Source organism: Quercus robur, chromosome 7 (genome assembly GCF_932294415.1).
Source record: "Quercus robur chromosome 7, dhQueRobu3.1, whole genome shotgun sequence".
Lineage (NCBI taxonomy): Eukaryota > Viridiplantae > Streptophyta > Magnoliopsida > Fagales > Fagaceae > Quercus > Quercus robur.
The window spans coordinates 24,019,482-24,080,429 of NC_065540.1; the positions used below are offsets into that span (position 1 = coordinate 24,019,482).

Here is a 60,948-nt window from a genome sequence, read left to right on the forward strand (position 1 = left end):
TGGGAGTTATAGGATATATCTCGATGGTGATAGTCCCCATCAAACAGTTATGATTGTGTGTGAGTTAAAGTGATTTTCTCATATCTCAAATCATCATAGCATGTATACACTTATGCAATCTTGCGATGTTTTTCACACATAACATGCAATATTCTTTGCTACTCCTGATACATGTGCAGGTACAATGTGATTTGGGCATCACAAGGTTTACATGTGTTAATATATACTCACTAAACTGTCTTAATTTGTTTTTGAAATATAAAATTGGTTAGACTTGTTTAGTATGTGTGTGTGTGTTTTAGGATCTTTGTACTTAAAATTTTTGGTTGAGAGATGTTTTTGAGAATTCAAAATGTTGTTTGGATCCTTGGTTGTGTTGCATGCTTGATTGCATTCATATCTGTGTTTTTCCCTTCTTGAAAAACTGTTTTTAAGCAATCTCGACACCTCTCAACACTTGGCTTTTCTGTCGAGATCTTAAGCTATTTCTTATCCTAATCTTGATAGCTATCTCGATAGCTGGTGAATCGATTGAGAAAGTTCCTAGACCCTCGATAGCTTCTCGACAGCTGGTGGATCGATCGAGCTTCTTTTTATCTTTTGTTGAATTGTCCCTTGACAACTTCTCGATAGCTTCATTTGTCGACGCATTTTTTCCTCGATACCTGTCTCAACACCTATCTCGATACCTCTCGACACCTAATCTGTCGAGAATTATTGAGGATCTATATAGGTTCTGTGCGATCCAGACTTCATTTTCTCGATCTCTCTCGATCTGTCCGTGATTGTTCATCTCCCAAACACTCTCTTCTCTCCCTTAAACCTCTTCCTCAAGCATTTTTCGAGATTAATCAAGTTTTTCTTCATTTGGTAAGTCTCTAATCCCTCATTTTTCATGCATTTCATTCTTTAAAACCTAAGTTTTTGGGATTTTTACAAAATTTGGGGGTTTTTCAAAATCAAAGAGGTTTTTGTGAAATTTTTGGTATGGGTTTTGAAGATTTAATCTTAAAAACTTTATGCATTGTATTACATATGCATTATAATTATATTTTCATGCATTTAGTTGTGTGTTATACATGTTGAATTGTTTGTGTGCTTGTAGGTTTGGATTGGGCTAAGCCCATGATGCTTTTTACTTTGCACATCACATGCTCATGCATTTTCATGCATAAGTTCCTTACATTTAGTATATTTCTATATATTTGAACTGTTTGGAGCTTTTCTAATTGTCTCTTTCTTCCCCCCCCCCTCTCTTGTTTACATTAGTGCATCAATGGCACCAAAACGTAAGTCTGCTCCGTCCCAAAACCCTTTGCTTTCTAGGGCTTCCACTTCATCTTCTAATCCTACCCCTTCTTCTATTCGGTTTCGTGATGAGGATGCCCAAAAGGACTTCTTAGAGAACTTTTCTCGACAAGGTGTTCATTCGGAAAGCCAAGTCATTTTGGCCGACTTCGCCGACACTAACCTACCTAATGTCATTCACAGTCGGGGTTGGGAGTCACTGTGTGACGTCCCGGTCACATGTCCCTCCGTGCTGATCCAGGGGTTTTACTCCAACATGCATGGAATTGATTCTTCGGTACCTCTCTTTCATACTCGCGTTCGAGGTAAGTGCATTGTTGTCACACCGGAGTTGGTATCTGATGTGCTACGTGTCCTGAGGGTAGAGCATCCTGACTACCCTGGATGTAAGCGTCTGAGGATTGTGTCCAAAGATGAGATGATTTCTGGTTTCTATGAGCACCCTTCTGATTGGGGTGATCGTTAGTTTACACCATGTAAGGCCTTTGCTAAAGGTCCTAGATTCTTGAACATGGTGATGACTTTTGTTTTGCACCCACTCTCTCACTATAGCTTTATCATAGAGCCTCGTGCTCGATTTTTGCTTTTGTGTTAGAGCACTTTACTATGGATTTTCTTACACATTTCATTTTTTCTATTATAGATGTGTATAGGGATACGACTACCCGTGATAAGCTCATTTTCCTTTTAGCTATCATGCGGATTTTATGCTATTTTTCTGTTCCTTTTCCCTTTTCTGACCACTTCCCTGTTATGTGTGCCATTGACTATGCTATAGTTAAATGGAGCGAGGTGTAGTTTCCATCGAGGCGGTCCGGTACGACAGCTTCTCCCATTCCTTCTACTCCATCCATATCCGCTCCCTCCTCTTCTATAAGCGGAGTGACTTTAGAGGACATCATGGCGCAGTTTCAGTGCATGGATGCTTGCCTTGACACTTTCAGTGATGAGTTGTGTTAGGTGAACACTCGTGTTGGACACATTGCTCGACGCCAGGTTGAGATAGGTGGTTATACTATGCCTTCCACTCCTGTGGCTCCTACGGATGAGAGTGATGCTGCTGCTGATGATGATGTTGATTCTGATAATGAGGATGATGGTGATGCTAGTTCACCCAGTAATGACGAGATGTCTACTTGACACTTTTACCCTTTGTCACTCGTGATAAAAAGGGGGAGTAGTTTTGGTTATGAGAGTAGTCATACTTAGGGGGAGGTTTAGCATAGGAGATTTTCGTTAGGGGGAGAGTGTACATTGAGGGATGTAGTGAGGATTACTTCTATATTTTTATTTTCTCTATTTTAGATACATTTATTCTTGCACATGGGTCTTGTGACCATTGTTGACATACATTGTACTTATTTTCTTTATATGTTGATGTATGTTTCTTTCACCTATCCTTGCATGTGTTATTTCTTTTCTTTCTTTATACACATGGTTCTTATTACATGTATGCAATCTATTCTTTCTATTTCTCACAAAGATGCCTTGATGAGTTTTGTTTAAAGTGTTTCAGAAATACAGGTTGTCAAAGTCTTCTTGTCATAAACTCCCTTCTTGCAAAGTTTTTCAAGAGTTTGTGTTAGGATAAATTTTATTGTATTCAACAAGTTAATATGAGTTGAGTGTTTTATGACTTCTCTCATATCTCATTTGTTTGTTGTGCTTTTGTCACAGATTGCCAAAGGGGGAGATTGTTAGGACATATGTGATTTACTTGTTAGGAACATATGTCACTATTTTATGTAATTGACTAATCCTTTGACAAAACGTACTTTACTTGTATTTGGGTAGATCTAGGATGTGTTTAATACTTCAAGAAATTTTGTTTCAAGATCAAGTGTTGAAGTCATGCAAGTCTGTCCATGATTCAAGCTGAAAAGTGCCTGTCATTAAAGCTCAATAGCTAGCCATCTATCGAGTTTAAAGAGCTGTTTAGCCCCGTGGCTTGACAACAGCTCGACAAATAGGGTATATGTCGAGATTTATGAAAAACAGATTTTCAGTTCTGTTTTGACTCTAATTCGTGTTTATGTGTTTGGGCTTTCGTTTCTTACAACCTTAAACATATAAAAGGATTATTTTAAGGGCCGTCAAAGAGTACAAAAGTTGCATAAGTGTTGAGCAAAATTTGTTCAAGCAATTTATGACCGGAGACACAGTTTTGCCCTAGTTCATCATTCTTGTGAAGAAGTTGCTGTATTTGTGCATCGTAGGGTTTTGTGACTAAGCATCTTCTTGATGTTAATTGTTGGGATGAATTGAAGGACTTTGCAGCCAACAAACTTCTTTAATTGGTGATTGAAGTTGCGTACTGGGATCCGCGTAATTGGTTAGTCACGTACTGGGAGCCATGCATCAAAATGAGAAATTGTCACTATAGAACAAGTTTAATTAGGTATTGGGGTAAGAGTTCAACTGTAGGTTGGTATAAGGTACTGAGATTCCTTTACTTGTAACTGGTTGTTGTGATAATAGTGAAATTTTGGGAGTGGTGACCTTAAAATCACCCGGTGGCGTTTTTGCCGTGTAAGTTTTCCCCATTCATAAACAAATCACCGTGTCAATTTATTTTCCGCTGCATACTTAGTTTATTGGTGATTTGTTTGTGCTATCACGCATTTGCATGTTAATTAACTTAATTAATTCACTTGGCTAAATTAATTGGTTAATTTATCACAATAGGTCAATTTGTTTTTGGCCTATCAATAGAAAACACAAAATTCATTACTTAAAAAAAAAAAACACTTGCCCTTCGTTTGTGTGGTAAACAGTTATATAAAACAAAAAATGAAATTCTCTTACGAGAAGTTATAGATTATTAATCCTAATATATAATTTTATGATTTCTTTTTAAAATAAATTATATATTACATTTCATTACAAAATAATCAGATATTCTCTCACGATGCACAGGGTTGCGACTAGTGTTTTTAAAAATGAGTAATTTTTCAAAAAGTATTTTTTTATAATTTTTTTTTTAATGTTTGATAACAACTTTAAATGAGTTGAAAAATAATCTCTTAACTTCCCTTATTTATTTAACTTATTAGTGGAAAACAATTTCTAAAAATAAGCCATATTTTTCCTGTTGACCAAAATAGTTTTCTTTTAACTCATTTTTTCTAATGTTACTAAATATTTGAAAACGTTGAAAACTATTTTTGTACAAGGTTGTTAGGTTCTAAAGTGTAGGACTTTATGTATTTAGAACTCTAATTTGTATTGTTGGCAAACCATGATCAAAACAATGTGTTTAGAAGTGTTTAAAGCTAGCTCAAAGTTGTATGTCAATGTAAAGTTGGAATCGAGTGTAAAGCAGAAAGTACTGTGGCTTTCGGCCTGGCTCGATCAATCGAAGCTTAGGCTCGACCGATCGAAGCTCGGGCAGATTGCTTTTCTGCAGAATTTTCCAACTCAGCCCTAGTTGTTTTAAAACGTTTTTAGGGTTTCTTATTTGTCATAAGTATAAAAGGCAAACCCTAGCCACGTTTTAGTGTTGCTCATATTGCGGTTTGTGTAAATCTCTTGTGAGATCTAGAGGAGCTTTCCTTTACACAAACTTAGGGCTTTCAAGGAGGAGATATTCTCTACACCTTGATGATCAAAACAGTTGCTGCCATAAAAGCTTAAAGAATACACAAGCGGGGGTGCTTGTAGCTGGTGGGAATCCAAGAAAGAAGGAGTTCGTGGATTCGGAGCTTGCACGTGGTCGTGTCAGTAAGTTCTACTGGTTGGTAGCATTAGGAAGTCAAGCGGGGATGCTTGTAAGTCCTTTTATATGAACTTCAATTCTTTCTGATAGTGGATTCAAGTTTACCTTGAGGATAGCTAGGTCAAATCCTCCCCAGGTTTTTACCGGTTTGGTTACCTGGGTGATCATATCATTGTCTTATTTATTTTCCGCTGCTATGCATGATATGATTGTTTGATTGTGATAACCTAGACTTGTAATTGGACTAAGTAACAACTTGGCTAATTAATTAGGTTTAATCAATTGTTTAAGGGGTCTAAAAAACTGTCAAGTGGTATCAGAGCGGGTAGCTCTTTTGTTTTTGATCCTTTGATCTCTGAGCTGATCCTTGACCCCTGTTGTCATGGAACACGAACACTCTCTAGTTATTCCTCCTCACTTTGATGGGAATAATTACGCTTATTGGAAAGTAAGGATGAAAGCCTTCCTGAAATCCATTGATGAGAGAGTATGGAACTCCGTTGAATACGGATGGAAGAAGCCCACTACTCCTGTTAGTGAGTGGCAAACTTCTCAGAAAGAAGCAGCTTCATTTAATAGCAAGGCTATGAATGCGATTTTTAATGCTGTTTCTATGGAGGAATTTAAGAGAATCTCGAATGTTGAGATAGCTCATATTGCTTGGAATATCCTCCAGATTGTGCATGAAGGCACAAAGGCTGTCAAAATAAATAAATTGCAGCAATTGACTTCTAAATTTGAAAGTATTAGGATGTCTGATGATGAATCTTTTGATGAATTCTATGCTAAACTGAATGATATTGTTAATTCTGCTTTTAACTTGGGTGAAATCTATGATCAACCTAAAATTGTTAGGAAGATTCTTAGATCTTTGACTGAAGACTTTAGACCCAAGGTGACTGCCATTATTGAAAGCAAGGATGTGGACTCCATCCCTGTTGATGAGCTTGTAGGATCTCTTCAATCCTATGAGTTGGGTCTACCCAAAACTACCAAATCCAAATCAATGGCTCTTAAGTCAGTTGATGATGTTGATAGTGGTGGATTTGATGATGAGCTCTCTGCTACAGAGATTGCCTATCTTGCCAAGAACTTTAGAAACTTTCTTAGGAATAACAATAGAAAGGCAAGAGGCACAAACACTGCTGAACCTAGAAATTTTAGGAAGCATGATCCTACTAAGGTTAATAACAATGATAAACCTAGAGAAAGAGTAGGTCAATCTTCCAATAATTCTTTGGGCTCTCAATGTTTTGGATGTCAAGGGTATGGACACTTGAAATCTGAATGTCCAACCTATTTGAAGTCTATGGGTAAGGCTATGGCTGTAACCCTTAGTGATGGTGAAGTTTCTGATCATGATTCTGATTGTGATGAGGATGGAAACTTCATTGCTTTCACTGCTACTGCTGTAGTTGATGAGAGCATATCTGTTGAAGAGAACCCTTCTGATGGGGAACTCTCTGAAGATGCAGATCTTCAAGAGGCCTATAACAAACTTTGCAAAGTTGCTGCAAAGGATGCTATGAATGTTGAACTTGGCCTAAAGAAAATTGAATCTCTTGAGTTTGAAAAGAAAAATTTGCTTGTTAAATTGCTTGATGCTAATGATCTTTTGAACAATGTGAAAACTGAAAACATGCTTTTGCTTGATAAAGTTAAATCTTTGGAACTTGATTTATCTGTTGCTAGATCTGCTAGTTCTAAACTTGATCAAATGCTGAGTGTTCAAAAGTTATCTTCTGACAAAACTGGTTTAGGTTATGTTAATAGCATCTGTGTGTCCGGTCCCCATTCCACTAAGTTTGTTCCTTCATCTTCTTCTTCTGAATCTTCAGTGAGTGAGATAGTGAGCGAAACTGTCAAACCTCCTGTGAGTGAGGTTGCTAAACCCTTAGAAGGTTCATCATCTAGGAAGATTAGGGTTGATCTGAAAGAATCTAAGCCTAAGAAGCCTACCCTATCTAAGGACAAGACACATGATAAACCTGCATGGGTTTGTCACTTTTGTGGAAAGACAGGACACATACGTCCAAATTGCTACAAGCTGCAAGCTGCAAAGAGAGCAAACAAACCAAAAGTACCTGTGCCTCAAGCACTTGATCCTATGGTACTTATTGGTGATTTGGTAAAGGCTTTAAACCTTTATTCCAATCCTGGAGTTGGTAATCATTCTCAAGTGAATAAGAACTCCAATGCTCGTGGTGCATCTAAAAAGTTTTGGATGCAAAAGACTCGACCTAACTGAGTCTTTTTGACATGGTCCTTGTGCTTCATTGCTCTACCCTTTGTGACCATTGTTCTTTGGTTGTTTTTTTTGCCTCTAGGATTTGCATTACATAACATTGATGCATTTCATTCTAGGTGTTTATTATTTTTATAAAAAAAAAAAAAAGGGAAAAGGAAGCACATTTTGTTTTTGCATTATTCTTCTTGGTTTTTGAGAACAAGGTTGGTCAATTTATTTTCACATAACATATTTTTTGTACCTTGTTTAGCTTTGATGAGCTTATTTATTGCACTCTACTAGTTGAAGATTTATAGTGCATGTTGTGTGGGAAAGATGTGTATGGTTTTTGATTACTATGTCTTAATCTTGAAGTCACTTGTTTTTAAATGTTGGACTTGAACTTTTAGAGAAAGGCATAAATAACCATCTCACCACTGTTCACTAGCCAATCATGAACACCTTAGTGCATATCATAAGATTTTGTGCTCGAGAAAGTGTAACACATGCACAAAAAGAACATAAGGTGAAGTCTCGGTAAAAGTGCTTAATTCTTAAAATCTAATTGGTGTGTACTATTAGGCTTGATGCCAAACTCACATAAACTTAAAATTGGAATGTATATTATGAGGCATAAATACAAGAAACTTACATGATTGCAAGCTTATGATCTAGGAGATGTGGGAGTTATATGATGTAACTCTTTAGGTGATAGTCTCTTTTAAATTCTTTGTGATGAATTTTGTAGACTTTGTGATTGATTGCTATTCACATATCACCTCACATGTATCTCATGTCTTTGCTAGTCGCACACACTACATGAGTTACTCGTTGCTAAACATTGTACATGTTATTGTGTGTGTTTTTGGTCTGACCAACCAAGTTTTTGCAATCACTTTGAATTATGTGCAAACTAAATTTGTTGCTTGAAAATTTGTGGAGAATGCAAAATTTTGTTTTTGGGAATATTGGGCTTAAAATTCTTGTTTGGAAAATCATATCATCTCATACTCATGCATTTTTGGTCTTAAATTTTAATGCTTTGAGTCAAATCAACTTGTTTTTCAAAAATTGTGTTTTTCCTGAAAAATATGGTGAGCCTCTGCCTGTTTCGATCGGTCCATTCTGTTTTTCGACCAATCGAAATTTTTAAAATTTTAAAATTTTTAAGAGAGGGAGCCTCTGTCTGTTTCGACCGGTCGAGACTGATTTTCGACCGATCGAAACTCGTGTATCGGGTTTTTAAAAAAGCAGATTTGGACTTTTTCAAAGTCATTATTCAAACTTTTTCTTGCTTTTCTCTCTCTCCGCGTTGGCTCAAGGCTCCACCATCAAATTTTTGTCGTTTTCCTTCAAGTTTTTTGCAAGGTTTTTCTCCTTAGAAGCTGGTAAGACCCTTTTGCCCTTCTTTTTCAAGTTTCTTTCTTGTTTTCATGCATTTTTCATGCATTCTCATGGCTATTTTCGGCATCTTCAAAATTTTTGGGGTTTTTGATGATTCAAGCCAATTCTTGTGTAATTGATCAATGGGTTTTTGTGCCATGATGTTATATTGATGTTCCCTATAGTTTAATTTGATCAATTTTGTGGTTTTAGAAAAATTGGAAATTCTAGGGTTTTGAATTTGATCCGATTTGGGGATTTTGTCAAATTGGCTTAAATTGATGAAATTGGCTTCTCCAATTGATGTAATTGGTCATTATTGTTGTTATTATATAATGTATTATGATCAATTCGTCAATTTTTTTAAATTGATCAAGTGGTTTCTATATTTTGGGGTTTTTGTGTTAAAAACCTTTATGTGCAAGCCGATTTTGTAATTTGAATCTTTTTGACTTAATTCACTGCATTAGCACATGCATCATGACATTTAAACTTGTTCATGCATCATATAGATTTTGATTCTATTTTTTGTTTTTGTGCTAACTTGCAGTCTGCCATTGGTTTTTGTTTTGTGGTTTTGTTCTTTCGCTCTGTGTTTTGATCCTTATCTTAGCACCATGCCTAGGAAAACTAGAGCTCATAGGACCACTTCCACTTCTTCTGAGTCTCCACCTAGAGTAGAGCTGTTTAAGAATGATAAGTGTAGAGAAGTCTATGACACCTTGAACTGTAGGCGTAAGATCTGGTCTGAGCGAGCTGTTGTGTTAGATGCGCTTGATCCGGCCATTAGGGCCAATTTTGAGTCTAGGGGTTGGTTGCCTCTCGTACAGATAGATCATCCACCTCCGACCGCCCTAATTAGAGAGTTCTACTCGAACCTCTCTTGTCACGTCTATGATTCCAACACCCTTGTTAGGAGTTGGATACGAGGTGTAGAATTTACCATTACCCCTCGGGTGGTGGCTGAGGCTCTTGGGGTGCTGGTTGTTTGGGATGCTGTCTATCCCTATGATGAGTCACCCTCTTTAGATGTTTTCATGTCTTACATCACTGGGTCATCTATCCAGTGGGGTTCTGATCCTCGGATCACGTCCGCTGAGCTTACCGAGACTGCCTATCTCTTATTTAGGATTGCGTGTCATTCCTTGTGGCCTATCTTTCACTTCCACACCATCCCTTTAGAGCGATGTGTGTTTTTGTACGCCTTTGCTTCTGGAGCGTCTATCAGTTTTCCTCACTTGTTCCTTCGTTCTTTGAACGAGGTTCATAGGAGTTCTGCCGTAGGGCATGCGCTGATTCATCCTATTTTCATTCATAGGATTCTGCTCTATTGAGGTATAGATGGTTTTCCGTCAGGTGAGCCTGTTCATGTGATAGCTCCTATAAGTGCCACCTTTCTTCGTCAGAGGGCTGCTTAGTTGAGGGTCCCTCCTTCTCGTCCTAGAGGTGCGTCATCTAGTAGTGTTCCCCCTCCTCCCTCTTCTACAGGTACAGCTGCTGCTGAGCCTTCAGGTGCTGCTGCTGATGCTGATGCTGCTGTTCCTCCACCGACTGCTACGGATGATTCAGACATTCGTCGCACGTTGGATCATGTCTTGACCGTTCAGTCGGCTCAAGGACAGATTTTGGTGAACGTAGTTGATGAGATCCGTGCTTTACGTGCGGAGTTGGCGCAGTTTAGACCACCTCCCTTTTGATGATGGATATCTTGTTTGCCCTTTGGCATTCCGTCACAAAAAGGGGGAGTACTTGTAGGTTTTTGTTTTTAGGGGGAGACTTTTTGATTTTGGTTGGAGCTTGTGGAGTTTTAGATTGTATCTAGGTGCTTCACTGTGTACTTAACATTTTCAAGCTCTTACCTTGTTTTTTATGGGATATTCATGTTAGGGGGAGTTTTATGTTTTTGTTGGTACTTTATTTGTTTCTTGTTTCAAACTGCTTATTGATTTATATTTATGAGTTATTCATTGATATATGTCTTTATTTGTGTGTTGTTTGAAATCAAGAAGTTATTTTGTTTACTTGTATTATTTCCACACATGCGGTTATGCATTTTGTTTAGTGTTTCAGGAAATATACAGGTTGATTCAATTGAGCTGCTGTCTACACTTGCAACTGATGGATAGCAGTTAGGATTGAATTTGGTTTATGAGCATTATTTTGTAAAGGGCTTTTCAATTTGTAAACTTTGAGCTTCTAAGTTGTGTTTTGTCACGGATTGCCAAAGGGGGAGTTTGTTAGGTTCTAAAGTGTAGGACTTTATGTATTTAGAACTCTAATTTGTATTGTTGGCAAACCATGATCAAAACAATGTGTTTAGAAGTGTTTAAAGCTAGCTCAAAGTTGTATGTCAATGTAAAGTTGGAATCGAGTGTAAAGCAGAAAGCACTGTGGCTTTCGGCCTGGCTTGATCGATCGAAGCTTAGGCTCAACCGATCGAAGCTCGGGCAGATTGCTTTTTTGCAGAATTTTCCAACTCAGCCCTAGTTGTTTTAAAACGTTTTTAGGGTTTCTTATTTGTCCTAAGTATAAAAGGCAAACCCTAGCCACGTTTTAGTGTTGCTCATATTGCGGTTTGTGTAAATCTCTTGTGAGATCTAGAGGAGCTTTCCTTTACACAAACTTAGGGTTTTCAAGGAGGAGATATTCTCTACACCTTGATGATCAAAACAGTTGCTGCCATAAAAGCTTAAAGAATACACAAGCGGGGGTGCTTGTAGTTGGTGGGGATCCAAGAAAGAAGGAGTCCGTGGATTCAGAGCTTGCACGTGGTCGTGTCAGTAAGTTCTACTGGTTGGTAGCATTAGGAAGTCAAGCGGGGATGCTTGTAAGTCCTTTTGTATGAACTTCAATTCTTTCTGATAGTGGATTCAAGTTTACCTTGAGGATAGCTAGGTCAAATCCTCCCCAGGTTTTTACCGGGTTGGTTTCCTGGGTGATCATATCATTGTCTTATTTATTTTCCGCTGCTATGTATGATATGATTGTTTGATTGTGATAACCTAGACTTGTAATTGGACTAAGTAACAACTTGGCTAATTAATTAGGTTTAATAAATTGTTTAAGGGGTCTAAAAAACTGTCAAAGGTTTTCGATCGAAACAAATAGAGTGTAAGGTTTCATTTTTGTTTTTCGTATAACTGTACTTTTATTTAATTTTCTCTATATATTAATAAATTAATGCAAATAAGTTCTCCCAGAGTAAAACACAGCCTGTTATTTATTTATCACTACGCCATTCTAACAAAAAAGAAAGTTTTGATACAACTTTTATCATAAATATAAAAAACTGTACTGTTTTTTTTAAAGTATTTCTTAAACCAAAGTGATCAAGATATTCATTAACTTTTTCCACAGATAAATTAAAAAAAAAAAAAAAAAAGCCATTGGTCATAACTCATAAGTCATAGCACAAGCATTGACTAAAAGGAAAAATATCAGAAAAGCAAATATTGCTTCACATAGACCTCTTGGTAAATTGAAGTGGCTAATGATATAGCATCAATCCTAGAGAGGAAGAGATCAGTGGTATAGAGGGAGAGAAAGAGCATGGAATTCTTATCATCCATCTGCTGCTGATTTTATCTTCCTTCTCGTGTGTCCAGTGATGGAGGAGGTGCCCTGAATCAGCCTCTGAAGACTAATTTCATTAAAACAGAAGTTCATACCACAATTCTGGTTCCACACTTCCCTGTCAATTCAAAGCTTTCTCGTTATTAATTTTCAGTATAAGGAAACTCTTGTGAGCTTTTTCGCTGTCTTTCTACTTCTAGTACAAAATAAAAAGAGAAGAGTTCTGAAGTTTCCCTATATATCTGCTTATCAAGAAATTGTAGTATGATTCTTTTTACCATCTTTTATGTGGCCAAAATATACTTTGGATGATGCGTCTATGAAGAAGTTAGTTTCATGTCAAAATACTCTTTCTAAAATATGATCAGTTAATGTATTTGCTTTCTCTTTCTAGTCAGTCATGTATTAGGTTGAATTACTATAGAATTTGTAATTTTGATTGATGCATCATGCGTTCATGGAGATATTGGAAAGAATTCATCAATGTTCATAAATTGCAAACAATGGTCAGATGATTAAGAACATGTAAATTTTATCAAATAGATACAATTTTCACTGTGATTGACTTTCTTTCTCTTGCGGTGTCTTTGTTTGGAGCACCGTCTGTTACGAGTTACGACTTACGACAATGGCTGGAGGCATGGCAAGTGGCAACAGAGTTGACAATTGTGGAAGTTGAACCGGTGATTATGGAATTGGGGTTTTGGCCGTAAAGGTTGGAATTGTTTTGATTTTGTTTTTGTTTTTTTGTTTTTGTTTTTGTTTTTTTATTTTTTATTTTATTTTTGTTTTTTGTTTTATTTATTTTTTATTTATATAACGGATTATAAAGGCTCTCTACTATTAAATCACCTCCGGAGGAGGTGTTTTATAATTTATCATGCAATTGCAGAAGTGAGAAGTCTCATACTTTTTAGGACAAAACGAGATACTAACAGTAGTGAATGGGCCGGTGCGGTGTAGATGCGGTTCCTTGAGTAGCAGCCACATAGTCATGGCCGCCATTATAGAAAAACGAGAGATAAATTAAAATGAGCCCATTTTTCCTGCTGTACTTGTCACTGTCTTTCACAGTCAATTGTCATATTCTTGGTGAGCGGGGTAGTCGGTAGAAGGCACTAATTTGAGTGCATGTTGCCCTACGCTCATTCAGCTCCTTGGATTATTCATTACTGGTCCACATAAAAAATTTCAGAAAGAAAAAATTGATGTAATGAGATTTTTTTCCCTATATTTGGGGTATTTTTATTTTAGTTCTTGTATTCTCAAAGGTTTTGTTATGGTTTTTTGTGTTTTGAACAATGTTTCATTTTGATTTTTTTTTTTCCCGATCTCAGTGACGATAAATATTAATGTGATTAACAGAATGCTCACCCTTAGAAATAAGGTAGCTAAGAGTTAACAAAATAATAATAAAAACATTTAGTTGATAACTTGATATTGGATACTTAAAAAAGCCACATCTGCATGAGCGTCTTAATAAAAATTCTACATAAAAAAGTAAAAGCATAAAATATGTTAGGTTCTAAGGAATTAGAAACTAATGTATTAGAACTTCAATATGTAATATTTGCAAACCATGATCAAAACGTTTTAGTCTTGTTTTAGACTTGCTCAAAGTGTGTTAATATGTAAAGTTGGAATCGAGTGTTTTGCAGGATTTACTATGTAAATCTGCCTGGCTCGATCGATCGAAAATTAGACTCAATCGATCGAAACTCGTGCAGATTGTTTTTCTGCAGAATTTTCCAACTCAACCCAAGCTCGGTTTGACGTGTAGGGTTTTATGTTTTTTCTTAAGCATAAAAGGGAAAACCCTAGCCACATTTGGATATGGCTTTTTATGCTATGTTTGTGAATCTTTTGTGAGATCTAGAGGAGTTTGCCTTCACATACACTTAGGGTTTCTAATCTTAAGATTGATGTCGAAAGCTTGGTGATCAATTCAGTTGCAGATTCAAGAGCTTAAACATATACAAGCCGGAGTGCTTATACTTGCTGATAATCCAAGAAAGAAGTAGTCCATGGACTCGAAGCTGTCACGTGGTCGTGGTAGTAAGTTTCCTACTCAAGGTAGCAATAGGATATTAGTGGTCTAAGTCGTTATTGTGTAAACTTCAATTCTTTCATAGTGGATTTGGTTTATCTTAAGTATAGCTAGGTTAAATCCTCCTCAGGTTTTTACCGGTTTGGTTTTTCTGGGTTATCATATTGTTGTGTTCTTTATTTTCCGCACTCTATAATGATATGATATATTTGTGTTAACCTAGATTTGATAATTTGACTAAGTAATCACTTGGCTAATTAACTAGGTTAATCTGGTTGTGTTTTAAGGGGTCTAAAAACGAACAAATGGTATTAGAGCAGGTTAGCTCTTGTGTTTTTAGATCTTTTGATCTAAGAGTTGATCCTTGACCCCTGTTGTCATGGATTCTTGAAAGATCTTATTGCTAATATGCCAACTTGTCTACTTGTTGTTTTTGTCTCTTGTTACTTTTGTTAAATCTTTCCTTGAGCATCTTAGTATAATTACTTGTGATGATAATTATTTGTATTATACTGCTTTAACCGCTTTAAAGGCACGTGATTCTTGTCTTTGGTATTTGGATAGTGGTTGTTCCAGGCATATGACAAGAAATAAAGCTTTGTTCAAGAAACTCTTTGAAGGAAAGATTGTGACAGTCACGTTTGGAGATGGAAGCAAATCTGTGATCAGAGGCATTAGAACTGTGTACATTCTAGGGTTGCCGGTTTTTGAAGATGTCTAGTATGTTGATGGGTTGAAGGCTAACTTACTCAGCATTAGTCAGATTTGTGATAATGGATTGAATGTTCTCTTCACCAAGTATGAATGTGAGGTACTTGATGGAGGAGGTGACTATATGTGTATTGGTGTAAGGACAGCTGACAGTTGTTATGGTATAACACCGAGTATAAGCAACAAGTGTTTTAGTGCAAAGATCAATCAAGTTGACTTATGGCATCAACAGTTGGGACATGCAAGTCACAAGCAATTAGAGAAGATTTCCAAGTGTGATGCAGTTATTGATTTGATCAAATTTGAGAAGATAGAAAAGTGCATATGTAGAGCATGTTAGATGGCTAAACAAGTGAAGTCCAAGCATCCGTCTATAACTGAAGTTCAAACTTCCAGACCTCTTGAGTTCTTGCACATTGATCTCATGAGTCCTGCTAGAGTTCAGAGTTTAGGTGGAAAGATGTATATTCTAATTGTTGTAGATGATTTTACTAGATATACATGGGTTGTGCTTTTGAGAGACAAAGCTGAGGCTCCTGAGAAGATGATACATTTGTGCAAGAAATTGCAAGTTGAGAAAGGTACTGTGATAACCAGAATCAGAAGTGATCATGGAAGAGAATTTGAAAACACAAAACTGGCTATCTTCTGCAATGATCAAGGCACACATCAAGAGTTCTCATCACCCAAGACACCACAATAGAATGGAATAGTGGAACAGAAGAATAGGGTTGTTCAAGAGATGACATGTGTCATGCTACATAATAAAAAGATGCCCAAATCCTTCTAGGGGGAAGCAGTTAACACTGCTTACCATACACTTAACCGAGTGTATTTCAAACTTGATTCCAAGCAAACTCCCTATGAACTCCGGAGAGGAAAGAAGCCTGTTGTCAAATATTTCCGGATATTTGGCAATAACTGTTACATTCTACGTGATAGAGAGAACCTAGAAAAGTTTGATGTAAAGAATGACAAGGGATACTTTCTAGGATACTCCTCCACTAGTAGAGCATATAGAGTGTACAATCTAAGAACCAAAATAGTCATGAAGTCTTCCAATGTTATGATCAATGATGAATTAAGTTTTGAAAGTCTTTAGAAAATAGTTCTCTAGTTTAAGAAAAGATTATGGAAGTTGATGATTCACTTCCTAATGATTATGTGGGGAAGCATAGTGAGGAAGAGCTGCTGTTGTTGAATGATACAGTTTCAGTACCATCAAGTTCAAAACCATCAACGCCGGTTCATGAAACTTAACAAGAACAAAGTGAGCTTAGTCCTCCGTCAGAACAGAAAGGTACCTCCACATCTCTAGTCAAAGGTCCATCTTCTAGAGTTAAGTTGAATCACCGTGCCACAAATATATTGGGTAGTCTAAATGATAACATGAGATTGAGATCCAAAACCTTGAATGTAATTACTCACTTATGCTATCTATCCTAATTTGAACCGAAAAAGGTGGATGAAGCACTTCAAGATGCTGATTGGGTTAATTCCATGTATGAAAAACTTCATCAATTTGTTCGGAATGATATGTGGGAATTAGTTCCTAGACCAAAGGGAGTAAATATGATTGGAACTAAGTAGATTTTTAAGAGCAAGTCAGATGAACATGGTACAGTTATTAGAAATAAATCAAGACTTATTGCTCAAGGGTACACATAAGTGGATGAGATTGATTTTGATGAGACTTTTGCACTGGTAGCAAGACTGGAATCCATTAGGATACTTTTGGCCATAGCAAGTCATCTGAATTTCAAGTTGTATCAAATGGATGTCAAGAGTGCTTTCTTGAATGAAATGTTGCAAGAAGAGGTATATGTTGAACAACCAAAGGGTTTTGTTGATCCTCACAGACTAGATGATGTCTACAAGTTGAAGAGAGCCCTCTATGATTTGAAGCAAGCTCCCAGGGCTTGGTATGATGGATAGACTGCATATCTCACTGAGCATGGATTCAAAAAGGGATTTGTAGATACTACTCTCTCCATACGAAAAGATAAGAATTATTTTGTTGTAGCTCAAATTTATGTTGATGATATTATTTTTGGTGCTACTAATGATTCTCTTGCTTAATATTTTGCAAATGAAATGAAGGCAATGTTCGAAATGAGTATGGTTGGTGAACTAACTTATTTTTTTGGGATTACAGGTGAAGCAAACGAATTCTGGATTCTACATCAACCAAGCAAAGTATGCTAGAAATCTAGTCAAGAGATTTGGACTTGACAAGTCTGCATATGCTAGAACACCAATGGCTACAAATGCAAAATTAACCAATGACTCGTCGGGTGAGTCTGTTAATGTTACATTATATAGAAGCATGATTGGTTGTCTTTTGTATTTAACTACAAGTCGGCCTGGTATTGCATTTAGTGTTGGTGTATGTTCTAGGTTTCAATCTAATCCTAAGGTTTCACATTTGAATGCTGTTAAAAGAATCATAAAATATTTTCGTGGAACTTCTGATTATGGATTGTTTTATAGCAAAGAGTCAAATTTGTCTCTTGCTGGATTTTCTGATTCTGATTGGGCTGGCAATGTCGATGATAGAAAAAGTACCACTGGTGGGTGTTTTTATGTAGGAGCCAATCTTGTTGCTTGGATGAGTAAAAAGCAAAATTTTGTGTCTTTGTCTACTGCAAAGGCAGAATATATTGCTGCTGGAAGTTGTTGTTCACAGCTTCTTTGGATGAAAAAGCTGTTGAGTGATTATAAGATATCATAAGATACCATGGTTATTTATTGTGATAATTCTAGTGCTATTGATATCTCTAAGAACCTTGTTCAACACTCTAAGACTAAACATATAGAGATTAGATATCACTTTATTAGGGATCTTGTTGAAAGAAATATTGTGGCTCTTGAGTATATCCTTACTAAACGTCAAAATGTTGACATCTTCACCAAACCTCTTGATAGAAGTAAGTTTGAGACACTTCGTCAAGTAATTGGTGTGATTTTGTGTCCCTAATCTTCTTTGACTTGTTTAGTCCTTGTGCTTCATCGCTCTACTCTTTGTGACCATTCTTATTTGTTGCTTTTGTTTTCTTTGTTTTTCTAGGATTTGCATTGCATAACATTCATACATTTCATTCTAGATTGTTTTTGTTATTTCTTTTCAAAAAAAAAAAAAAAAGAAAAAAGAAAAAAAAGAAAAGGAAGCAAAATGTGTTTACATTAATTGTCTTGGATTTGAAATCAAGGTTGACCAATTTATTTTTATATAACATGTGTATGTACCTTATTTAGCTTTGATGAGCTTATTTATTGCACTTTACTAGTTTGAGTTTTGTAGTGCATGTTGTGTGGGAAGATGTTTATAGTTTTTGATCACTTTGTCTTGATCTTGACGTCACATGCCTTTGATTGTAGGACTTGATCTTATTGAGAAAAGCATAATAATCATCTCGCCACTGTTTACTAGCCAATCATGAATACCTTAGTGTATATTATAAGATTTTGTGCTCAAGAAAGTGTAGCATATGCACAAAAAGAATATAAGGTGTAGCCTCATTTTAAATGCCAAAATTGGTGTGTACATTGTTGGTCGATAATAAATTCAATCAATTAAAATTGGTGTGTACATTATCTTGGCTATTTCAATAAGTTTCTAATCAAATAAAATTGGTATGTACATTATGAGGCAAAACAAGAAACTTACATGATTGCAAGCTTGTTTTCTAGGAGATATGGGAGTTATATGATGTGACTTTTTAGGTGATAGTCTCTCTCAAATTTATGTGATGAATTTTGTAGAAATTGTGATTGCTTACTATTCACATATTATCTCACATGTATCTCAAGTTTTTGCTAGTTGCACACACTACACAAGTTACTTTTTGCTAAACTTTGTACAAGTTATTTTGTGTGATTCTGTTTTGGCCATCCAAGATTGAAAATTCCTTGTTTTTAATGCAAAATGTATTTGAAGTTTGAGAATTTAAGAATAATTGATTGAAAATCTTATTTTTGGGAAATCTGGTCTCAATACAAGTGTTTTTGAAGAGCATTTCATCTCATACTCATGCAATTTATTCATAAAATATTATGCTTTGAGGAGTTTTTGCATAAACTTGCTTTGTTTTTCAAAAAATTGTGTTTTCCAGATTTTCGATTGATCAAATTTGTTTCTCGATTGATCGAAAATGCGATTAAAATTTTGGTTTGAATTTGCCCATTTCAATCACTGCTCGATTGGTTCTGGATCAATCAAAGGCATTTTCGATCGATTGAATCTAATTTTCAATCAATTGAAAATGGCATGGAGAGTTTTTGTAAAAACCTTTAGCTTTTCATGTGTTCAAACACTTTTTCAAACTTTCAAAGCTATTTCTCTCTCTACTCGATCGATCTAAGATTCAAAGCTCAATTTTTGTCCTTTTCCCTCAAAAATGTTGCAAGGTTTTTGTCTTCTAAGGCCGGTAAGACCTTTTTGCCCCTCCTTATTCATTTATTTTCATGTTTCATGCATTTTGGGGATAATTTCGAACCTATGAAATTTTGGGATTTTTGTTGATTTAAGCCTTTTCTTTGGAAATTGATCAATGGGTTTTTGTTGTGGTACAATATAAAATTGATCTTTGTGGATTAATTTGATCAATTTGATGATTTTGGAAAAATTGGATTTTCTAGGGCTTGAAACTACCCGATTTGGGGATTTTGTTCATTTGAGCTTAATTTGATGAAATTGGCTTGAAAGATTGTTTGCTTTGATCATTATTTTATGTTTTCTATCTTGTGTAATGATCAATTTGGTCAATTTATTGGATTTTTGAAAGTGGGTTATCAAATTTGGGATTTTTTTATTTAAACTCTATGCTCAAGCCAATTTTGTGACTTTAAAGTGCAATTAAACTTATTCTCACTGCATTAGAGCATGTATCATGTGTTGATTTTGTTCATGCATCATATAGAATTATTATTGTGGGGTTAGAGATTTTGTAACCCTGGCTCGCTTTACATTAGGGCCCAAGGCCTAAGCCGAGGAGAACTATTGCCGAGGACGCATAATGAAAGTCCAAAAAAGGCCTAAGGATATGGCTGAGGACGATCTTATGCTCGGCACCCCACAAAACGCCTAAATGAAAGGACGACCTCAGTGCAGGGGCAGGACAAGTGAAAAAGTTGCCAATACTGTAATAAAGAACTCTGCGTCTGACAGGTCTATGCTCTTCACCATGCTATTTAGTTTTTACAACCACCCCCAACCACTCTAGGTATGGGCTGATAGGACAAGTCTCCACCCCAGAAAGTGGAACTTACATGTGGACTTTGGAAGGAGAGTAAATGCTAGTATAAAAGGGAAAGAGAACCAATTGAGAGGGGGACTGGTCTCCCAGACCAAGAAGTCCCAAAAAAGGAGAATGAGAAGAACACTAAGCTCCTCGGATGAGGTCTAAGGACCAGAATCACTCAGGCCGCACTAGAAGAAGGTTTTGCTAGACACGCCAGGTTCACCCTCGTATAAATTTCCATATAAACCACGACTAACCGCTGTCTAGTGACCAAGGCCTAGCCTTTTCAAGCCCACGCTCTACAAATTATATTGTTTGGGCCCTTAAAGTGCGAGCCCAACATTATTTTGTGGGTCGTTACAAATTGTGTTCTTACAATTGGCGTCGTCTGTGGGAAGGCTTGTGCGGTGGCACAGACGGTGGGTTGAGCTCCTGTCAACCCAGGGCCTGCGAAAGCCCCTCCATTACTTCCAGCGGCCTGGTGTTGTTGCCCTAGTATAAAGTTTACTATGGGTTATGCATCGAAGCACTAGTGAAAAGGACAGTTCTAGGGGCTTCTAAGTTTTGGACAGAACCAAGGCATTGTATGGTCCTCGAACTCAAGCCTATGGGGAAACCAACTATTTAAATGAAAAATAATAAGTTTTGGACAGAACCAAGGTATTGTATGGTCCTTGGACTCAAGCCTATGGGGAAACCAACTACTTAAATGAAAAATAATAAGTTTTGGATAGAACCAAGGCATTGTATGGTCCTCAGACTCAAGCCTATGGGGAAAACAACTACTTAAATGAAAAATAATAAGTTTTGGACAGAACTAAGGCATTGTATGGTCCTCGGACTCTGACCCATGGAGAGGTTACCCATTAAAAATTGGGTTAAGTCCTAGACCGAATGGAAGTCCCGGTTTATCCTCGGATCCTCAATTCTAAGGGAACTAATGCAAATGAGTGTTTAGGCCCGGTATAGCCATACCTCGGTCCTCGGATTAGATGCCAAAAAGGATTAAGGCCATATATTACCAAGAACGTGGCCAAAGCTCCCTAGTACTCAGCAACCCTCTCGGATGGTTTATTTTGGGTTACTCATTCTCGGATGACTACCTTACGTGCAATACAGAGCATTCAACTGTTAACTCAGTTAGTCTCGTATGTTTAATCTATTATAGGTTGGTATTATTATGCTTGATAGTCTCAATAAGTTCAAAATAATAGCTTTTTGTCACAAGGGTTTTTGCCCTAAGTATTGTTCAAAAAATACACATGAAATACATCCATTCACAAATTAATTACTGCAAAAAAAAGAAAAAGAAAGAGTATGTAGAATAAAACAGAATCATCTTTTATTAAGACAAAGAAATAGTACAGCGTACAATGAAGGGCTTAATTAAGCCTATACCAAAAGCTAACTACAGAAGCAAAAAGAAAAAGATACAAGGAAGAGATAAATCCTTCAAAAACTCTGCTCTAGTAGAGATTATACATGAAGGGATGGCCCTGCTGATGGAAGAGAAGAAGAAGTAGAAGAAGAAGTAGAAACACCACGATGGCCCCGGTGATGGGAAAGAAGAAGAAGTAGAGGCAGAAAGAGGCATCAGTGAAGGAAGAGAGGAGGAAGTATGGATGCTTAATCCCTGCATCAGCTCTGACTCCTAACACGAAGGTGCCATATTAGCAGAGCTCGAGATAGAGCAGATGGTGCTGATGACGAGAAATCCCATTGCTGTTGCACCAAAAATTTGACGTGACCAGCACCTGCTTCGGATTTTGATTGAAAGAGGTGGAGGCATCGCTCCCACCTTGTGAAAGCAAAGAGCTGTCTTGAGTCTCTGTCTCCCCTGCCCTGACCGTGCCATCTTGAGTCTCAGAAGGACCCAGTGCTTCTGGAGCGGGTGTGGTTCCTTCACCCCCATTCGTGCCTCAAACATATCACTTTCTAAGGTTTAATTGCACTGGCAATGAAAACCTTAAGCACAGCTGAAGGATTAGGAATTTGAAAGGGCTGAAGGGTTTGTACGTAAAGGGAATAACCTCCTACCTTGCTTCTTATATAGAGGGCAAGTTGGCGGCATTTAATCTACGCGGATTTCTAAGAAGTGCTATAGAAGAGACAGTTTTTACTCAACTCCCAACACCGTCTGCAACCATAGGATTTGGGTAGCCTCGTAAAGAGGACATATTAAAGACACACCTCGAGCAATGAAACGACGAAGACATAGTGTGAGTAAACCTAAAAGGAATGTCTCATAATCAGGCGCAACTCCCAGGCAAATGAAGAGACACCGATATTAATGAAGGGTAAAGCTGGGCAAGCCATAATGTAGGCCCGACATCACCAAAACCCTCCTCCCCAACCAAGAGGTCGGGCAGTAGGATTTTGAGGGGCTATTGTGGGGCCAAAGAATTTGCAACCCTGGCCCGCTTTACATTAAGGCCCAAGGCTTAAGCCGAGGAGAACTATTGCCGAGGACGCATAATGAAAGTCCAAAAAAAGCCTAAGGATAAGGCCGAGGACGATTTTATGCTCGGCACCCCACAGAACGTCTAAATGAAAGGACGAGCTCAGTGCAGGGGCAGGACAAGTGAAAAAGCTGCCAATATTGTAATAAAGAACTCTGCGTCTGACAGGTCCATACTCTTCACCATACTATTTAGCTTTTACAACCACCCCCAACCATTCTAGGTGTAGGCTGATAGGACAAGTCTCCACCCCAGAAAGTGGAACTTACACGTGGACATTGGAAGGAGGGTAAATGCTAGTATAAAAGGGAAAGAGAACCAATTGAGAGGGGGACTAGTCTCCCAGACCAAGAAGTCCCAAAAAAAGGAGAATGAGAAGAACATTAAGCTCCTCGGACGAGGTCTTAAGACCAGAATCACTCAGGCCGCACCAGAAGAAGGTTTTGCTAGACATGCCAGGTTCACCCTTGTATAAATTTCCATATAAACCACGACTAACCGCTGTCTGGTGACCAAGGCCTAACCTTTTCAAGCCCACGCTCTACAAATTATATTGTTTGGGCCCCTAATGTGTGAACCCAACATTATTTTGTGGATCGTTACAAATTGTGTCCTTACAATTATTTCTATATATTTCTGTACTAACTTGCAGTCTGCCCTTGGTTTTTCTGTTTTTTTTTTTTTTTTTTTTTTTTTTTTTTCAATCTCTTTTGTTTCTGTCCTTTTGATCCTTAGTATAATGGTTAGGAAGGCTACAGCCCATAGGACCTCCACCTCTACTTCTTCCCCTACCTTTGATAATGAGAGGTTCTTGAGTGAGAAAAACCAGGAAGCATATGAGAAGCTGAACCTTCGTAGGAATGTTTGGGCTAAGAGGAAGGTTTTGTTAGACGAGTTAGATGGTGAGATTAGGAGAAACTTTGACCGTAGGGGCTTTTTACCTTTGTTGGATGTTGATCTTCCTCCTTCGACTACCTTGATCAGAGAGTTCTACTCAAACCTCTCTGTCCATTCCTATGATTCCAACACTCTTGTGAGAAGTTGGATACGGGGTGATGTGTACACCATTACTCCTCCAGTAGTAGTTGATGCTTTTAGGGTGCCATTGGTCCAGCATCCTGTTTATTCGTACGATGATTCTCCATCCCTTGATGACATCATGTCATCACTGGTACTTCTATGCAGTGGGGTTCTGATCCTCGGATCACTTCTCATGAGTTGACCGAGATTGACTATCTTTTCTTTTGGATTTCTTGCCATTCGATCTGGCCTATCTCTCATCCGCATACCATTCCTTCGGAGAGATGTGTATTTTTGTATGCCCTTGTCACAGTTGCTTCTATGAGTTTTCCTCATCTTTTTATTCGTTCTTTGATTGAGGTTCATAGGAGTAGTTTTATTGCTCATGCTCTTTTCTTTCCAGTTTTCATTCATTGGATTCTTTTGCATTTAGGATTAGAGTAGTTTCCTGCATTTGAGCCCATTCATATCATAGCTCCTATCAGTGCCACCTTTCTTAGGCAGAGGGCTGCTCAGATAAGAGCAAGCTCTAAACACCCTAGGGTTGAGTCTTCTGGTGTTGCACCTCTTCCTTCTTCCTTTACAGGTGATACTTCTGTTGAGGCATCTGTCGATCCTCTTGTTGCTGCTACTGCTGTTCCCCCACCTTCTACTTCGGATGATTCAGACATTCCTCATACATTGGAGACTGTCATGACTGTCAGGCGGCTCATGGTCAACTTTTGGTAGACATGCTTGATGAGCTTCGTGCCTTGCGAGTAGATTTGGAGTGGTTTGGACAGTCGCCTCCACCACCTTTTTTTGATGATGAGTGAGTGCCCTTTGGCAATTCGTCACAAAAAGGGGGAGTCCATATGTAGGGCAGATTTTGTTGTTAGGGGAGATTTTTGATGTTCTGGAGCTATAGAGCTTTTAGATTGTATTTAGGTGCTTCATTCTGTATTTCCATTTTTGGCTCATGATGTATTTTTGTGTTTGATTAGGTTGTCCATGATAGGGGGAGATACTATGATGTATTTATATATGTTTCTTGTTTCACATTGTGCTACATTGATTATTGATTTATATTTATGAGGTTATTCATGATATATGTCTTATAGTTTATGTTATGTGAAATCAAGAATTTATTTTGTTTTACTTGTATTTTCCACACATGTATTTATGTGTTTGTTAAGTGTTATAGGAATATACAGGTTGATTCAGTTATGCTGCTGTCTACACTTGCAATTGATATATAGTAGTTAGGTTAAATTTTTTTTATTGGGCAAAGTTTTATATTGGGCTATTTTTTTAAAACTTTGAGCACTTTGTTTAGTTTGTATTTTGTCACGGATTGCCAAAGGGGAAGTTTGTTAGGTTTTAAGGAATTAGGAACTAATGCATTAGAACTTTAATTTGTAATGTTAGCAAACCATGATCAAAACATTTTAATCTTGTTTTAGACTTGCTCAAATTGTGTTAATATGTAAAGTTGGAATCGAGTGTTCTGTAGGATTTACTGTGTAAATCTTCCTAGCTCGATCGATTGAAAATTAGACTCGATTGATTGAAACTCGTGCAGATAGATTTTCTGCAGAGTTTTCCAACTCAGCCCAAGCCCGATTTGACGTGTAGGGTTTTATGTTTTGTCTTAAAGTATAAAAGGGAGAACCCTAGCCACATTTAGATATGGGTTTATATGCTGTGTTTGTGAATCTTTTGTGAGATCTAGAGGTGTTTGACTTCACATACACTTAGGGTTTCCAATCTCAAGATTGATGTCGAGAGCTTGGTGATCAATTCAGTTGTAGATTCAAGAGCTTAAAGATATACAAGCAGGAGTGCTTGTACTTGCTTGGAATCCAAGAAAGAAGTAGTTTATGGACTCAGAGCTGTTATGTGGTCGTGGTAATAAGTTTCTTACTCGAGGTAGCAATAGGATATTAGTGGTCTAAGTCGCTATTGTGTAAACTTCAATTATTTCATAGTGGATTCGGTTTACCTTGAGGATACCTAGGTTAAATCCTCCCTAGATTTTTACCAGTTTGGTTTTCCTAGGTTATCATATTGTTGTGTTCTTTATTTTCCACACTTTACAATGATATGATATATTTGTGTTAATCTAGATTTGATAATTTGACTAAGTAATCACTTGGCTAATTAATTAGGTTAATCTGGTTGTGTTTTAAGGGGTCTAAAAACAGAAAAAGTAAATTTTAAAAAGAAATCTATCCAAATTTCTTTTCTTTTCATTTAGTATTTTTTTGGCAACCCAACACACACATATATGAACATAAAAAATTACAAATTGATAAATTTTGATCCCCAAGTTGATTTGATATTGATCGAGTATGTGTTATGTGGGTGTGTGCTAGGTTGATCATATTAGTTAATCCAAATTTTATTAATAACTACAAAGAACCACAATTGTTACTAGGTTAGTCCTAGTAGGTATAATGTAGGTGTGACTATTTTTTTTTCATTCTTCCTTGTAGATCCTATCCAAACAAACTCGTTTCTCTCGCAATAAACCATTTTTTTTAAAATGAAAATACATATTAGTACCAGTCACAATTCTCTGAAGCTCCACGCTACTTTCCTTAAAGGCAATTGAATTGGCGGCAACTAGGTGAGTGGAGACTGCAATAGTGGTCTAGTAATCGTCTTTGTTAGAGCAAAGAGAAAAGAAATAGAAAAAGAAAAAAAATAAACGTTTGACTGCTAAGTGGGGGAGGGGGGTGTTAAGGTTTGGACACAAAACATTGCCAAGTGGGTTCGACCTAAGGAGAAGGAAGGCCAAGCTCCTCATCAATTATAGCCCAGTTCATTGATAAAAGTCCAGGTATTGAAATTGAAGAAGCCGATTGCCGGAGAAGCCCAAGTAGTCTTGAAAGGATTTAGATAGGCCACCTGAACCAAAAGACAAAATACCGAGGAAGAAAGTAGAGATGTGCAAGTAAGGGAGAGGGGAAGTTTCCAGGCAAAGTACCCATCATCTCCATATTCAATGTACTACACCAACTTAGCTAGCCGCATTAATGGCAGAATGACCCCTAAATAGTTCCCTCACAGCTTACAACACATTTTACCACCTCTAGCGAAGCCCTGATAGGACAAGCATCCAAATAAAGATCAGTGGTTGTACAAGTGGAGGGTTAGCATACACTCCAAATTTCCTAAGGAGAGGGGGACAGAAAAATTTAGAGAATAACCCGTATCTTGTAAGAGCAAACCTTGTAACCGAAACTCAAGGAATATATGAACCATTGAACCTTGGACTAACCCAAGGAAGAACTAAATCAGAAACTTTCTTCTTTCTTTCTAGAAACTACTCGTAATCTTATTAATTTTATTCAAACCAGTAAGGCTTGAATAGGTTGACTTCAATAACCCATCTCTATAAATTACTTGTATTGGGCTGTCATATATTAACCTTCCATCCAACGTGGCTTGGGTTAGCTGATTATCTCTCACCCACAATAGTAATGACCAAAACGAAACATTATTAAACATGCAATGATCAAAATGAAGCTTATATTTCTATAAAATTAAAATTAAAATTATAAATTATAAAAATAGAAGGGCTGAGATGAAAATGCCTCCAAAATATAGGGATTAAAATAGAAATTTTTTCCTTAATTTTAAGAGGCCTTAGTCTTGGTGGGAGTAGAGTTTGTATAATTTAAATTTTATTATGGCTACACTAGAAAGAAAGTATAGAGCTGCCACTATATCCGGATTTCGGGTATATTCCCTTCAATTACTAGTTGAAAAGTGTATGAAGATTGCTCAAATTAATTAATAAAACTATAAATCAATTTCAATAGTATATCAATATAGTAAAACAAGAATTTGCTTAAATTAACTTAACAAAATCAACAAGTGTAATAGCATACAAAATTCAGTACTAAGCAGACCAAAAGATGGTTCAATACATAAATAAACTGTAGAATTTAAAGAAGAAATTTATGGATTTTTTGAACTAAGGCACATAACTGAATTCACAGTCCTTAAGAAGCGATTTTGCCCCCATTAGATTGACTTTGTTAGTGTAGATGGTTCAGGCGATTGCTCTTTAGGATACAATAACAACTTTATTAGTGTGCACTTACCAATAGAGTTTTGAACTCATCTTAGATGCCTAAAGAGAAAGTTATAAGTATAAGATAGAGAGTGAAAGAAAAATAGAGTATTGTATATTTGATCTTCGAAAGCTAATATTATATAGAACAAAGTAGTGTACATCTAGTAGGAAAATAGCTAGACTTACGCCACAACAAGCTTGATGTAGGACGTGCTTTACATGAAAATTATCTCTAGATGAGTAAATCCCCAAATTCAAAAACGATGACAACTTTGAAGGTTTGAAAGTTTTTATCTTTCTAAGAGGGAAGAGAATATATATTAAAACACATTAAAGTGTGATTGATGTCTTAAGTAAGAGTGTGGAGGGAAAATTTCATTTAAGTTGATGTCACAAATCACAATCTATAAGGGTCTGTTTAGATTGAGGGGGGAGGGAGGGGGAGTGAAGGGGAGTAAAATAGAGTTGGCTAAAAATAGGTTAATTTTGGGACAATTCTACTCTACTTTCCCTCAATCCAAACAGACCATAAGAAACCGGTATATTTTTGAAGAGACTGGTATATTATTGAAGGAAAGAGAAAGAGAGGGCTTATGGGATTTTAGTGCCACCAACCCAACCCAACATACCAGGCTTTTTAGATTAGGTTTGTGGGCTTGGGCTTTGTAAAGTTATTAAAGAAAGTGGGCCTTCAATTTATAAAATTTTTATAATATATCTGACAATCCCCTATACATGTTATAAAATTTTATATTAGAAAGAATTGAGCAATCACAAGGTATCTTAGTGTTGATGTCTTGTGTACTTAAATCTACACTTTGGTGTTCATGATCTAGAGTTCACAAAATCTTGAACCAATTTCATTAATCACAAGAATATAAATGTGCTTTCTTGTGAATCCTTTGACGTGTTCTTGATTCTCACATTAAAATTCTATAAATATTTTTATCAATTTTAAAGATTTTTTTTTCACTTGAGAAAAATATTGTTTTAATGATTTTTTTGATTATTAAAGAAATTAGAAGTCAATTGAATGAAAGCAAAGTTAGAGTACTGAAATTAATATCAGTCAAACTTAGAGGATGCAATTTGTGTTAAGAATGTATGAGCTAAAGTTTATATACTTTTTTTTTTAATGTAAATCTATATCTATATATTTATCTTTATATATTTAAAAGCTGAAACATAACATTTATTATTACTACGCTCCCGTTGAGTCACATCATCATTTATGTCATTATCTTTTTTCTTTCCAATTTTCCTATAATTGTTTTTAAAATTTATATTTTTAATATTTATACTTCTCTAACTTTTCTCCCTCCCTTACCATTTCATCTTCCCGCGACTTCTTTAACCTTTCTCTCTCCCTGACCTTTTAATCTCCCCACTATTCTCTATATTAATATCAATCTTTTTCTTTCCCTTCATCTTCTTTTATTTTTGTCTCTTTTTATTTAAACTTTCTTACCATATATCTGTCACTATTTCTTCCATTCTATGCATGGTTTTCCCTCATAAAAAAAGGCTCATTCTCTCTCTCTCTCTCTCTCAATTTTTTGGTGGATTTTTTTTTTTCCTGCGTCTTTGCTTTAGGTTGATAATTTTTTATATTCTTTAAAACTCTACTTTGGGTGAATGCAATTTAATTTTGTTTTTCATTTTGTTTTTGTTCTTTTTACTGTTAAATGTTATCCTATTGCATTATAAATAATTAAATATAGCATATAAAAATATAATATTATTCTGTTACATAGCATAATTTGGATAATTTGATATTTATTCTATTACAAGACATGATTTTTTATAAAGCTCAATTTAGATGTTAAACTATGAGACTTTACTAATTTTTATTTATTTATTTATTTATTTTTTAATCTTTTGTGGTGGACAAAGAATTTTTAATAGTTGTATTAGAAGTATTCTATAATGCCATTTAGTTAGAGAAAAGCAAATGTTTGCCAAATGAAATATATTGGATGGGTGACAAATTTTAGCTTTTGCAATTTATTTTAATTATTATTATTATTTTATAACAATGCATATATAGAAATTTAATTCATAAATTTTGCTAATAATTTTTTCTTTGATAATATGTTTTTGGTGGATGAAATTACAATTTCAACAAAGATAATAACCTTAATAGATTATCAACAAAAAATTGTTTTCCTAATTTGTCCAATTAATCATTGTTAAGTTTTGTTAATTTTTTTACTTACGTTTTTCAGTGTTTTGGATTGTAAGTAGAAAAAAATAAGGTTTGAGAAAGTTTAATAAACTAAAAGAATAATTTCCAAATTTTATATTTTTTTAATGATTCACAAAATGTTATAAATAAATTTTATTAAATAATGAATATTTTCGTTAACTTGCCTTTTGAATTTTTGAGAAAAATTGTATTGTTTTCATTTTGGTACGACAAAATTTATATTTATGATTTATTATTGTTCTTATAATAAATAAAAATATGATTACGAAATACATTCCTCCTTATTAATTAGTCTAATTTTTTTTAAAAAAATTAATAAAACCAGCATAAAAATAATTATCGCAGGCAACGTGCAGGTTCACGACTAGTTTATATTGAAAAGGTAAAGCGTAGAATTTAATGTTGCTACTCTCTTATTATGCCACATCATCCACCTATTTTTAGCTTTTACTCTCTCATTTTTAACTCTTCTTCTCTTTATTAATTTCCCACTTTCTCCAACATTTCATCCTATCTTTTAGCTTTTGATTTTCCCAACAAATCACCAAAAATACTAAGTGTAACGGAAAATAAATTGAACACAGTGATTTGTTAACAAATGGAGAAAACCTTGCAAGGCAAAAACCCCTCGGGTGATTTTAAGGTCACCACTCCCAAGAGTCCACTAATCAATAATCAAGTAGTTACAAGTATAAGGAATCTTACCAACTACCCCTATCTTGAAATACCAACTTACAGTTGAATCTTTACTCCAATGCCTAATTGGACATGATCTTGTAGTAGCATTCTTTCCTTTGATGCACAAACCTCCAATTTGTGACTAACCCTTTGCACAGATCCAGTACGTGACTAACTCCAGCAACTTGAATAGATGTTGTTGGCTGCAAAGTTTTTTACTTCATCAACAATGAAGATCTGGAAGCACTTGGTTACAAAACCCTATGGCATACAAAGACAGTAGCTTCACATAGAGAAAACAAATCTCTTGGTTTCTGTATCCGTATGTGGCGGCTTTTTAAATAAACCATATATATATATATCTAGGGTTGTGAGAAAAGAAACCCTAAACAAATATACAAGATTGGGCCTAATTTCAGATCTGAAAATTCTCAAATCGTAATTCTCGATAGATCGAATTGTTGTCAAGCTATTTATTGAGCTTCATATTAAGTCTCGATAGTAGGTATTTGTTGAACTATCTATCGAGACTTAAATAACAGTTTTTCTTCACTTGTTTCTTGGACCAATCTTCATGTTGTTAATATATAATTGACTTGAACAACATGTTTCTTGAAGTAATAAACCCATCTTAAATCTACCCAAATGCTAGTATAGTGCATTTTGTCAAAGGATTAGCCAATTACAATAAATTATGGCCCTAAATAAATAAATAAATAAATAAATAAATATATATATATATATATATATATAGATAGATAGATAGATAGATAATTCTTTCTTGAAACTCTGGATACGTTTTGGTGTTGCGTTTTTTGCGTACACATCACAAGTCCTTTCACTCCCTCGTATGGTTTTACTTTGATATTTATTTGAGTTAATCCTTAGTTAGTTTGGATGTGAGAGTTTGAGTTTATATTAAAACACAATCTACATGAATATCATGAATTTAAATGTGCCTATCAATTATTTGAATAATATCAATTGTAATTATGTGATAATTTTTTTATTATCATCATAATCATGATAATCTCTTTGAGAGTGAAAATTTTAAATAATAAATTTGAAACTTAAAAATTTTAGTTGTACCAAAAGTAATTAAGAGAAATATAATTCATAATAACAATATTTAGAAGAATATGGACCACTTCAATCAAAAGGATAATATTAAACAAAAACACCAAAAATGATAAATTTGTATATTTGTAAAAATAGAAAGATAAAAATAAATTTTAGAATTTTTTTAATATTTTGGATGAACAAATTATATACAATTAAATTTAAAGAGTAAATTATATATTATATCACATTTCAGAATAATCATATATTCTCATGCATTGCGTGGCTCTGCAATTAGTTGTTATAGAATTAGCGAAAATGTGCTAAGCAAACATAACATATATACTGCACAACCTTAAAAAGAAACAATATTGTAATTCAGTACAATCATTAAAAAATCATATTCAAAAAATTTCCCTACTTTCGATGTGTGGATAATAGAAGCTTTCAGTATCAGCGTCCCCCTGAGAGAAGCGAATCTGCAATGGAAGACGAATGAGAAAACCCCTTGCTCATAGAAGACGAATAAGTCATGAAAAAATCATCGAAACCTTCCCTGTGGGCAAATGTTAAGCCGGTGGAACAAAGACCAAGCGATGATAAGTCTGGAAAAGGAACATCACCTTCTAAGTACTGCACAACTTGGCGCATGCTAGGCCTTGCAGCAGCCTCTGAATGAGAGCACATCAATCCCAGTTTCAATACCAACTCTAGTTCTTCTGCTACATAATTTGTACCATAATTTGGATCCCTTGCCTCCATAATTTCGCCTCGGCTCAAATGAGAAAACACCCAATCAACCAAAATCAAATCCTCTGATGGCCCATTTGCCTGTATTGGTCTTCTTCCACAAGCAACCTCGAGCATAAAGGCCCCAAAAGCATACACATCGGTGCTTGTTGTGGCCTTGCCGCTTCGAGTATGCTCTGGCGCAAGATACCCAAGAGTTCCAACCACATGGGTAGTTTGAGGATCAGTTCCATGGTCATATAATCTTGCAAGACCAAAGTCACCTAATCTACCATTCAGTTCACCATCTAGCAAAACATTACTAGCCTTCACGTCTCTGTGAATGACAACTTGATCCCATCCTTCGTGTAGATAAAGCAGCCCGGATGCCACACCTTTTATGACTTGAAATCTTTGGCTCCAACTGAGGGTGACCTGAGGTTGATCAAAGAGGTAGGTGTCTAGGCTTCCATTGGACATGTAGTGATACACCAAGAGCAGTTCTCCTTTTCTTCGGCAATAGCCCAAGAGTGGTACTAAATTCCTGTGGCGAAGCCGACCTATGCTCACAATTTCAGCCACAAATTCTCTCTTTCCTTGCCTTGATTCATGCGAGACCTTCTTCACGGCAATCTCAATTTTAGAGGTAGTTAGTACACCTTTATAAACTTTACCAAATCCACCACTACCCAATAGTTCTTTGTCCCTAAATCCTTTTGTAGCAATATAAAGATCTTTGTATTTGAATCTGTGAGGCCCATAGTCAACCTCCCAGTCTTCTACCAATTCTGCAAACTTCCTTTTCCTTTTTATGACATACGTTGCACCTGAAATTGCTACCAAGACTAAACTAACAAGAATCACAGGCAATCCAATTGTCAAAAGTTTAGAACTCTCTTTACCTCGAGGCAGCTTGGGAAGTTGAGAGAGGGCAAGTTCTTGAGCCTTACCATTCATCTTAAAGCTCCAACCCAAAATATAATGGGAAGTTAGGAAAGAGCCAGTTGCGGAAGAGAACCCAACATACATAGTTTTGTTAATGATAGGTGAAAGATCACGGGACAAAGACAACAGTGGAAATTTGGGTTTACCAACATCAATTGGAGCTAAAGTTACATTGAGTTGCTTCTTGACACCATCATATTCCACCCAAACTTGCATTGGGTTTCCAATGAAAAGGGTCAAGTTCATAAAGGCACCACTGTCAGCATAATAACCTGCAAGAGAAGAATTCTCGGACACCATTCCATTTATGTCCACCCCAACATGGTTATCACTGATATCTTTAAATTCTTGGTTCAGGACTGTGTCGAGCTCTACAGCAACGACATGATTGGTAGCGTTACCATTGTTGGTCTCATTGAAAAGGCCAAGGTATTGGTTTGGAAGACCTCCTGGCCGCCCTCTAGTTGGAGAAATCACGAAAGCTATCCCATTTCCTCTTTGAGTTGGATATCCGGAAGCAATGGCAAAGACGAATGTCGTAGAGAAAGAGAAAGCAGTGTCATTCAATGAGTTCTTGAAGCTTATTGGAGTAGGGCAGAAAGCATGACCCTTTTGCTGTTTGGTGTTATTGGTGAGCTCCAAAAGACCATTAGAAGTGATAGTGGCTACGCCGTCTAGGCTAAGATTGACTGATCTAAAACCATTGTAAATGAAGTTGGTATCTTGGGAGCCTACAACGCTTATTAGGAGAGGCAGCAGTATTACAAGCTTGGAAAACATGGCTATATTTGCATACAATTTCTTCTTTTCATTCTAAGAAATGCAGGGTTGGTTTACATACATCATGTTGAGGAGAACATCATATGTAAATGTAATATGTATTCATACCTAAAGTCAAGCTCCCACAATTCATGGGTCACCCGGCAGCCGCATCACCCAAGTTTCGAGTAAACGATTTTGACTTTTAAGGAATCTCACATTTTCCATGAAAGTCAGGCTTAAGCTTATTAGCCACGCAAATAGTTATATCTTATCTTACCTTATGTGGATGAGAATGAGATACACCTTTTTATTTTCTTTATAACAAGCCGGGGAGTTTCCATTAAATAGATGAGAAGTTTCAAATGGTTTTAATTTTTTATCTCCGAAACTTTGGTTGTTGTAAACTTAAGGACATTTGAATTTGTGTAGTGGGAGAGTAGAAGGTTATCTAAAATCTAGGATTTTCAAATTGGTTGGATGGGGATACATCTTTCTTATTTAACAAGTAGGAGAGTTATTTAGGGGATGACCCTTGGACCAAAACCATAAAATTATTTGTAGTACCATCAATTTATAAAGACCCAATTCAGATTCCTTTGTAGACAAAGAATACAATATTTCTTTCACAATGAATATACTTTTCTTCCAAGGAATAGCCAACACCCCCCACCACCCCCCCCCCCCCCCAAAAAAAAAAAAAAAAAAAAAACCAAATTAGTTTTTTCTTCTTTAACTAGGAAACCTAAATAGCTTTCCAAGTTACCACTAGAATTTGAGACAACTCTACGAAGTAAATCTTCATTTCATAAAAATATCCCTTGGAGAGGACTTTGAACTAAACAGCCATTTCATCACCCCATTGTGCACATAATGTTTGGAATGTTGTTAGTTGGTACCTAATTGCTAGAGTAAAAATTATTTTAATTCTATTTAAGAAATTTTTTGTGCAATTTTCATTTTCATGTCCATTTTTTTAATCTAATAGATTTAATTTTTCACGTTAGTTTAATTGAATAGCATTGGAGTTAGAGCACATACAATTGAAGAGGCAATCAAATTGTTCAATGTATGATTTCTCACCATTAGAAACAAAGAATTAAAAGTTTATAAGGTTATCTTGGAATCAATTGTGATATTAGATTGTTCAGAAGTTTGATTTTGGTCCTAAAATTCTACTTATATTTTGTGGTTAGATTGCCGTTGTGAACCCATGAACAAAGGCATGACTTCTACATTTTCATTAGGATATATATATATATATATAAAACCGAAGCCTCTGAAGCTCCCACAGTTTTTCACGTCACCACTATTTTATTTTTATTTTTATTTTAGATTTTATATCTTATATATTTATTATTTCTCTTTAATGTGTAATTATCTTATCAAGTATTACAATAGTTTAGTTTAAGTAAAACTCTATTAGATATATGTCTCAAGACCTCGAAAATTCTACTTCAACTAAAATTCTATAACAAAAATAATATATCCAAATCAAACAATGTGGAAAAGTGGATTTAGTTATATTTGAAGCGAAGTTCCTCCCGAAGGGTCTGAAGAAACAATCCTTATTTATACTTCCGGTTAATTGGCATGATCTAGTTTCTGATGTGATAAGTATGTGGTGCAAGAGAGTAAATCTTTTGTATGCATGCGCATGTCCCGTATGTCAAAATAGAAATTGAAAGTAAAATACCTCATCAGTATATATATAAATATACTTTAGCAATACGTTTCAATATTTCACTATAATTTTTTTTTTTTTAGAATGCACTATAAACTTTTCAGTTTGTGTTTTACAGCAATACGTTTTAGTTAGTGTTTTACTTTATTTTCTTTTTTATAACAATTTTTGACTTTATCTCTCTCTCTCTCTCTCTCTCTCTCTCTCTCTATATATATATATATATATAACCAAAATCTCTGAAACTCTTACCATTATTATTTTTGTTCAGTCCAAACTTAACAAGGAGTGAAACTCTATCTCTCTAACCAGTCCAATTTAAACTCAAACTCATCATTATCATTTTTTTTTAAACAAAATTATTTTTGTTTAATTCAAACTTAACAAGTAGTGCTATTTTTCTAATAAGTCCAAGTTAAACTTGTAAGGTTGAATTTATTCAACCATCTAATTGGCTTTATTCCGTGCCAAATTTGCTTGTAATTCAGCATTTAGTAACCCTGTATTTAGGTGGGATTGTTGTAAGGGTAGTGAGTGAGATAGTGTGAAGATTGCTCAAGAGTGTGCAAGAAAACAGAGAGTCGCGGCTGGGACTCGCGACTGGACTCGCGGCTTCAACCCGCCAGAATCTGCACACGTGCCAAGCATGCTGGAAGATGAACAGTCATGCTAGCTGGAGCACTACAGGACAAAACAGGACAACTGGCCATACGGTTAACTCGCGACTGGAACTCGCGACTTAGTCAAGCCGCGAGGTCAAGCCGCGAGCCACCCCTGTTTTGGAAAAACCTGACGTTTCGCATTCCACTCCTCTTCAGTATAAATACCCTTTTAACCCACGATTGAAAGAGAGCTTCCAGAGAGAATTTTGAGAGAGAAACCCTAAAGAAAAAACCAGATTGTTTTACCCACAATCTCTACCTTAGAGTCTCATCAAAATCCCTCACTCTCTTCCTCTCCATTGTCAAATCCTTGAGAGGCCTTTATACCAAACCTGGTTCTCACCATTATCATCCCTGTGAGACAGACGTTTGGAGTTCTGGGAAGCAGTTAGGAAGGAGCCAATATTCATTGGTTGATGCTACGGTGTAGTAGCGGAATCCAGAAAGCTAGAAAAGAAAAAGGTTCGGCGCAACCTCGTTGGAGCAAGAAGCTTGGAGGGCTTAGGTGCATTGGGTAGATTAGGCTTGGAGGGTCTATTGCTGTCCTTGTATCCCAACTGTATTTTCTAGTGGATTGATTACCGCTTGGAGGGCGGCGGAGAGGTTTTTCGCCGAGGTCTTCGGTTTCCTCTTCGATAACATATCTGGTGTTATCGCTGTGTTTGCATCTTCCTTCCTCTCTATCTCTGCCTTTACATTATCTGCTGTGGTTTATTTTGTTGTGGCTTAGATAGTTGTTTAATCAATACCATGTTATAGCATATGTTAAGTTTCCGCACACTATTGTTTAACATATTGCGTGTGTTGATTAAATTGGTTTTTGGGGGTCTAAACGTTCAAAAGTGTTTTTGTACACGTTTTTGAACTTTCAATTGGTATCAGAGCGGGTACACTTGTTGTGGTTTAAATACCTAAGTGTGATCCTTGACCCCTTGTGTTTATTTGCCATGGATTGTGCTTTGTATGACTCTTTGCATGATTTGGTTGGTAATGAATGTAACATGCCACGTGTTTGTGAAATTGCCTCTATGAGTGTTAATCCTCATAAGTGTGATGACATGTTATTTGAATCTATGGGTGTTGTTGACAAACTCTTCAAGAAAAATGCTAAGAAGTTTCAAAAGAATTTGAGCAAGTTATTTTGTGAAAAGGATGATTTGATTGCTAAGCTCAATGAATCCAACAAATTGGTTGAGAAATATAAAAAACTTGCTGAAATTTCTCTTGAAAAGCTGAAAGAGTTTGAATGTTTGAATATGGACTTGGATGCTAAACTTGTTTTGTCTAACAAACTTGTTGATGATCTTAAATGTGAAAATGAATCTCTTAAGATGCATGCCAAGTGTTTGATTGCTGAACCTATTGTTAAAAAGGATGAAAATATTTGTTGCAATCATGTTGTGGTACCCGATTTTGTGCCTAGTGTGTGTTCTACCTTAAAGGACAAATCGGTGTACATTCCTCCACATAAAAGAAATCAAAAGGTGGAGAGAAAGGCTGTTAAGTCAAAGCCTTCGTTTAGGTCTCAACCTAAGGCTTTGGATGGATCTAAGTTTGTTCCAACTTGCCACCATTGTGGTGTGATTGGTCATATAAGACCTCAATGTCATAAGTTGAAGATGGAACAAAATCATATTGCTAGATCCCTTCCCAAAAGGCCTAGTGGACCTAAACACATTGTGTGTCACCATTGTGGTGCCTTTGGTCATCTAAGACCTCAATGCTCTAAGTTTCATGCTTTTAAAAGAATCAAAAGAAAAGAAAAACTTGAGCTTCTTGGAAGTTGTGCTAAAAAGGATAAACCGGATTTTAGTGATAATAGCATGTTGTTAAAGAAAATGTTTAATGCTCTTAACTCCTTGTCTATGTGCATCTCCGGTTCTTATTCTTCCAACCCTCGTCTCGCTTCTCTTGAGACACTCATTCCAAACAATCATTCCGTTTGGATGAGGAAGGGTTCCTATGGTTGAGCTTTTGCTCTTTTGGTCCTTGATCTAATTCTTTCGATCTTTGTAGGACCCTTCATGCATTAAATGTCATATCTTCATGCATTTTGTGCATCTTGCATTTATTTGTATGCATTGTTTTGTTTTTGATCTTACTTTTATGTTTCTATTTTGTGTGAGTAAAAATCCAAAACCACATAAAAAGTGAAAAATTCAAAAAGTTTGATCGTATATGTTTGAGCACATATCACATGTGAGTTTGGCCTTGTACCTTTGTACAAATGGCTTTGTGCATTTTCGAGCTTAGCTTGTTATTTTTGCACTTATATCTTTGTGGGAAAAATCTTGACATCTTTGTGTGATTGTTGTAAATCGATCTTCGAGCTTGTCATGAACGATTTGTCAATAGTCATGTTGGTTTTGATACATGCGTAGACTTGTGCTTATATCTCTTCCCACTCTTTTATCTTTATTGCTTAAAGAGCTCAATAAATGTAAATCTCAAAATGAAAAGAGATAATGAGCTGCAAAAGCCGTCGCACATACTAGTATTCGACTAGGAAAAAGGGAAAGCGACTTATATGAAAATGTATGATGCCCAAAAAGCCAAAGGCTTGTTCATCAAATTGAAATATCAAAAATTTCAGGCATCAATCTCAAAAATGAGATGTATTGCTCAAAATGAGTTGTATTGATTCAAAATGATCAAATGATATGAATTGTAAGAAGCCAAATGAAAAGCTTCAATCTTATGTAATCATTTTCTTGTGGGAGGTCATATATGTTCACTTCTATAATTGAGATATACCACTTGACTTAGTACTAGTTGTGTATGACTTGATTGAATTGATCATTGAAGCTTCATTCTAGACTAAGGACTATTCCACACTTGATATACACACATAACACACTTGCCTTATGTTCAATGAATTTCTTATTCATTTGTTAGATTGTACTTGTCTAAATGTGATGTGTGTGTGCTCAATCTTATATGGATTAATCCAAAAAGATTTTTGATCATTTTATATGTTTTTGGAAGTGATTTTTATCACTTTTTGTGTTTATGTTTAGTGCTTACTTTGTTTTTCAATGTTTAAACATGTTCTGAATTGAAAAACAGGTGTCAGAGTTTTTCGCGGCTCAGCTGGCGACTCGCCAGTCGCGAAACTCCAGTCGCGAGCTCATCCAGAAGCTTTTGGCGACTCACTCGCGGCTTGCTCGCGGCTCACTCGCGACTCGCGAAGATTTTCGCGGCTGAAACTCGCGGCTCGCGGCTGAAACTCGCGGCTTGCTCGCGACTGAACCTCGCGACTCGCCCAGTCGCGAAACGCCCAGAAACAGTTTTTTAAAGGGCTTTTTGTGGGAAACTTGTTTTAAACCTCTCCCATCCTCTCTAAAACCCCTCTTTCAATATTTTTACATCAAAACCCAACCAATTTGAATGGTTTTTCAATCCATTAACATCTCTAAGGTAATTATAAACTCTTTTCATTGATTTTGATCCTTAGATTATGTTTTGGAGAGTTTTGTGCTCTTGGTTGGGATTTTTATCATAGGGGTTGGGAAAACTTAATTTTTGCCAAATTTCTTCATGGGATTGGTTTCTTTTGTTGATTTGCATTGGATGTTGGCCCCTTGTGGCAGAAAGAACATGTATTAAGGGTAGATTTCATGATGTTCATGCATTGTTTCACATTATTGTTCATAGTGTGCATGTTAGGTGTTTGATAAAATGCCTCTTAGACATTTTCTCGCTTGTTTGGACTCCGATGAGTACCAAACTTTGGGGTTTCTCATGTTTCCTCTTTAGGAACATGTTTGGTTCATTGGTTGTGTATTTAACACACCTTGCCCCACATGTGCATTTTTCATGCATTGGTCATGCATTGCACTTAGCCACCTCTTGCACACACCTTTGCTACCCTTGTCATGCATTGGTCTTGACCTTGCTGTTTCATCCTAGCATGTCATGCTTACCTTATGCTTTGTAGCATGTTACTTTGTCTTAGGTTTGAGCTTCATTTTCTCATTCATCTTGCACCCCTCATGCATCATTAGCATTGTTCATACCTTCATCTCTTGCCCTCGTTTCTTCTTGACCCTTTGTCTATTCCTGACAAAAAGGGGGAGAGTATACTCTAGAGTATGTTTCGGAGTATTTTGTCATTTCTATATGACTCTTGTGCACATCCTTAGGGGGAGAAATTCTATTTCTCATGCACATTTGTAGGGGGAGAGATATTCCATAGGGGAGATGCATATACCAAGGGGGAGAAGACATTGTGTTAACTAGAAAACCTTGTTCTGTTTGTTTTCTTGTTGGCTTTATGGTGCTTTGTGTTATGCTTTGCTGTTCTCATTGCATCATGTTTGTGCTTTGGACATGCATATATCCCTATGTTATTATGCTTCATTGAATGCATGTTCAGATGATCATTTGCTTTGCTATGTGATCATTGTAGTCATTTCTATACTTGTTATATTATACTTGTCATTTATTACTTGCTTTACATTGAGGGTCTAATGTGTTTTGTGCAAGTGTTTCAGGTTACAAGTATATATGTTCCAAGTGCATCACAGCTTCTCATCATTTTAAAGGGGAGAAATTTTAAGCACTTTTAATTTATATTGTTTAAGTTTATATTCAGTATTTTGTGGTTTGTACCCATATGCTTTTGTAAGCTTTGAGGGTTTATGTTTTATGCATAGTTTGTAGGCCTTGTGGTATGTACCATGCTTAAGTGCAGCCTTTATGCTATGTTGAAATCAGTACCTTAATCTAAATGTTCTACATTTTGGTTTATGTACTGTCACTCTTGTGCCCTTGTAGGATTGTTCCTAGATGCATATGCCATGTGAGCTATGCATTGGTTGAGTGTTGAGCATACAAGTGTCTTGCCTTGTGCTTGTTAACTTGTATGTCTTTGTGTTCATTCCAAGTGTGAATGAACACTGTGATCACTACTTTGTGGTGTTCACTTGGTTGATCAAGCCATGGTTTGTTCATTAACTCCATCTTATGCTTGATCTCTTTTTGCCTGTTTCATATGCATTTATAATTTTCTGCTTACAATGATCATGGTGTATTGTTGTGTTTCAGGAGTTTATGTTCATATGATTCAAGTGCTTCACAGCTTCTAGAATTAGGTGTGAGTGAGTTTTGATCAACTGTTCCCAACTCACATGTTAAGTCTAGAGTCTGTTTTAGGGTTTTGTCACGGAATAGCCAAAGGGGGAGATTGTAAGGTTGAATTTATTCAACCATCTAATTGGCTTTATTCCGTGCCAAATTTGCTTGTAATTCAGCATTTAGTAACCCTGTATTTAGGTGGGATTGTTGTAAGGGTAGTGAGTGAGATAGTGTGAAGATTGCTCAAGAGTGTGCAAGAAAACAGAGAGTCGCGGCTGGGACTCGCGACTGGACTCGCGGCTTCAACCCGCCAGAATCTGCACACGTGCCAAGCATGCTGGAAGATGAACAGTCATGCTAGCTGGAGCACTACAGGACAAAACAGGACAACTGGCCATACGGTTAACTCGCGACTGGAACTCGCGACTTAGTCAAGCCGCGAGGTCAAGCCGCGAGCCACCCCTGTTTTGGAAAAACCTGACGTTTCGCATTCCACTCCTCTTCAGTATAAATACCCTTTTAACCCACGATTGAAAGAGAGCTTCCAGAGAGAATTTTGAGAGAGAAACCCTAAAGAAAAAACCAGATTGTTTTACCCACAATCTCTACCTTAGAGTCTCATCAAAATCCCTCACTCTCTTCCTCTCCATTGTCAAATCCTTGAGAGGCCTTTATACCAAACCTGGTTCTCACCATTATCATCCCTGTGAGACAGACGTTTGGAGTTCTGGGAAGCAGTTAGGAAGGAGCCAATATTCATTGGTTGATGCTACGGTGTAGTAGCGGAATCCAGAAAGCTAGAAAAGAAAAAGGTTCGGCGCAACCTCGTTGGAGCAAGAAGCTTGGAGGGCTTAGGTGCATTGGGTAGATTAGGCTTGGAGGGTCTATTGCTGTCCTTGTATCCCAACTGTATTTTCTAGTGGATTGATTACCGCTTGGAGGGCGGCGGAGAGGTTTTTCGCCGAGGTCTTCGGTTTCCTCTTCGATAACATATCTGGTGTTATCGCTGTGTTTGCATCTTCCTTCCTCTCTATCTCTGCCTTTACATTATCTGCTGTGGTTTATTTTGTTGTGGCTTAGATAGTTGTTTAATCAATATCATGTTATAGCATATGTTAAGTTTCCGCACACTATTGTTTAACATATTGCGTGTGTTGATTAAATTGGTTTTTGGGGGTCTAAACGTTCAAAAGTGTTTTTGTACACGTTTTTGAACTTTCAAAACTCAAACTCAAACTCAAACTTAAACTCAAATGTTGTTAATTTATAAATTTTCCCAATACTAATTGAAATCTTAAATGTGAAGTTCAAAAGTTGTTAGAAAGATTGAGTCTATCTAAATCCCCAAATTTATCATATTCTACATGGCATATATATAGACCAGCAAGTGTCTCTCAACCTCTCACGCTCAAAGGAAGGAGAAAAAACAATGACAGAACATAGAATTTGGTATATTGGGGTCGTGACACCAAGTAATAAGGGTAGTTCAATCAAAAGAATAATGGCGAATAAATAATTAACACTATAAAAGCTAAGTAGAGGTATGAACTCTTCTTATATTATTTTCTTCTCCTCTATTTTATTAAAAAAAAAATTATTTTATGATTTTTCACGTATTTTTTAAATAGTAATTTTCATATATGAACCACCAAACTCTCTTTAACCTTTTACGAGTAATTTTCATCTTTCTCTTATATTTCTCTATTGTTTAGCCATATATATTTTGTTTTGTTTCAATAATTCCTAAGCAATGAATCATCTGATTCTTCAATATTTTTTAGTCTTTCAGAAGTTTTAATATCTGAACTTTTGAGTTATTTTTTTGCATCATCTGAAATTGTAACACAAATTGAAGTCATACAAGAGCAAATTGTGTAGTTTTTTAATCAATTTTAAATTTTATAAAATTATTCTAATCTACCTTACAAATAGGTAGGTTTCCGTGCATAGCACAGGTTAACAACTAGTTAATTAATTAATAAGTCAACAATTGCTGCCACCGTTTTCCTTGCCGTTGGGATTATGCTATTAAACCATGAATAAGGTTGCATAGTGTTCACGCTAGATTGCTCACATTTTGTCAAGGTTTAAGTTTCTCTGATGGATAAAGTGATGGCCTTGGTAGTCTTTGCCTAGACTTTGACTACAATGAATCATTAGAGATGGATAAAGTAATGGCCGGTAGTCTTTGCCCAGACTTTGACTACAATGAACCATTAGAGATCAACACGTTTACAATTCTTTCAAAGGTTAATAGTAGACTTATTCTTTTACCTAAATTCCATTTTTATCTCAAAATAATGCTTAGATATTTAATACATTAGGGCCAATGATATTAGGTCCATGAACAAGTCATATTAGTTTTGGTCCACGGTCTTCATTGGGGTTATATATTAAATCCTAGATTTGCTCATAATGTGTATTTTAGAACAAAGTTTCAGTTATAGAGCATAAATTCATGGTTCAGGTTTTACTCTTGTTTAGGACATATATTAAATCCTAAAATATTGACTGCTGGCTTTGAGTTTTGATAATTCAAGCAAACATATTCTTGGGTAGAGATGTTTTGCAATAGTGTTATCATTTAGTTCAGCACAAATAATTTTAGTGAGTCAATTTTTATAGGTCAATAAAATTTATATTTTGTGGAGGATATTAAGTAACTTTCATGATTGATTCTAGGTCCTATCTAAGAGTATTTTGAGATTATTTGGAGGGTGTTCCAGCTGGACTTTCAGAGTGATTCAAGTGCAGTAAGTAATTATGCATAATATGCACAAGTTTTGTCCATTAGGTTCTTCGAAGTTAAAAGTTTTCAAAAGTTTTGTATTTCAAACTTATATTTTCTAAAGTTTGTCAAAAGTAATTTTGCATCATTGAAAGAGAAATTTCGACTATTAAATAATGTTTTTAAGAGATATTTAGAATTTTAAATAACGTTTTGAATGTCCAAATCTCATTTAAAAGATGATTTCTAAACTAATCTATTTTCTGAAAATAATTGAGTTTCAATGTAAATTTTCTAAAAGGTTCTGGTTCTTTAAATTTGTTAAACCAAGTGATTTCAAAGTCATATTCCTATTCTCCAAATGGTATTTAAAATGTTTCTTTTAGCAAATTGAATTTTCAGATTTACTCAAGAATTGTAATATATTTATATGAACTCCTCAGTTTTATTCGTTCCCCATGAGAGTCAAGCATCCTGTGATTTATGTTCTCTTTGATATTGTGATCTTTGATATGCCTCTTTATTTGGAATAATTGTTAATATCAAGTAAATTATTATATTTTGTAAAAATTTTGCTTTTATTATATGTGACTCAAAATAAGTGTTTTTTTTTTTTTTTTAATTGATCAGATAAATCAGATATATGTGTAAATCCCCTCACAGGATTGTATGTGAGAATATGTGTTGATCCCTCACCAGCAAGGGTTAGATGTTGGTATCCGCTCACAGGATTTTATGTGAGAATATGTGATGTGTATATGTGACACTATGCTCTGATCAATTTTATGTATGTGATTTCAAATGATTTTAAGATGTGATTACATATGTATTAAGTGATTCATTATATGCTTTGTGGAATAATTATTTTTGATATCATTGAATGAGTTTGTGAAAAAGCAAAATACTTGTGCTTTGCTGCTTTGCTTGACTCTATTCTGTTGTGTATTATGTATAATTATTTACTGGATGTGTGGCTCACCCCATCAATTACAATTTTCAAATTAAAATTTAGCTGGGGAACAACACATTTGGATTGCTTCGTAAGGTGCAAGGTAGAGCGTGGGAATTTTAGGCGAAATCAATAATCCTTGAAGTCTTAAAAGATTATTAGTTTTTTTTTTTTTTATTCTGATTTAGATTTCACAGTATTTTGGAGATTATTCTAAATTTGTGGATTTTAGTTACTGTAAGAGATTTATCAACAGCATTGTTTACTTGGAGTTTTGAATTATGTTTAAATTAATCATGTTTACTGAGTTATGTAAGATCAGCAAGTTGTCATGCATCTAAATTCATGTTCCATAGATTTGGGTCGTGACAGTTGGGCTTAGAGATAAGTTTAGAAGGTAATAAATGAAGGTAATTAATGAGATTCTAATAAAAATATTTGTAATAGTGGAGGTCTTTTTTTAACCGTTAGATCTACTTAAATCTAACGGTGTAAAAAATGTGTAACTCCTTAGAGTTATATTAGGTGTAACTTAGACTCATCCATATATATATATATATATATAAACCTATAATATATAATAAAGGCTCCCTACTACTAATTCACCTCCGGAGAAGGTATTTTATAATTTATCATGGAAGTCTCACACTTTAGGACAAAACGAGATACTAACAGTAGTGAATGGGTGTGGTGTAGACGCCGTTCCTTGAGTAGCAGCCACATAGTCATGGCCGCCATTATAGAAAAACGAGAGATAAATTAAAATGAGCCCATTTTTTCTGCTATACTTGTCACTGTCTTTCACAGTCAATTGTTATATTCTTGGTGAGCGGGGTAGTCGGTAGAAGGCACAAATATGAGTGCATGTTGCCCTACGCTCATTTAGCTCCTTGGATTATTCATTACTGGTCCACATAAAAAATTTCATAAAGAAAAAATTGATGTAATGAGATTTTTTTTTCCTATATTGCTTTTCGGGATACAATAACAACTTTATTATCGTGCACTTACAAACAGAGTTTCGAACTCATCTTAAATGCCTAAAGAGAAAGTTATAAGTATAAGATAGAGAGTGAAAAAAAAAAAAAAAAAAAAAAAAAAAACCAATTGTATATTTGATCTTCGAAAGTGATTCTTATATAAAACAAAGTAGTGCACGTCTAGTAGGAAAATAGCTAGATTTACACAACGGCAAGCTTGATGTAGGTCGTGCTCTATATGAAAATTATCTCTAGATGAGTAAATCCCCAAATTCAAAAACGATGACAACTTTGAAGGTTTGAAAGTTTTTAACTTTCCAAGAGGGAAGAGAATATATATAAAAAAAACATTAAAGTGTGATTGATGTCTTAAATAAGAGTGTGGAGGGAAAATTTCATTTATGTTGATATCACAAATCACAATTTGTAAGGGCTTATTTAGATTGAGGGGGGAGGGAGGGGGAGTGAAACGGAGTAAAGTAGAGTTGGCTGAAAATAAGTTAATTTTAAGACAATTCTACTTTACTCTCCCTCAATCCAAACGGAGCATAAAAAACTGATATATTTTCGAAGAGACTAGTATATTATTGAAGGAAAGAGAAAGAGAGAGGACTTTTGGGATTTTAGTGCCACCAACCCCAACCTAACATGCTGGGTTTTTTATAATAGGTTTGTGGGTTTGGGCTTTGTAAAGTTATTAAAGAAAGTGGGCCTTTAGCTTATAAAATTTTTATAATATATCCGACAATCCCCTATACATGTTATAAAATTTTATATTAGAAAGAATTAAGCAATCACAAGGTAACTTAGTGCTGATGTCTTGTGTTTAAATCTACACTTTGGTGTTCATGATCTAGAGTTCACAAAATCTTGAACCAATTTCATGAATCACAAGAATATAAACGTGTTTTCTTGTGAATCCTTTGACGTGTTCTTGATTCTCACATTAAAAGATTATAAATATTTTTATCAATTTTAAAGATTTTTTTTCACTTGAGAAAAATTTTGTTTTAAAGAAATTTTTTTAAAAAGAAATTAGAAGGAAAACCTGAATTGAATAAATTTGAAACTTAGAGGACTTAGTCGAATGAAAGTAAAGTTAGAGTACTAAAATTAATTTCAATCAAACTTAGAGGATGCAATTTGCATTAAGAATGTATGAGCTAAAGTTATTTTACCTTTTTTTTTTTAATGTAAATCTATATCTGTGTATATATATATATATATATATATATATATATATTGAGAAACAAACACGCACACACACACAAGGGAGAGGGAAATAGGTTCTAACACAAAGGCACACCACAACTCCACTTAAAAGTCATGGTAACTTTTAAGGGTGAGTGGGGCAAGTTATACTACACACAACACACTCTCTTAAGCAATGTGGGATAACTACCCCTTTTTTAAATAATGAATATTTTCATTAACTTGCCTTTTGAATTTCTGAGAAAAATTGTATTTTTTTCATTTTAGTATGACAAAGTTTATATTTATGATTTATTATTGTTCCTATAATAAATAAAAATATGATTGAGAAATACATTACTCTTTATTAAATTAGTTTAATTTTTTTTTAAAATAATAAAACCACCATAAAAATAATTATCGCGTGCAATGCGCGGGTTTACGGCTAGTTTATATTTAAAAGCTGAAGTGTAGAATTTAATGTTGCTACTCTCTTATTGTGCCACATCATCCACCTATTTTCAGCTCTTACTCTCTTATTTTTAACTCTTCTCTTTATTAATTTCCCACTTTCTCCAACATTTGATCCTATCTTTTACCTTTTGATCTTCCCACTCTCCTCTACCCTACTGTTACTCTTTCTTTACCCATTCATTTTCCTTTTATATTGACTCTTCTTATCCCATCTTCTTTACTATAAATAAATTATTATCTCCCATTCAATCCATATTTCCCACACTAGAATGTGTTAACACTCTCTCTCTCATAGTTTTTTTTTTTTTTTTTTTTTTGGGGTGGGTTTATACTTCTTTCTTGTGTCTTCACTGTAGGGTATTGAATTTTTGTTTTGAACTCTTCGCCCAAAAAAATGTGATTACTCTCTCTCTCTCTCTCTCTATATATATATATATATATATATATACATATATATGTTGGGTTAAGATAGCTTGACCCCGGTTAATTAATTCAATTATCCAAGTTGATTAATTAAGTTCAATTGTTGTATGCAAATGTGAAGGCGCCAACAAATCACCAAAAATACTAAGTGCAGCAAAAAATAAATTGAACATAGTGATTTGTTGACAAATAGGAAAACCTCGCACAGTAAAAATCCCATTGAGTGATTTTAAGGTCATCACTCCCAAGAATCCACTAATCAACAATCAAGCGGTTACAAGTATAAAAAATCTTACCAACTACCCTAGCCTATTCCGAAATACCAACCTACAGTTAAACCTTTGCTCTAGTACCCTATCGGACTTGATCTTGTAGTAGCCTTCTTTCCTTTGATGCACAAACCTCCAATTTGAGACTAACCTTTTGCATGGATTCCAGTACGTGACTAACTCCAGCAACTTATGTAAGGTTGAATTTATTCAACCATCTAATTGGCTTTATTCCGTGCCAAATTTGCTTGTAATTCAGCATTTAGTAACCCTGTATTTAGGTGGGTTTGTTGTAAGGGTAGTGAGTGAGATAGAGTGAAGACTGCTCAAGAGTGTGCAAGAAAACAGAGTGTCGCGGCTGGGACTCGCGGGTGGACTCGCGGCTGCAAGCCGCTAGAATCTGCACACGTGCCAAGCATGCTGGAAGATGAACAGTCATGCTAGCTGGAGCACTACAGGACAAAACAGGACAACTGGCCATACGGTTAACTCGCGACTGGATCTCGCGACTTGGTCAAGCCGCGAGGTCAAGCCGCGAGCCACCCCTGTTTTGTAAAACCTAACGTTTCACATTCCTCTCCACTCTAGTATAAATACCCCTTTAACCCACGATTGAAAGAGAGCTTCCAGAGAGAATTTTGAGAGAGAAACCCTAAAGAAAAACAAGATTGTTTCACACACAATCCCTACCTTAGAGTCTCATCAAAATCCCTCACTCTCTTCCTCTCCATTGTCAAAACCTTGAGAGGCTTTATACCAAACCTGGTTCTCACCATTATCATCTCTGTGAGACAGTCGTTTGGAGTTCTGGGAAGCAGTTAGGAAGGAGCCAATCTTCATTGGTTGATGCTACGGTGTAGTAGCGGAATCCGGAAAGCTAGAAAAGAAAAAGGTTCGGCGCAACCTCGTTGGAGCAAGAAGCTTGGAGGGCTTAGGTGCACTGGGTAGATTAGGCTTGGAAGGTCTATTGCTGTCCTTGTATCCCAACTGTATTTTCTAGTGGATTGATTACCGCTTGGAGGGCGGCGGAGAGGTTTTTCGCCGAGGTCTTCGGTTTCCTCTTCGATAACACATCGGGTGTTATCTTTGTGTTTGCATCTTCCTTCCTCTCTATCTCTGCCTTTATTTTATCTGCTGTGGTTTCATTTTATTATGGCTTAGATAGTTTTTAACCAATTTTATATTATAGCATGTGTTAAGTTTCCGCACACTAGTTGTTTGACATATTGCTTGTATTGGTTAAGTTAATTTTTGGGGGTCTAAACGTTCAAAAGTGTTTTTGTACACGTTTTTGAACTTTCAATTGGTATCAGAGCGGGTACACTTGTTGTGGTTTAAATACCTAAGTGTGATCCTTGACCCCTTGTGTTTATTTGCCATGGATTGTGCTTTGTATGACTCTTTGCATGATTTGGTTGGTGATGAATGTAACATGCCACGTGTTTGTGAAAATGCCTCTATGAGTGTTAATCCTCATAAGTGTGATGACATGTTATTTGAATCCATGGGTGTTGTTGACAAACTCTTGAAGAAAAATGCTAAGAAGTTTCAAAAGAATTTGAGCAAGTTATTTTGTGAAAATGATGATTTGATTGCTAAGCTCAATGAATCCAACAAATTGGTTGAGAAATATAAAAAACTTGCTGAAATTTCTCTTGAAAAGCTGAAAGAGTTTGAATGTTTGAATATGGACTTGGATGCTAAACTTGTTTTGTCTAACAAACTTGTTGATGATCTTAAATGTGAAAATGAATCTTTTAAGATGCATGCCAAGTGTTTGATTGCTGAACCCATTGATAAAATGGATGATAATATGTGTTGCAATCATGTTGTGGTACCCGATCTTGTGCCTAATGTGTATTCTACCTCTAAGGACAAATCGGTGTACGTTCCTCCACACAAAAGAAATCAAAATGTGGAGAGAAAGACTGTTAAGTCAAAGCCTCTGTTTAGGTCTCAACCTAAGGCTTTGGATGGATCTAAGTTTGTTCCAACTTGCCACCATTGTGGTGTGATTGGTCATATAAGACCTCAATGTCATAAGTTGAAGATGGAACAAAATCATATTGCTAGATCCCTTCCCAAAAGGCCTAGTGGACCTAAACACATTGTGTGTCACCATTGTGGTGCCTTTGGTCATCTAAGACCTCAATGCTCTAAGTTTCATGCTTTTAAAAGAATCAAAAGAAAAGAAAAACTTGAGCTTCTTGGAAGTTGTGCTAAAAAGGATAAACCGGATGTTAGTGATAATAGCATGTTGTTAAAGAAAGTGTTTAATGCTCTTAACTCCTTGTCTATGTGCATCTCCGGTTCTCATTCTTCCAACCCTCGTCTCACTTCTCATGAGACACTCATTCCAAACAATTGTTCTGTTTGGATGAGGAAGGGTTCCTATGGTTGAGCTTTTGTTCCTTTGGTCCTTGATCTAATTCTTTCGATCTTTGTAGGACCCTTCATGCATTAGATGCTTCATTGTCATGCATTTGTGCATCATGCATATCTTTATATGCATTGTTTTGTTTTTGTTTTGATCTTACTTTTATGTCTTTGGTTTGTGTGTGTAAAAATCCAAAACCACATAAAAAGTAGAAAATCAAAAAGTTTGATCGACGTTGTTGAGTTTTGTCTCAAGACTTGTTTTGCCTTGTACCTTTGTGCTAATGGCTTTGTGCATTTTCGAGCATTGCTTGTTTCTTTGCACTCATATCACTGTGGGAGAAATCTTGAAATCTATGTGATTGTTGTAAATAGATCTTCAAACTTGTCATGAATGATTAGTGAATGGTTATGTTGATCTTGAAACTTGCATAGACTTGTGTCTATATATCTTCCCACTCTTTACTTTTGTTTTTGCTAAGAAGAGCTCACCAAATGCAAATCTCCAAATGAAAAGAGATATTGAGCTGCAAAAGCCTGTCGCACATTCTAGTATTCGACTAGGAAAAAGGGTAAGCGACCTTATATTAAAGAGAATGTTTATTCAAAAAGCCAAAGGCTTGTTCATTAAAGTGAAATATCAAATATCACTCTCACAATGAGAGGTGATTGTCTCAAGAGATCAAAATGATCAAATGTTATGGAGTCAAATGTAAAGCTCCAAAATATGTTATCAAGTTTTGTGGGAGGTCATATATACATATTTCTATAATTGAAATGGATCACTTGATCTAGTGCTAATTGTGTATGCCTTGGTTGAATTGATCTTTGAAACTTCACATTAGACTAAGGACTATCTCATTGTTGATATCCACACACAACACACAAGTTTATGTTCAATAAATGCCATATTCATTTGTGTGATTGTACTTGATGAAATGTGTTTTCACATGCTCAATCTTTGTTAATTCAAGCGCAAAAAGATTTTTGAGTGTTTTAGGTGTTTTTGGAAAGTTTTTTTGTTAAAAAATCTGAAATTTTTCAAGAATCCCAGTTTTGCCCTGTTTTGGCGACTCAGTCGCGGGTAAGTCAAGTCGCGAGACTCAGTCGCGTCTTCGCGGGTCATTTTTGGCAACTTGTTCGCGAGTGGAAGGTCCAGTCGCGAGGGTTTCTCAGAGATTTTGGCGGTTCAGCTCGCGACTCTCTCGCGGGTAGACCCTCCAGTCGCGAAAAACACTTAGAAAATTTTTCAAAATTTTGTCTTTGAGTGTTTTGGCGGCTTGCCCTGGCGACTTAACTCAGTCGCGAAAATCGCGTGTTTTGCATATTGAGGGTTATTTTCAAAGTTGTTTTCCAAAATTTTTTCATTTTTCCCTCCTGCATCATTCTCTTTGTTCTTACCTTCATCTCTTACCCTCGTTTCTCCTTGACCCTTTGTCTATTCCTGACAAAAAGGGGGAGAGTATACTCTAAAGAGTATGTCGGAGTGTTTTGTCATTTCTATATGACTCTTGTGCACATCCTTAGGGGGAGAAATTCTATTTCTCATGCACATTTGTAGGGGGAGAGATATTCCATAGGGAAGATGCATATACCAAGGGGGAGAAGACATTGTGTTAACTAGAAAACCTTGTTCTGTTTGTTTTCTTGTTGGCTTTATGGTGCTTTGTGTTATGCTTTGGTGTTCTCATTGCATCATGTTTGTGCTTTGGACAAGCATATATCCCTATGTTATTATGCTTCATTGAATGCATGTTCAGATGATCATTTGCTACTTGTTATACTTGTCATTTATTACTTGCTTTACCTTGAGGGACTAATGTGTTTTGTGCAAGTGTTTCAGGGTACAAGTATATATATGTTCCAAGTGCATCACAGCTTCTCATCACTTTGAAGGGGAGAAATTTTAAACACTTTTAGTTTATATTGTTTAAGTTTTTATTAAATATAATGTGTTTGTGCCCATGTGCTTTTGTAAGCTTTTAGGGTTATTGTTTTATACATAGTTTGTAGGCTTTATGGTATGTACCTTGCTTAATGCAGCCTTTATGCTATGTTGAAATCAGTACTTTAATCTAAATGTTCTGCATTTTGGTTTATGTACTGTCACTCTTGTGCCCTTGTAGGATTGTTCCTAGATGCATATGCCTTGTGTGCTATGCATTGGTTGAGTGTTGAGCATACAAGTGTCTTGCCTTGTGCTTGTTAACTTGTATGTCCTTGTGTTCATTCCAAGTGTGAATGAGCACTGTGATCACTACCTTATGGTGTTCACTTGGTTGATCAAGCCATGGTTTGTTTATTAACTCCATCTTTGCTTGATCTCATATTGCCTGTTTCATATGCATTTATAATTTTCTGCTTACAATGATCATAGTGTATTGTTGTGTTTCAGGAGTTTATGTTCATATGATTCAAGTGCTTCACAGCTTCTAGAGTTAGGTGTGAGTGAGTTTTGTTCAACTGTTCCCAACTCACATGTTAAGTCTAGAGTCTGTTTTAGGGTTTTGTCACGGAATAGCTAAAGGGGGAGATTGTAAGGTTGAATTTATTCAACCATCTAATTGGCTTTATTCCGTGCCAAATTTGCTTGTAATTCAGCATTTAGTAACCCTGTATTTAGGTGGGTTTGTTGTAAGGGTAGTGAGTGAGATAGAGTGAAGACTGCTCAAGAGTGTGCAAGAAAACAGAGTGTCGCGGCTGGGACTCGCGAGTGGACTCGCGGCTGCAAGCCGCCAGAATCTGCACACGTGCCAAGCATGCTGGAAGATGAACAATCATGCTAGCTGGAGCACTACAGGACAAAACAGGACAACTGGCCATACGGTTAACTCGCGACTGGATCTCGCGACTTGGTCAAGCCGCGAGGTCAAGCCGCGAGCCACCCCTGTTTTGTAAAACCTAACGTTTCACATTCCTCTCCACTCTAGTATAAATACCCCTTTAACCCACGATTGAAAGAGAGCTTCCAGAGAGAATTTTGAGAGAGAAACCCTAAAGAAAAACAAGATTGTTTCACACACAATCCCTACCTTAGAGTCTCATCAAAATCCCTCACTCTCTTCCCCTCCATTGTCAAAACCTTGAGAGGCTTTATACCAAACCTGGTTCTCACCATTATCATCTCTGTGAGACAGTCGTTTGGAGTTCTGGGAAGCAGTTAGGAAGGAGCCAATCTTCATTGGTTGATGCTACGGTGTAGTAGCGGAATCCGGAAAGCTAGAAAAGAAAAAGGTTCGGCGCAACCTCGTTGGAGCAAGAAGCTTGGAGGGCTTAGGTGCACTGGGTAGATTAGGCTTGGAGGGTCTATTGCTGTCCTTGTATCCCAACTGTATTTTCTAGTGGATTGATTACCGCTTGGAGGGCGGCGGAGAGGTTTTTCGCCGAGGTCTTCGGTTTCCTCTTCGATAACACATCGGGTGTTATCTTTGTGTTTGCATCTTCCTTCCTCTCTATCTCTGCCTTTATTTTATCTGCTGTGGTTTCATTTTATTATGGCTTAGATAGTTTTTAACCAATTTTATATTATAGCATGTGTTAAGTTTCCGCACACTAGTTGTTTGACATATTGCTTGTATTGGTTAAGTTAATTTTTGGGGGTCTAAACGTTCAAAAGTGTTTTTGTACACGTTTTTGAACTTTCAACTTAAACAGATGTTGTTGGTTGCAAAGTTCTTCACTTCATCAACAATGAAGATCTAGAAGCACTTGGTTACAAAACCCTATACTATATAAATGCAGTAGCTTCACACAGAGAAAATAAGTCTCTTAGTCTCTATATTCGTATGTGACGGCTTTTAAAATTAACCTTATATACGTCTAGGGTTGTGAGAAAAGAAACCCTAAACAAATACACAAGAGTGGACTGAATTTCAGATCTAAAAATTCTGAAATCTTAATTCTCAATAGATTGAGCTTTTGTCAAGCTATCTATCGAGTTTCATATTAAGTCTCGATAGCAGGTATCTATCGAGACTTAATGAACAACTTTTCTTCACTTGTTTCTTCACATGTTTTTTGAAGTACTAAACCCATCTTAAATCTACCCAATTACAAGTGCATTTTGTTAACAGATTAGCTAATTACAATAAATTATGACCCTAACCCTAACAATTTTTATATATATATATATATAGATAATTCTTTCTTGCAACTCTTGATACGTTTTGGTGTTGTGTTTTTTGAGTAGGCATCACAAGTCATTTCACTCCCTCGTATAGTTTTGCTTTGATATTTATTTGAGTTAATCCTTAGTTTGGATGTGAGAGTTTGAGTTTATATTAAAACACAATCTACATGTATATTATGAATTTAAAAGTGCCTATCAATTATTTGAATAATATGAATTGTAATTATGTGATAATTTTTTATTATCATCATAATCATGATAATCTCTTTGAGAGAGAAAATTTTAAATAATAAATTTGAAACTTATAAATTTTAGTTGTACCAAAAGTAATTAAGAAAAATATAATTCATAATAACAATATTTAGAAGAATATGGACCACTTCAATCAAAAGGATAATATCAAACAAAAACACCAAAAATGATAAATTTGTATATTTGTAAAAATAGAGAGATAAAAATTATTTTTAGAAATTTTTTAATATTTCCGAAGGACAAATTATATACAATTAAATTTAGAGAGTAAATTATATATTGTATCACATCTCAAAATAATCATATATTCCCATGCATCGCATGGCTTTGCAATAAGTTGTTATAGAATTAGAGAAAATATGCTGAGCAAACATGACATATATATTGCACAACCATAAAAGGAAACAATATTGTAATTCAGTACAATCATTACAAAGATCATATTCAAAAACTTTCCCTACTTTCGGTGTGTTTTTGTGGATGTTAGAAGCTTTCAGTATCAGCGTCCCCCTGAAAGAAGCGAATCTGCAATGGAAGTGTTCATAGAAGACGGATAAGTCTTGAAAAAATCATCGTAACCTTCCCTATGGGCATATGTTAAGCCGGTGGAAGAAAGACCAAGCGATGATAAGTCTGGAAAAGGAACATCACCTTCTAAGTACTGCACAACTTGGTGCATGCTAGGCCTTCCAGCAGCCTCTGAATGAGAGCACATCAATCCCAGTTTCAATACCAACTCTAGTTCTTCTGCTACATAATTTGTACCATAATTTGGATCCCTTGCCTCCATAATTTCGCCTCGGCTCAAATGAGAAAACACCCAATCAACCAAAATCGAATCCTCTGGTGGCCCATTTGCCTGTATTGGTCTTCTTCCACAAGCAACCTCGAGCATAAAGGCCCCAAAAGCAAACACATCGGTGCTTGTTGTGGCCTTGCGACTTTGAGTATGCTCTGGCGCAAGATACCCAAGAGTTCCGACCACATGGGTAGTTTGAGGATCAGTTCCATGGTCATATAATCTTGCAAGACCAAAGTCACCTAATTTACCATTCAATTCACCATCTAGCAAGACATTACTAGCCTTCACGTCTCTGTGAATGACAACCTGATCCCATCCTTCGTGTAGATAAAACAACCCTGATGCCACACCTTTTATGACTTTAAATCTCTGGCTCCAACTGAGGGTGACTTGAGGTTGATCAAAGAGGTACTTGTCTAGGCTTCCATTGGACATGTAGTCATACACCAAAAGCAATTCTCCTTTTCTTCGGCAATAGCCCAAGAGTGGTACTAAATTTCTGTGGCGAAGCCGACCTATACTCACAATTTCAGCCACAAATTCTCTCATTCCCTGTCTTGATTCATGAGAGACCTTCTTCACAGCAATCTCAATTTTAGAGGTAGTTAGTACACCTTTATAAACTTTACCAAATCCACCACTACCCAATAGTTCTTTGTCTCTAAATCCTTTTGTAGCAATATAAAGATCTTTGTATTTGAATCTGTGAGGCCCATAGTCAACCTCCCAGTCTTCTACCAGTTCTGCAAACTTCCTTTTCCTTTTTATGACATACGTTGCACCTGAAATTGCTACGAAGACTAAACTAACAATTATCACAGGCAATCCAATTGTCAAAAGTTTAGATCTCTCTTTACCTCGAGGCAGCTTGGGAAGTTGAGAAAGGGCAAGTTCTTGAGCCTTACCATTCATCTTAAAACTCCAACCCAAAATACAATGGGAAGTTAGGAAAGCGCCATTTGCGGAAGAGAACCCAACATACATGGTTTTGTTAATGATAGGTGAAAGATCACGGGACAAAGACAATAGTGGAAATTTGGGTTTACCAACATCAATTGGAGCTAAAGTTACATTCAGTTGATTCTTGACACCATCATATTCCACCCAAACTTGCATTGGGTTTCCACTGATAAGGGTCAAGTTCATAAAGGCACCACTGTCAGCATAATAACCTGCTAGAGAAGAATTCTCGGACACCATTCCATTTATGTCCACCCCAACATGGTTGTCATTGATATCTTTAAATTCTTGGTTCTGGATTGTATCGAGCTCTACAGCAATCACATGATTGGTGGAATTACCATTGTTGGTCTCATTGAAAAGGCCAAGGTATTGGTTTGGAAGACCTCCTGGAAGCCCTCTCGTTGGAGCAATCACAAAAGCGAACCCATGACCGCTCAGAGTTGTATATTCGGAAACAATGGCAAAGACAAAAGTCGTAGAGAAAGAAAAAGCAATGTCATTCGATGAGTTCTTGAAGCTTATTGGAGTAGGGTAGAAAGCATGCCCCTTTTGCTGTTTGGTGTCATTGGTGAGCTCCAAAAGACCATTAGAAGTGATAGTGGCTATGCCGTGTAGGCTAAGATTGACTGATCTAAAACCGTTGTAAATGAAGTTGGTATCTTGGGTGCCTACAACGCTTATTAGGAGAGGCAGCAGTATTACAAGCTTGGAAAACATGGCTATATTTGTATACAATTTCTTCTTTTCATTCTAAGAAATGCAGGGTTGGTTTACATACATCATGTTGAGGAGAACTTCATATGTAAATGTAATATGTATTCATACCTAAAGTCAAGCTCCCACAATTCATGGGTCACCCGGCAGCCGTATCACCCAAGTTTGGAGTAAACGATTTTGACTTTTAAGGAATCTCACCTTTTCCATGAAAGTCAGGCTTAAGCTTATTAACCACGCAAATATTTATATCTTATCTCATCTTATGTGGATGAGAATGAGATACACTTTTTTGCTTTCTTTATAACAAGCCGGGGAGTTTCCATTAAATAGATGAGAAGTTTCAAATGGTTTTAATTTTTTATGTTCGAAATTTTGGTTGTTGTAAACTTAAGGACATTTGAATTTGTGTAGTGGGAGAGTAGAAGCTTATCTAAAATCAAGGATTTTCAAATTGGTTGGATGAGGATACATCTTTCTTATTTAACAAGTAGGAGAGTTATTTAGGGTAGGGGATGACCCTTGGACGAAAACCATAAAATTATTTCTTGTACCATCTATTTATAAAGACTCAATTCAGATTCCTTTGTAGACAAAGAATACAATATTTCTTTCACAATGAATATACTTTTCTTCCACTCCAAGGAATAGCCAAACCCCCCCCAACCACCCCCCTCCCCCCCACCCAAAAAAAAAAAAAAAAAACCAAATTAGTTTTTTCTTCTTTAGCTAGGAAACCCAAATAGCTTTCCAAGTTACAACTAGAATTTGAGTTAACTCTACGAAGGAAATCTTCATTCTATAAAAATATCCCATGGAGAGAAGACTTTGAACTTAAGTTTTTTTTATTTATTTTATTTATTTTTTTTTAAAGGAGAGAACTAAATGATGTCATTCAACTTAATACATTGACTAGTTTTAGGGTAATATTTTCTATGTATTGGCATATCCTTTGACAAAATACACTTGTAATTTGGTAGATCTAAGATGTGTTTAAGATATCAAGAAGTGTGTTGATAAGATAAAACAAATGGTATCTTTATGTAGTGATTTTAAAAAATACAATGAAGGGTTTTATGATAAATTTTGTTAATTTTATGAAATACATTTATATAAAATAAAACTCATAAAATGCATAAGATATATGTAAAGTTATAATTCATGACTATGCATGAAAGTTATTGTAATTTTTTTTTTTTTTTAATTTCTATTAGCTAGATCACATTTCTTAAATAAACTGAACAACCATTTCATCACCCCATTATGCACATAATGTTTGGAATGTTGTTAGTTAGTACATGATTGCTTGAGTAAAAATGATTTTAATTCTATTTAAAAAAAATTTTGTGCAATTTTCGTTTTCATGTCCATTTTTTTAATCTAATAGATTTAATTTTTCACGTTAGTTTAATTGAATAGTATTGTGTTTATACTTTTTTTCTTAACTACAATTGCTAATTCACAATATGAGTAAATAACTTATTGAGTATTGCAAAAGATACAAATATGAACATTAACATGAGCATGAACATGAAGGGAGATTTCTATTCATTTTCTTGAAGAAAAAATGTACTTACAGAAAATTCCAAACTTTATTAGGTAAAAAAGTATCAAAGTTATAGATAACAAAATCAATAAGCCAAAAATTTTAGGAGCCTAAGAGGAGCCATCACTCATTTGAAACAATCCAAAATACTCAAGGACTAAAAAAAAAAAAAAAAAAACCATCCACTCCACACTTCCATTGCAACTGCTTTAGCTCAAGGAAAACAATATATATCCATATATATATATATATATATATATATTTATTTATTTAGAAATAATTATAATATGCTGCTAATCCCGCAACTTGAATCTTTATTCCTTGACTCTTGCAATTTGAACATTTTCTCTCTTAACCCCAGACACTTTGTGTATGGGGAGGTGCCGATTCAGCTACATGGCCCTCGACATATATATATATATATATATATATATATATATATATATATCATTTAATAAATATAAAACTTTCTTTAAAAAAAAATGTTTATCCTAATTAAGGGAAATTCTAATAGGTACTTCACTTGAGCATATGTGAAAAAGGCATATACATACCACAAATGGTAAAGGAGAAAGAAAAAGTTTTTAATCCATTTTAATATGGTTAATTGATGATAGGCTAAGAATGTATTGACCCATTGTGAGAAATTAACCAATTGATTTTGCCAAATTAATTAATCAATTCAATTAACATGCAAAACGCGTGGCAGCACAAACAAGTCACCGACTAAGTTAATATTCAGCGGAAAATAAAGTTGACACGTTGATTTGTTTACGAATAGGGAAAACCTCCAAGGCAAAAACCCTATCGAGTGATTTTAAAGTCACTACTCTTAAAAATTCACTATTATCACAACAAGCAGTTATAAGTAAAGGAATCCCAGTACTTTATACCGACCTATAGTTGAACTCTTACCCCAATATCCAATTGGACTCGTTCTGTAGTGAAAATCTCGCCTTTTCAATGCAGACTCCCAGTACATGACTAACCAATCGATGCGTGGATCCCAGTACGCGATTCACTCACCAACTTGAGAAAGATGTTGGCTACAAAGTTCTTCAGTTCATCAATACAATGAAGATCATGAAGCTCCTTGGTTACAAAACCCAATGGCGTACAAACGCAACAGTTACTTCAAGAGAAAGATGAGCTAGGGCAAATTCTGTCTCTGGTCATAATTTGCATGAACAAAACTTTGCCTCACACTTATGCCACCTTTGACGGCCCTTAAAATAATCCTTATATATGTTTAGGGTTGTGAGAAAAGAAAACCCAAACATGTATACATGGATTGGAGTGAAATCAGATCTGAAAAACTGATTTTCATAAATCTCGATAGATAGATTATCTATCGAGCAACTGTCGAGCATCGGGCTAAATTTGCCTTTTAAACCTTAATAGATGCCATCTATTGAGCTAGCTGTCGAGTTTTAAAATCCAGCACTTCTTCACTTGATTCTTGGATATATTTGAATGGCTTTAACACTTGGACTTGAACTCTTGTTCCTTTAAGTAGTAAATACATCCTAGATCTACTCAATTACAAGTAAAGTGCGTTTTGTCAAAGGATTAACCAATTCTAAATGACATATATTTATAATATGATTC

General features: G+C 35.8%; 3 protein-coding genes across 3 annotated transcripts; 1 reads left to right on the forward strand and 2 right to left on the reverse strand.

Moving 5' to 3' along the window:
* The first annotated feature begins 16,095 nt into the window (after positions 1-16,095).
* On the forward strand, positions 16,096-17,695 carry LOC126691195 (secreted RxLR effector protein 161-like). Its single transcript, XM_050386255.1, has 2 exons — positions 16,096-16,209; positions 17,120-17,695. The coding sequence occupies exons 1-2, from the start codon at positions 16,096-16,098 to the stop codon at positions 17,693-17,695; spliced, it is 690 nt and encodes a 229-aa protein (XP_050242212.1).
* A 14,244-nt stretch (positions 17,696-31,939) lies between these two features.
* LOC126692861 (L-type lectin-domain containing receptor kinase IV.1-like) lies at positions 31,940-34,399 on the reverse strand. Its single transcript, XM_050388664.1, has one exon. The coding sequence runs from the start codon at positions 34,141-34,143 to the stop codon at positions 32,143-32,145; it is 2,001 nt and encodes a 666-aa protein (XP_050244621.1). The 5' UTR covers positions 34,144-34,399; the 3' UTR covers positions 31,940-32,142.
* A 21,279-nt stretch (positions 34,400-55,678) lies between these two features.
* On the reverse strand, positions 55,679-57,898 carry LOC126692862 (L-type lectin-domain containing receptor kinase IV.1-like). The gene has a single exon (XM_050388665.1). It carries the CDS (start codon positions 57,795-57,797, stop codon positions 55,815-55,817), a length of 1,983 nt encoding a protein of 660 aa, XP_050244622.1. The 5' UTR covers positions 57,798-57,898; the 3' UTR covers positions 55,679-55,814.
* Positions 57,899-60,948: the final 3,050 nt, after the last annotated feature.

Coding starts and splice junctions, on each gene's coding strand:
- LOC126692862 (XM_050388665.1), bottom strand. CDS start 57,797: ATGTTTTCCAAGCTTGTAATACTGCTGCCTCTCCTAATAAGCGTTGTA.
- LOC126691195 (XM_050386255.1), top strand. CDS start 16,096: ATGGAAGTTGATGATTCACTTCCTAATGATTATGTGGGGAAGCATAGT. Junction 16,210..17,119: donor GTTCAAAACCATCAACGCCG/GTTCATGAAACT, acceptor TTGGGATTACAG/GTGAAGCAAACGAATTCTGG.
- LOC126692861 (XM_050388664.1), bottom strand. CDS start 34,143: ATGTTTTCCAAGCTTGTAATACTGCTGCCTCTCCTAATAAGCGTTGTA.